Consider the following 72,089-nt stretch of genomic DNA (forward strand, 5'->3'; position numbering starts at 1 on the left):
AGGTGGAATAACATACCTAACACACTAGTAATAGGTGACTCTATAGTCAGGCACACTGATGCCCCACTAGCTAGGCTGGACAAACAGAAGGTTACTGTTAGCTGCCTGTCGGGATCCAGAATCCGCCACATAACACAAGCACTCAGGTCACTCCAGAACAAGTACAAATATGACTCTGTCATTGTTCATGTTGGTGTGAATGACCTGAGACGTACCTCGCTGGACTACATGAAAAGAGACATGGAAGAGCTCTCTGATCATGTAGCCCAGGCTGGTATGACCCTGACCCTGAGTAGCATCCTGCCCTCACCAAGAATGATACTGCAGTATAAAGAAAAAATGATCAATTTCAACAATTGGCTATGCTTCTGGTGTCATTCAAAGGCAATCCCGTGTCTGTCAGCCTGGGACGACATGTTCGACAAGCCACGTTGCTTTGCAAGAGACGGCTTGCACCTGTCACCCCCTAGTCTTTTGAATACTGGCCAAGGCTCTTGCTGCCCCCATAGTGCCTTTTTTAGGCAAGGCTCAAAAGTCAAACCCACCTCCGTAAACAGCACAGTTAACAAAAAACTGAGGAATATGCTACTCAACGCCAGGAGTTTAAATCTCAAAATGCACGCGCTCAAAGCACTCCTTAGTACGGAGAACCTTGATATCTGTGCAGTAACTGAAACCTGGTTCAAGGCTCCAGAGAGCACCCCAGCACTACCGGGCTACAACTCATACCACACGTTTCGGCCACAGAACATGGACCAAAACACAAAAGGAGGGGGTGCATCCATATTCATCAAGGATACCTACACCTACAGGTTAGTGGTGCAGCATGATACCTCTGAGATCATCCATGTGCAACTAACATCGGGCAAATCTGCAACGCAAATTGTGGCCTGCTGCAGATCACCATCCATGACCCAGGACCACCACTCCACCTTTCTGGAGATACTGGAAAACATGAAGGTCCTTCCAAACACCCTGATATTGGGCGATTTCAATTACCCTACTATTCACTGGGAAAACTACTCAAGTACAAATTCCCAGGCCCAGTGCTTCCGGGAATTCATCAACTCAAACACCCTGGATCAGCTGGTAAACTCCCCTACCAGAGGTGAAAACATATTGGACCTGGTCATCACCAACATGGGCGACAGGTGTTCCACACCAGAGGTCAACCCGCCACTGGTTAGATCAGACCATACTAATCACTCTGGATGTCCACACCCCACCACCACCCCTAACTAAGGAAACCACAGTAGAAAACTTTTTTAAAGCAAACTTCACCTTACTTAAGACAGAGGTGGTAAGTTTCTCAGTCCCCACGCTAAATGATAATGCTGCCCAAGATGCAGAAACCTTTACAAATGCACTCTATGAGCACCTACAAGGATGCATGGTTCTTGCCATCCCTAGCAAAACCAAGACTCACTCCTCTAAGAGAAGGAAACCAGTTTGGTGGACCCCTGCAATAAACAGGCTATACAATAGAAGGAGGAAACTAGTTCAGAAAAAAAAAGCAAATCCCAAGAAGGAAAGACATCCCTGATCAGTTTCAGTAAGTAAACTGAGGTCCTTCATGAAATCATCCAAGGCTAACTTCAAAAGAAAAATAGCCAAGGATTCAAAACATAACCACAAAGCCTTCTTTAGCTATGTAGGGACCCCTACTGTTCGTCATATACTTCTCAGAAGTACAGGCAAACACAGGAGGACTATGGCTAAGCATGTTCACCGATGACTACAAACTGGGAGCCATAATTGACTCTCCGGCTGACACGGACATCCTCCAAAAGGGCCTTACTGAGACGGACACCTGGTGTTAAAGTCATGGCTTCAAGCTAAATGCCAAAAAATGCTTAGTCATCCCATTTTGGAAAAACAAAACACCCACGAATTACCACATAGGTGGCAGCCCCCTTAATACAGAAGAGGTAATAAGAGATCTGGGGACCCAGGTAGATAGTAATCTCTCCTTTGACAATCATATTGCCAAAGTAGTTAGAAAATCCTTCTATGTGGCCAATCTAATTACTAAAGGGTTTGCATCTAGAAATAAAGAGGTTATAGTGCCCCTCTACTCATCACTCATTAGACCCATTATAGAGTACAATGCCCCATTTGGGATGTACCTCACAAGACACTTCCAACAGCTGGAAAGACCACAAAAGTACCTCAGCAATTGGATTACTGGCCTCAAACATATGTCCTATGCAGCTCGACTGAAAAAACTCCAGCTGTACTCAGTGGCATATCGCTTACTCAGAGGTGCTCTCCGCCTGACTTAAAAAGCCATGTCCAACTCAGAATTAATGGACATGCTCCACCTAAAGAAATCCAAGTCACTGCGAGCCACATGCTCTAGTGAGCTAAACCTCAACACAACAATAAATAGAACATGCTTGGTTGATAGATTCCTGTCACAGAGACTCCCCATGCTTTGGAACAAAATTCCAAATTACATCAGGCAGAGCCCCTCACTAACACTCTTCAAGAGAAACCTTGACGAGTGGATGGGTAACAGAAAATACACCCCTGGGATCACTTCATTGGCTCTGCTTGATGGAGGATGAGTTAATTAATCAATGGGGAGGCAAAAGCCGACACACTCTGGCTAGGCTTATAAATGCCCTCGGGCAGATAGCCTAGTATCTACCTATGAACCTAAGTATCTGCAACAAAATTCATGATTTACAAGCATGTTTAGGTTTTTACTCCCTAGACATTCTAATCTCCACCACAACATGGCTAAAACAAGAAATAACTGACAATGAAATTATTGCCCCAGGTTTTTACATACTCAGAATGAACATAAAACTTACAACAGCAGGTGTCATTGCTGTTATTCATAAATATAACTTAGAAAAAATTCCAACACATCTAAATATCCTCAAATTTAATAATGCTGAACGTCTGACTGCATACCTCAAAATCAACCAAAGGAAATCTATCCCCAGTATTCAATAAACTTCGTGCAGGAATAGCTGTATTCCTGCGAGTGAACTGTGTCCATTTCTGCATAGCCTTAACAACTGTGCACTTTGCATATTGATAAAGGCACGCTACTGGTAAGGCTAAGCGAATACGAACACTGCTGAGTGCAGGGGGTGTGTTTAAGTAGTGCACACAGATCTAACATGCCCCCTGCACTCTCAAAGTGCTGTATGGCACTTTTTAAATACTTTTCAGTATATGCAGACACTGAAAGCAAATATAAATAGTAAAACAGTGTCTGTGAACACTGAAATAGTTAGAAGATCAATAAATAAATGAAGGGGGTGTGTGACAGGTACTGTCACACACCACCTGCATTGTCAAAGTGCCATACGGCAATTTCCAAGTGCTTTCAGTCTCAGTGGACACTGAAAGCAGCTATATAGATAGGAAGCAATGCAGGGGGTGTGTGACACACACTTTGCATTGAGAAAGTGCCATACGGCCATACCCCTCAACTGTACAGGTTTTCATAGAATGTCCAGATGTCTGCCTTACATACCTCTCAACCTCTTAGAGCAAGAAATCTGGACAAAGACATAAATAATGGGGGGGGGGGGGTCAAAGGGCCAAAAATAGGGACACCTTTTAAATATCGGAAATTTTATAGAATAACAGGTTTTCCAATAGCAGAGATTTCCTCAAGGGTATGAAGGTTGAAACACAAATGTCTGTCATTATTTTCTGACTTAAACCCTGAATGATTTGTCAGTGAATTGCTAGAAAATGTGAGAAATTAACCAAAATTATGAGGCAAAAATCTGGACATTCTGCAAAAATCTGTACAGTTGAGAGGTATGCACCATATTTCTGTTGTGTTCCTCCAAATATCTGTCCCTACCTGGCAAATATTAGAGGATTGGAGTCATTAAATAATGACAAACATTTGAGTTTAAGACTTCATATCTGTCAGAAAAGTCAAGCTAATGCAAAACCTATTATTTTATCAACTTTCTAAGTTTGTAAGAGCAATATTTAAAATCTGTCCCTATGTGTCCCCTTACAATTGCCCTTACTGTGACTGACAAGGAGTACTGATACATGTAAATAAAGTGGGTTTATTAATTTCCCTTTTTTCCATTCTAAGGTATGTTTAAGTGTAGCTGAGAGGGTTTGCATGTTAGGACCCTCTGCTCAGCATTGCTTAACTCATTCCCTCCAATAGAGCTCAGCAAGTTTGCATTGTAACTTCCAATGGACAGAGCTTAAGCCTTTTGACAGAATTAAATTTTGTCCTCACATTTCAATCAAATGTTTGTATCTCTTGGATTATAAGGTTCATAGGTTCATAGGTAGGTACTTGGCTATCAGCCCAAGGGCCTACGTAAGCCTAGCCAACAAGTTCCCCTGGCTTACGCCACCCAAGAAAGTTATTTTCCTGTGCTACTGTTGAGCAGAGACACAGAAGTGATCCCCAAGGTGTATTTCCTATTTCCCATCCACTCATCAAGATTTTTCTTGAAGAGTGCTAATGAAGAACTTTGCTTGACATAGATGGGTAGCCTGTTCCAGAGTATGGGAAGTCTCTGGGACAGGAATCTATCCCTCCAGCATGTCCTGTTTATTGTGGTGACAAGGTTTAGGTCCCTAGAGCATGTAGCTTGGAGGGATTGGGATTTCTTTAGGTGTAGCATGTCCAACAGCTCTGGGTTTGACATAGCTTTATATGTTAAGCAGAGATTACATCAGAGTAGGCAATATGCTACGGAGTAAAGCTGGAGTTTTTTAGGAGTTACTAAAGAAGTGTAAATGTCAAACTCTTCAGCACAAACTATTTTTACAGTGGTAGTATTCTTTAGGTTCTAGGACTTAAACTGAATTTTATACATCACAGTAAACATAGTAACTATTACATTTGTTATATTTTGTAAACAACTTACAATATTTCAGCAACTGCTCACTTACACACATGCTGTCAGCAGCATTTTATTCATCTATCTGAGAGCTTTCATATGAGGCTACAGAGTTCTGTCTATGTTACCTGATTGTTGAGATATTTAGAAAAATGTGAACATTATAGCAATATATATTAATATCACAAAACAACAGTTAATATCTATTTGTTTGCACTAGACAGAGGTCTAATATTAATGCAGTTGATTTTACTATTGCGTAAGCTTTAACATGAAATCTTTAAAAACCTTGTACATAGCATGGTTTTAAAATTATTGATGCAAATATGAAGAAGCAATATTTGATGCCTTGAGGCATCAGTAGGTGTTAACTGCAGATGCACCTGAAGGTGTCACTCTTATGTAATGAGTTAAACATCTCATAGCAGCTAAATAAAAATGTATAGATAAAATCTGAATTATGAGATAGCATAGTGGTTAGAGTCCCGGCTTTACATGCAGGCGTTCATGGCTTGAGTACTAAGACAGGCACTTTATTTTAGGTTCATAGGTAGGTGCTAGGCTATCTGCCTAAAGGCATTTATAAGCCTAGCCGGAATGTGTTGGCTTTTGCCGCCCCCTTTTACATGGGAAAGCATTGTTAAAAGTAATTGTTTATGCTAAATTATGTAGTAAGTGATATTTGTCACCCAGGGTAGTGTAGCTGGTCCAAAATGAAAGTGTGAGTGCATATAACATGTGAAATCCCCCATGTGTACACAAGTGCCCCATACAGTATAGTCACACCCCAAAGTAATGTAATGAAAGCACATAGGGGGATGTAATTTAAAGTAAATCATATACACTTCTGTTCAGTAATGATGAACTAATCTACAATCGTGATTTTGTTAAATGAAAACTGAGCAATGCTAAGTAGTGCTCAGCCAGTTTAAGCATTGCTTAGATGCAAATTCTAAGCAACAGTTAGTTCAGTGGATTTGTGCACCGTTAGACAGCTTGAACCCAGGACCAGGACTCTGTACTGAGCAATGTACCACTACACCATTTGAGCTGTAAGAATTTCTGATGCTTTTTCAAACATATGCAGTAGAGTCATTTAACAGTAGGGATAAAACTCTGTGGAAGCATTCATGTTTTGTATATATAAATATACACAGATATATATGCATGGATATACATATATATGAAAAATATCAGGAATGAAGGCACTAAATAATGATATACCATACTTATCAACCTCTTAGTGCATGGCATCTGGAAAAAGACTGACATAATTGGGGGACAGAGGCCAAAAAGGGGCATATTTAAATACTGCTGTTATAAACTGAAAAAGTTGCTGATGTTACAGTGTTTGCTGTAACATATCTTTTCTGAGGGATATGAAGTCAGAAACACAAATGGATGTTAGCATTTACTGACTGCAATCCCCAGAGTATCCTACTGATTTGTCAAGGACATAAACTATCTGAGGAATAGCTGAAACATAACAGGCAAACCTCTGGCCATTCTACAGATAGCCCTACAGTTGAGAGTTATGTCATCTACATAACACTGTCAGACTTGAAATCACACAGAAAATGCATGTCCAGACAAACCCTATTAAACTAGCATTATTCTATCTGTATAATAGCAATACTTACATTCTTGTCCCTAAGTCTGGAACCTCCTCCCCCATTTTGTTGGGCTGTGTCCACATGTCTTGTTGTAAGGGGTATTTCCACCTACCCTCTGTGATGCTGAAGCTCTCACACCTCCATGATGTCCTCCTAACAGGCAAGTAAAAGGGGCAACTCCCACATGAAGTACTCAGTTATAGGAGTGTGTTGACATGCCATTGACTGTTGGAATAACAACACAGCTGTTCTGCATGCAATTAGCAAGTGGACAACATCAATTGGTGCACAGGCCATCTGCTGCTCATGAGCATTAGCTACAAAAGGCAAGCTGCTGCCTATGCAAAACAGGTCTATTCCTATACATGGTTAGACAGAGAAAGAGAGAGAGAGAGAGATAAAAAAAACCTTCAAGAATACTTGGAGAAAAACAGGTATGTCAAACAAGTAAGCATGTAATGGAATGCAAAAGGGGGTATGAAATAATGGGAAATAAAACTTAAACATATATGTCCCAACAAGACTTGCTGTACTGATATATTGCTGATTAGCACTTATGGCCATCACATCTGACTCTGTCTGCAGTGACATAGATCACAGCTCTGGCCCCTGAGTCACCCCAGGAAAGGTCAGCTCACATATGACTCCTACAGGAGTGTCTGTTGAACAATGCTGACTGTGACACTGCCAGGCCAGCTACTGGGATGATGTAAATATCCATATGTCACTTGTGAATACCACTATGACACACATGTTTGTCTTACAAATCTAAGAGACCTGTATAGGGTATGTGCATAATAAACTACTGTTGCAGAAGTGTGTGTTGAACTGCACGTGATATACTGAGCTCATACCATTCAACCGTCCAGTGTTCTGCACACTGACCAAATGTGCGCCTCATATTTGTAGTCATTTACTCATAGAGTTGTGTTATGTTTGACAAATCATTAACAAATCTGTGAAGATTGACATCAGAACATAATAGCATGCATATGAATGTTGGACATCCTCCCGGGTATTTCTATGAATGCAAAGCCTGCTGTGCTATCAACTGACTTAAGTGTGTTACAGCAATATTAATAAAGTGTTACTAAGTTTGGGCCATTGCCCCCATTTATGTGTGCCATCATCCAGATGTCCTGCTCTAACAGGTTAAGAGGTATGACTGAGCAGCAAGAGTGTAAATATATTGTTCCATAATGACATAGAACAGAAATGTATATCAGGTATTACCTGTGCACATGTATGTATGAGTAGGTGTAGCTGGAAGCCTCAAAACAGCAGACATGAGTTGCAAAACATCAGGTAAATAAGCTGTGCATGTTGTACACATGGGTAATCTTAGTTTCAGTGCATCCAACAGACATAAATGTCTACAACTACTGTTTTTTGCATTGTCCTGACACAGAAATGGGTACTAGAATACACATGATTATCAGGTTGAAATTGGAGAAGTGTCCAACTGTGTTATGACCTTGTGACCATGCCTACTACAACATCTGTATGAGCACCTACATAACTGTATGGACTCAGCAATACCTGACTCGTAGAACCAGCCTCCACCAAGGTAGAGTAATCCCCTTTGCTGGACAGAAGCAATACACAAACCACATAATAGGTTGCTATACTGGCTGTACAGGGCCAGGTAGGAGCAGGCACCAACTTGGAAGCAAGTCCACCTTTGTCTGAACAAGCATATAAGGTCACAGGTGAATCACTGTAAGTCTAACTATAAGTACAAATTGGACTCATCCACCAAGGCCATTCACAAAGCCATCTTCACATATGTCTGCAGTCTCAGAGGCCAAACCACCCTGTACAGGTGGTCAGTCACACCACATACACACATGCCATAGCTATAGCCAACACACTGCAGACAGGTTAAGTGAAAACATCACCCCCCTGTCCCCTCATCCATATAGGTAGATATGCACATCATTTGCACCCCTCCCCTTATCATCAGGGAGCAGGTCCATAATGCCTACTCAAAGGCAACAAAATTAAGTCTCCATAGGACCTGATAACATCCCTGTTTGCATCCTAGAAGAACTCAGGCATGTGCTCTCAGCTCCATTACACACTGTAGTCAAACAAAGCCTGAACACCAGTGACATCCCAGCTGTATGGAGGATGGCCACTGTCATCCTCTACACCAAAGTAAATGATGAATGGAGGATTATGCAATTTACTAGCAATCATCGGGGGGGAACATGACACATCAGGACCAGGAGTGTAATGCAAGCTCATACTGTGCTGATATATGACAGGGGTATGTGGCCATAAATGGTGGCTAGTGCTAGTCAATGTTGATGTGCATGTTCTGTACATATAACATCGACCAATGTATGAGGTCCTGTGATGTGTTTCCCTGTTTATGTCTTCCAGGTGGAATGCAGTGTGCTAGACAACCACCCTATACTGAAGCTGAGACAACAGAAATTATTGACACAATCATACAGCACCATGGTGTCATGTTTGGCCATAGACAACAACATTTGCAGGAGCGGACTGCCCTGTGGGATAACCTTATTAACAGGGTAAACAATGTGAGCCAGCATGCACGTACATATGAGTAGGTCAGGCATCATGTGACTGACCTCATCCATCATGCCTGGGGAAGGGCTGCTGCCATGGCCTGGGACCGTACAGCCACAGGTGGGGGACCTGCTATACAGGTCGCACATACACCTACTGAGGTGCTCCTAGGCAACCTTGGGGTATCCACCACACACCAACAGCCAAGTCAACACACCCACATTGCGGAGGTGGGTGGCACCCAGACAACAGGCGAGGATCGTCCAGGTAAGGCCTCAGTGGACATCAATTGACTACTGTAGCAGACATACTGGCATCCATAGAGTATCTAGATGCATAAGTTAGGTCAAAACACAGTTGTGGATGGGGTTTTATAATGCACAAAATTGCACATCTATAGTGAAGGACAGCAAATTGTGTAGTATCGGAGCTTGTACTGCACATGTGCAGAAAAATCAGCATTCATCTTGTACCAATGCCACATGTGAGTCTGCTGACAATGCCGCTCTCCCACAACTACAAAGGGCCCTCTGGTCTGGATGTGAAAGAGCCAGCCTAAAGCCGATTAGTATGGAAATGTCCTGTTGTGGCTGACCAATACCCCAGGCATGTTAAGGGCATGCATTTTACCATGTACACATCTGTTACTCTTAGCCATATTGTTATATGTGCATGTTCACTTGTGGTGGGATTAACTGTATTGCATCACAGTGGTCATCACAGGGGCCAATTTACAGGAAATGTAATATTTTTGTAGCATACCTCACAATCTAGCAGTGCAAGAAATCTGGACAAATACTGACAAAATGGGGGACAAAGGCCCAAATATAGGGACATATTTTAAATATAACTCTTATACAGTGGATATAAAAAATGTACACACCCCTGTTAAAATGCAAGTTTTTGTGATTTAAGAAAATGAGATCACAATAAATCATTTTGAAACTTTCCTCACTTTTAATGTAACCTATAACCTGTACAATTCAATTGAAAAACAAACAAATTTGTTAGGGGAAAAATATGAAAAATAAAAAACGTACAATAAGCTGCTGGTATAAGTGTACACATCCTTAAACTAATACTTTGCTGAAGCACCTTTTAATTTAATTACAGCATTCAGTCTTCTTGGGTACACACCTGCCATCAATTGAAGGGACTCTGATTAACCCTCAGCTGTCCTAGTTGGATTTTCCTGACATTTACTCAAGTTTCCTGCTACAGCAAAAGCCATGGTTCACAGACAGCTTACAAAGCATCAAAGGGATCTCATTGTTGAAAGGTATCAGTCAGGAGAAGGGTACAAAAACATGCCCACAGCATTGGATATACCAAGGAACACAGTGAAGACAGTCATCAAAAAGTGGAGAAAATATGGGACAACAGTGACGTTGCAAAAAACTGGATGTCCCTCTAAAATTGATGAAAAGACAAGACAAAAACTGGCCAGGGAGGCTGCCAGGAGACCTACAGTAACACTGAGGAAGTTGCAGGAATGTCTGGCAAGTACTGGCTGTGAACTAAATGTGACAACAATCTCCCTTATTCTCCATATGTCTAGGTTGTGGGGTAGCGTTGGAAGATTGAAGCCTTTTCTCACACAGAAGAACATCCAGGCTGGCTAAAATCTGAAAAACAATACATTGTGTCCCAAAAGCATGTGGGAAAATGTGTTATGGTCTAATGAAACCAAGGTTGAACTTTTTGGCCACAATTCCAAAAGATACGTTTGGCTCAAAAAACAATACTTGCATCACCAAAAGATCACCATCCCCATGGTGACGCATGGTGGTGACAGTGACATGCTTTGGCTTTTCTTAAGTTGGGCTTTAGTTATGGTGGAGGGAATTATTAACAATTCCAAATACCAGTCACTTTTGGCCCAAAACATTCAGGCGTCTGCTAGAAAGCTGAAGATGAAGAGGAATTTCACCTTTCAAGATGACAATGATCCAAAGCATATATCCAAATCAAGAAAAGAATGGTTTCACCAGAAGACGGAATGGCCGAGTCAGAGCCCAGACTTAAATCCAAGAGAAAATCTCTGGGGTGATCTGAACAGGGCTGTGCACAAGAGATGCCCTCGCAATCTGACAAATTTGGAGGGCTTTTGCTTGAAGAGTGGGCAAATATTGCCAAGTCAAGATGTGCCATGCTGATAGACTCCTACCCAAGAAGACTGAATGCTGTAATTAAATCAAAAGGTGCTTCAACAAAGTAGTAGTTTAAGGGTGTGGGCACTTATGCAACCAGCTTATTGTATGTATTTTATTTGTTATATTTTACCCCTAACAGATTTGTTTGTTTTTCAATTAAATTGTACAGGTTATAGTTCACATTAAAGGTGGGAAAAGTTTTGAAATGATTTACTGTGGTCTCATTTTACATATCACAAAAACCTGGTATTTTAACAGGGGTGTATACACCTTTTATAGCCACTGTAAGCTTAGAAAGTTGAGTATCAGAATTTGTTTTAACATACATTTACTGCAAGTTCTGAAGTCTGAAACACAAATGTATGTCATTAATTAGTGACGTCAATCCTCAGATCATCCCAGTAATGTTTTAGACAAACACAGGCATTCTGAGGAACAGACCAAAAAAAAATATGATCCAGACATCTAGACATTCTGTGAAAATCTGTACAGTTGAGAGGTATGTTTGTAGACATTGCCATTGTGCTATACAGGTGAACAGCAATAATGTGTTTATGGGTGCAGTGTGTGCTAGGTGAAGGCCCGTCACCTACTAACATTACTCATGTATCCTAGAACTGTATATTAGTAGTAACGTTAAGTGGAAATGGCTGCACTGCATGATGTCAAGGGCCTGTTCAGAGTGTGTATTTTGTGGTCTGACTGTGTGCTGTGCATGTCACAATTCAGATATTGTGAGGTCTGTAATACCTTTGTGCCACCTCACTTTTATGTGTCTGTGTGTGTCCACATGGGCATGTGTGTGTGTGTGTGTGTGTGTGTGTGTGTGTGTGTGTGTGTGTGTGTGTGTGTGTGTGTGTGTGTGTGTGTATGTGTGTGTGTGTGTGTGCATGTGTATATGCCAGCAAACCTTATAGTGCAGGTATTAATTGGCATATGTTATCTTCCCCTCACAGGTGGACATGGAGGTCATCGTCCCTCCTACTTACAACCTGATGTCAGTGTCTCTCTGGACTCTGATGATGATGGTGGTCATAGTGAGGCACAGGTGGGGTTGTCAGGGGCTGAATCTATGCCATTGGCTGGCATCCCACTGTCAACCACAATGACCCCACACACAGTCACAATGCCCACACATACCCCATCCCCAGTAGCCACAGGTAATGGACAGTTGGTAAGTGGTGGCATGGAACAGGCTATTGTGCTAACTATGGCAAGTGTGAGTATAGACACTAGACATAGCCAAAAAGCAGGTGAGGTCCCACACAGGTGGGTGGACAGGGGTGCTCGAAGGAGGACCGCTGCCCCTCAAGCCCCTGTCACAAGTGCCACTGCAGGTGTCACCAAATGCATGTTTTGGACCATCATGGAGGCACAGGAATGTACTGAATGCAGCACCAGACAGATACTCAGGGTCTTGGATGCTTTCTTCATCGCATCTGTGACAACCTACTTGTCCTTGCTGAGGCCATATATCACAATAGTGAGGTCACTGATAGGCGGTGGAGTGAGACCTTGGCAATCCTCGACCCTGGAATGTCTGTGCTGGACCATGTGGAAGATAGGCATCAGCCACGTGGACGTAGGTCAGCACCAAGATCAGCTGAGGGTCTACGGGGCAGTGCACATTCACACTCCTGTATTGGCAGTACAACCAGCACTACAGAATGGGGGTGCTGTCCATACCACAGTGGAGAAGGCCATGGGCACATGGTCCTGGCCTGTCCCATCATGGACACAGATCCATCAGACACCAGTCACTATCGGGGAGTAGTACTGCATCTGGCTTTGGGCCTGGTGGTGCCAGTGAGACCCCTGGCAGGACCAGTTTCCATGTCCGTGGCCGGAGATGGTGAACTGTATACCCTGCCAAGTAGGACCCACAGCTGTCCAACACACCCCTGTGTAGGGCAGCCACATAGTGTAACTGTGCATACAAACACACACCTCTATCACAGGTAGGTCACCCCCAGACACACACAAAGCACCTCTGCACAGCTTATTTATAGAACACCCCTCCAAACACACACATGATGTCAACTGTATGGCCCAGCCTAGACCTCTGGTAAACCCACACCACACCCTGTGCATATGATGATACCTGTGCCACATCACTCTCATCCATACCATTGATGGGGGGACATGCTAATATGGGTCTGATGCACAGGATGAATATAGTAAAGTGTAGCTATGTAATGCTGTGAAAAGTGCTGTCTGCTTGCATTTGTTATGGGTACACCTCAAAGTGTATGTACCTTATTAGCCATGATGGCATTATTGGCAGTATTACCTCTGAGTGAATGTAGTCTGACATGCTGTATTCTATTTGTGTTCCAGGTGTCTGTGTGTCTGCAGGCTGAGGCCCTGCACATATTACCAATGGGGAGTATGGCAGAGTGGAAACACATCAACCATGTCATAGCCAAGGTACCGCTGTATATGTACACGTTTAACAAGTTTGTATGCATGCAACCGTGTGTGAGGGACACTGTTGGCAGACAGTGTGACCTTGCATACATACCTCTTGTCACAGACAGCTAGCCTTCATACATGTCACCTCAGTGTTATGTAGTACCACAGGCTCATACATACAGAGGAGGTTACTGGAGTACTGGCACTGGGTCCCTCACAAGCCTAACCATGACCTTAACCACAACAGCTTCCCCTATCTTGTGGGCACACAGTAGTCACAGGGCCTTCTCATGTCTACATTTTGCACACACATGGGTGACACGCAATGTGTGTGTGACATCAATTGTGGAGTGTGGGACACAAGTTGTAGTAATGTGACAGTTGTCAGCACATAGCATACCCATGACAAGTGCAACACACAGGATGTCCTCTGTTATGCTAGTATGACACCTTCTTTGTGTGACATTACCTTCGCTAACAGTAGTTCTCATGATATTGAGGTCCTTCTGATGTGCAATCACTTCTCTATGCAAGCAGTACAGAACTGTATGGCATGTTTCTTGCCCCACAATTCTGGGACCTCTTTTAACTGTTTCAGTTGTCATCACAGCTTACACCTTGCAAAATATGGACTGCAACCTGCAGGGTGTTTCAGACATAACTCGTAAATGTACAGTTTACAAAGACTGTCCTGATGCATGCCACATATCAATAGTCCATTTTCTCATACACCTGTGTCTGTCTTGTAAATTGTTGCCAAACCATTGCAGACTGCAGTCATAACATACTGGCAGACATTATGAGTTGCACACTTCATACCATTCAGACCATCTATGCTAATGCTAACCCTGTTATGCTATCACCGTTATATGTTTGCAGGAGCAATATTTGACAGGTGTTCCTATTATGTGTTCTTTGTCACCCCATTATATATGGCTCTGTAAACATTCCTTCTTCCAACAGCTTGGGAGGTATGGGTACAGATGGTGACCATACCTCTGACCTCTGCAATATGTTTGCAGATTTTCCTTATCTATAACACATGATTTCTTCACATCAGTCATGAACATGTGGTTTTCTGGTCAACATCTGGTAATATCATGACAGACTGACATTGCAGGGTCAAACACACAAACCACCAAGAATAAATCCAAAAAACACAAATTTAACACCAGCACCTTACTTTCTTTATTCAGCAACAATGATCTGGCACCTCGGCAAGTCGCTTCAAGGATCAAAGTGTAACAAATTCAGCTGTTTTTTTATATTGTAACGGGCAGCCTCTTAACATGATCCAATAATGCAATTAGACAATTAAATAACAATATCAGTTATCCGCTGTTCCCTACTGATAAGGCTTGGGTGTTCAGGTACTGGGGATATCCTGCTTCCATGATGGGGGGCAGTGGTAAGACATTTCCACTGAATTTGACAGCCAGTGGATTGGCTATAACTATGGCATTTGTGTATGAGGTGTGCTTGTCCACCAGTTCTGCACAGATCTGGGAGCTTCCTTGGGAATGCAGACATATGTGAGGAAGGCCTTATGATTGTTTGTCTTAGATGTGGGCAATTTGGACTTGGATTTGCCTTTAGTGGATTTCACTGGTGCTCTTCTTTGTTTGTTCAGGCTACATGTTGATTACTTACAATTGTGCACTTGCTCCTTCTTGGTCCTGTTTAGCAATGTTATCCTTGTGTTATATAGTTCCTTTATTGCAGATGTTTGTAGACAGGTTTACTCTCCCTTGTGGAAGGTGATGTCCTTTCAAGCATTCCTCGTTTAGTGCATCTCTATATATATGCTGGCATAGTCATTTTGTGTACATTTGTAAGTTGGTGCCTGTTCCTCTAGTGAGGTAGGGCAGCTGTTTATACCATCCCACCGGTGGTTGTGATCAGTTTGTGGGACATCTTTTACCATGGCTATAGGGGGGGTCAAGGGTGATGGTGATATGAGACGTGATCACTTTTCTGTCGGATCTTGCCAGGGAGGATGATACAAATGGGGTGCTGCAGTGGTTGATCATGTTGGGTACTACCATGTATGACATAGGTATCACATCTTGTGGGGGTATCAAGTGGCTGTCCTAAGGATGTAACATTGTTAAGATGGGGGAATCTCTGTGCATTTCTGTTCTGGCATGGTTGTATTTCCAATCCATGGTTGGGCAATATAAGTCATCCAGGATCAGGGTGATGGGTGGAATCCTGTTAGATTTGTAGATGGTGAGATATGAGGGGGTGGGTGTCCTGAGTCAGATATGTTGGCCTATAACTACCTATAATTTGCATAGGGGTCTTGTCAATGGTTGACTACACTTGGAGTGTCTCGCGTGTGTCAGATTGTTTGACCACCCTAAAGGAGTGTGCATGCCTAACATATATTTATACTCCACCTCCTTTGGCTTTGGTGCCCACATTTTGGGGTTTGGCTGTGTGATAGGATGAGTGATCAGGTAACTAAGTGTTTCTCTCCATGGCTGTGGGCCAAGTTTCTGTGAGGGGAGACATATCACCATATTCCATGCTTGTGACTGCCTGCAATTAGTGCATTTCCCTGTTTAGACTCCTAGCCATACCTTTGAACTGTTCAGATTTTCACAGAATGTCCAGATTCATGCCTCATATATCTGGTTGGTTTCCCATAAAATTGTGTTTTTCAAGCAAGTTCATTGCAAATCACTCAGGGTTGAAATCAGGAAATAATGACAGAGAAATTTGAGTTTCAGACTTCATACCCTTCAGTAAATCCATGCTAATACAAACCCTGATTTGCCAATGAATTGCCAGACAAACACTAATTCATGATATACAGACCACTAATATGATGCAAACCTCTGGACATTCTGCAAGATATCTGTGAAGTTGAGAGGCATGGTAGGTACTGTGTAGGTTAATCCAAGCTGTGTATTTTCCATACATGTGGCCCCCAGTCCATGACCTATGCAGCTTTCCTGCAGTAACAGATATTGATGTCTGGACAGTGTGTAGAACTCCTTCTGTAGGTGTAGCTGACATGCAGAATAGTTGGCACTGCAGTTCTTGGAACATGGCCCTGTCAACCACAGGACTGTACCTAGGCCACTAAGACACAACAGCTGTGAGTAAGTGCTGACCACATCCTGACAGTATTAACCACACATATACATAGCTCATTGACCCCTGCATATTGTGGACATGCAACAAGTTATCATGTTGATTGGGACAGCCCTGGGAATGTGTGCTCTGCTGCTATTTGCCTACAAACATACATATCACTGCATTTATATGGGAATATGGTTGTACACATTTGCACAGACTGTGCTGATATTTGCTTTACACTTTGGTTCCATTTAGCATAGCATTGTGCCCTGTCTTGGAGAAGAGAGGCATATCACTAAGGACCACAGGTCAGAATGTAATGACATATATTTGAGTTTCAGACTTCTTACCCTTCAGAGCCATACTGTAACTGCGAGACCTGCTGTAATATCACTGTGTAAGTCTGTAGGGGGGAATTTCATCATTGTCACCATTTTTGAGCCTTTGCCAGACATTTCTTTATGGTTTTCTATGGTGGACTTGCTGGGTGAGGCTGAGGGGTGAGTATGGGACCACCACATTGACATCCATGCATGTGACCTATGATCCCCCAGTTAGTTGGTCCCCTATATATACTGCAGTGGGATTTGTCATGTTGGGTACTACTGCATAGTGTGGGGAAGCCAGTATTGGGCAAATATTTCCTGGTGTCCCACATAACTGTCAGTTATCTGCTGCTATCCCAGTAGGCCACCCCATTACCTTACATGCATGTAGCAATACCTTAGATATGCTACCAGAACATACTACTCCATTTACTTATTGTTAAGAAGACTGACTTACCTTGTGCCTGTGGCAGTTGTGAGGATGGTGCTTGAGGGCTGCCTATGCCAGATGAATGCAGTATACTGTCTATACATGGTAGGGTACAGGTAGTGTGATGTGTGGCATCCATTTTACTATGTATGTGGGTTGGAGAGAGGTGTCAGTCCTTAAGTCCCTACACTGTCAGTGTGTGTGCTATGCATTGCCTCTTTGCCAAAGCCAGGGCATACTGGACACGCCTCCATCTACCTAAAGAAGCAGGCTCAGGGGGTTCCTCCTCCAAGTCCCTCTGTGCTTGTGGGGACATTGGCAATGGTGGGGGGCTGTTTGGCCCTTCCCCATGCTATTCCTACTGCAGCTGTTTCTGCAGGATCATATTGTATAGCATTGCACATACTATGAACATGTGCGCACATGTGGCTGCTGAGTACTGCAGGGCTTCACTAGATATGTCAAGGCAGCGGAACCATGACATGGGCATCTCAAACACATGCTCTATAATGATCCTGGTTTGTGCTTGTGCCTCATTATGGCATTCTTGAGTACATGTGTGTGCATTCCTAATGGGTGTCATTATCCATTGATCCAGTGCATAGCCAGCATCCCCCACCAGATGACCATATAGGATGTTACCCCAGGCAAATTCCTGGTACAGCTGTGAGGAATGCCAGATGTGGGAGTTGTGATATCTTCCAGGGCTGCCAGCACACACATTAATGGTAATGCCCTGTGCATTGCACATGACTTGGCAATTGATGGAGTGAAAGCCCTTGAGGTTTACGTCGACCCTACCCTGTTCACCAGGTGGTGCTTTGATGTGGATGTGTGTGCAGTCTATGGCATCCAGTACCTCCAGGTAGTCTGCTACATGGTGGAAAAGGTGCATATTTGTGGTCCTCTCCTCAGGGGTGCTGGGGAAGTAAATGTGCTCACCAGCATGTGGTAGCATGGCATCCAGGAACTGGTGGAGTACCCTGGATGCAGATGCCTGTGAGACCCCCATGATGTCCCCAGTAGGTCTTTGGAAAGTACCTGTAGCTAGTATTCTTAAGGTTACACATACCACTGGGATGGGTTCCCCTCTGTTGGCTCTGGGCCTGAGGTGAGGCTAGCACAGCTCGATGAGTTGCTGAAATAAGTCTCTGTCCACCCTGTAGTGCTCTAGTATCTCCAGATCATGTAGCCCCTGGTAGGTTTCCCTGGGACTGAACACTCTTCGCCTCCTCCTCTGTCTGGGCAATTGTCAGCATTATCATCCTCACCACCCTCAGCCTCTAGCACATACTGATGTATCAAAGCAACAGCAGCCCCTAACAGTTGGTCAGTTAAAATTCTCCTGAGTGTGTGCACCAATGGTGCAAGTTTGTGGGAAAAAACAGACTGGAAGTTGTTTGCATTGTTTATACTGTTGTGCTACAGATGCTGCTTGTGTGATTGGCTGACTATGATACATTCCACCTGCCAGCTATATTATTTGTACTTAAGTGAGTTTATTCTGCTATTTCCCCTTTTTTCTCTTCCCATTTTTGCACTTCTAAGCTCCGTGGTGTGCTGTGCACACCCACTGCTAAAATGTGAACACTTCTGCTGATTCCTGCTGTTTTTTTTCTTGTTTCTCAAGCTCAGTGGCATGCCACACAACCCCCTGCAGCTATAGTAAACAGTTTTGAGCAGAAAGGACTCTCCCAGGGACATGAGCACACTCAGCATTTTATGAACTAGCTCAGACACACCCTCTTGCTTAGGTTCATAGGTTAGTACTAAGCTAACTACCCTTGCAAGCCTAGCCAATTACCCCTTGTGAGACTCAAACCCTGCACCTTGTGTTTATAAGGTAAACACCTTAACCCTTAGGCCACCTTTCCAACTCTAAGATGTGCTTAGCTAAGCGCAAATAGAGGTAGTGGAGCACCAGTGTGCTTACACCAAGCATGACACACACGCTTTTCATGTTAGCTACTTTTCTTCCTTGCACTGCAACATTATAGCTCCTACATGGTTAGGTGCAGGCAGACACAGTCTCCCATTTTTCTATTCAATAAATTTAGCTCATTTGCATACCCCACTGCCTTAGTCCCATGTTACACCACTGCACTAGAGCCTTTCTCCTTAGCAACCAGTGTTATCTGTTATTATTTTGGTTCTGCATGCTACCACTATAATGGCAAAATCCAGATTTCACTTAAAATTGCCTTTTCGTATTTTTTAAATTTTCTGCACAATCTCATTTGCGAGATGCTGTGCTATGTTTAAACAGCTGAAATTGGCACAAAAGAAAAACTTTTATTTTTATAATTTTGCAACTGTTGTCCATGCCAATGTCTATATTTTTATCCATTGGCATCTCTAATAGTCACAATACGTGCTTTACTTAGAGCTGTCATGCCCCCATTTTGATTTTTGCAGAAATGAACACGGGTAGTAACCGAATACATTTCTGCAATGGACAATGCTCTGACATGGATGCCTGCCTGCTTATTGAAACACTAATTCACCTCATTTGCATGTTTTTCACCAGCAAATGAGGTAATTAGCATTATTCAGTGGTGCCCATGTCAGAATAGTGCTGGCAGGCTCATGCACACCCCTAGGCTTGTTTATTGAATTGCCCAGCCATATCCCGTGCAGAAGCTGTAACACTGTTCTCACATGGTAAAATTGCTTTATTGAATCCCAGAGTATATGTATCTCAGTAGTATACATCCCATCAGGCAACAACCTTACCATAGCCAAAAATATCCTACATTAGATATCTGACAAAACTCCCAAGGAACCTTCATCTTAGGTGACCTAAATATAGACTGGCAATCCATAAACAGCATCATCCCCAAGGGCTTTATTCACCTATTTGACTTCACTGATCAAATAAGCTCCACCACCAGAATCAACAATAGTACTAGCAGGCAGTCTGAATATTGGCAAACAAACCCAATAATATAAAATCCTTTGGTTGCTTAGCAAATGCTGTCAGTGACCACCTCCCAACCTATGCAATCAGACAACAACAACGTGGTTCAGCCAAACAAATAATCTATAAAGAAGTATGCAATTTTACCAAATTTGACAAAGACATATTTATTACAGCCTTGTCCCATTACAACTGAATGCATTAAGAGCAATGCCCTTAGATGAAGCAGTTACTCACTTCAATTACACCTTCCTAAAATAGTAGTACTAAATATCTCAGAAACTGTATCAAGATTCTTGCTGAATCTGACATGAAATCATACTACAGTAATCTCCAACAAAAGCAATAAAACAACCTAAGCTTTTTGGTCCTCCCTAAATAAACTATTACACCCTGGCCATACTACTACATTCTGTTCTTCCTCTTCAAACAACAGGGTCCACTGTCACTAAGTTCAATACTTATTTTATCCCATCAGTTCTTTCATTAATCCAACTTATATATATCGATTCTTGAAAGTAACACATTATCTTCCAGTTTTCAACCTGTCCCAACAGTAACCACAAAAAAAGTTACTATCAAATTAAAAGCAGCAACCTGAGCTGTCAATAACCTTCCTCAAAACAGGTGCAGAAGCACCAGCCTTTCCTTTCTCCATTCTGATCTACCGGACATTAACTGAAAAGTATGTTCCATCCATCTAGAAAAAATCCATTATTATACCACTTCACAAAGCATTTACTTCAACAGAGATAACAAACTATAGACCTATTGCTATGTATTCACTCTAAATTTATGAAACATATAACCAAAGACAACCGTCCTCTCCAACACCCAGCATGGTATCGGTACTAACTACAGTACTACTGCTGCCCTCCTCAGCTTCGCCAACATAATAAACCAATACAGAAATGAGGAAAACCTTGCTTCTTCACTCTTCCTTAACCTTTCCAAATCATTGTGAAATCAAATGCATTTGCTCAGTATATAGTTATGTGTTATGCATTATTCAAAAATCAAAGAACACACTGCCTATGCATTAATCTCCCCCACATAGGTTCATAGGTTCATAGGTTCATACTAGGCTATCTGCCCGAGGGCATTTACAAGCCTAGCCCATAGTTTTGTGGCTTAAGCCACCCCTTTAGTATGGGGAACTATACCCATTATTTTGCTGTGCCTCTGTTGAGCAGTGACACTGAGGTAATCCCTGGGGTATATCTGCGATCTCCCATCCATTGGTCAAGATTTCTCTTGAACAAGGCCAGCGAGGTGCTCTGCCTCACATATACCGGGATTTTATTCCACAGCATAGGGAGTAATCACATTAGTAGTGAATACTCAGCAATATACCTACTGTTTTCATGAGGGCTGTAGTGCCAGACTCCAGTGAGACAAAAGCTTTTATAAGCTGTATACTGCCTGCATTGATGGCATAGAGGGATAAAGCCCTGACTTCAGACCAGCAACCTGAATTCAACTTGCTGCTTGGGCACCTGATGGCACAGATAGGGAGGACAGACATGCCCGTATCGGTTACAAGGACATCAGTTCTCATCTGACTTGAGCCTTGGGTGCATTGACAGGGCCCCGATGGAGAGCAGAAACTCATCATGCAGTGAAAGGCTGGGTTGTAGGCATGACCGCCCAAGCTATTGATGGTAATCCTGTTGGCAAATCTGTAGATAGACCAAGGTGGTGTAGTTGTAATTTGTGGTGCTTATGCCCCCACCAGGAAGGGAGTCGGGTTCATAAATGCAAAATGTTCTCATTATCTGCTGCCTGAATGATAGCCCATTGGAGAATTGATGATTGACAGGCATGGTGGAGCAAAAACAAAACAAAGACAATGACTACTCTTTGCCATTAAACTTATGACATATTATTTTACATCAAAATGTGCAAACAGTGCAGAAAATGAAGTCTGTATTGGTTCAGATTCAGTTAAATTTGGTGGTTCAGAAATTTTGGTTAAATAATTTACCTCATCATATCTGTCCTGTCTTATGAAATGCCTGAGAACAGTAGTAACTCCCTAGAGGAGCAGGTGAGCAAGAACAACTAACTGATGATAAACACTGACATTTGGATTTCATTTATTGCTAACATTTATAGAAGATATTTCTGATTATAGCGAGAAGACATTTTTAAAAACAGAGTTAAATTTGCATGTCACCTACATATACGACCCTGTATATGAACCCCCTTACTTTATTTGTTTATTTATTTATTGACATTTGGTGACCAGGAAAGTTTGACTGAGTCAGAAACCCATTTTTAGTAGACGCCCGGGGAGAAAAGCTTCACAAGTGCAAAATTTGAGCAGTAGAACTATTAATATCAAGAATAAGCATACATTTATAAATGTAAATTAAAGTACAATATTGGCAAAAATAAAAATATACAATCAATTTCTTATTAAGGAATCTCACCATTTATGGATATATCCAAAGAATTAAAAAAAAAACGGGAAATGTAGGAATAACCTTCATCTTTTCAGATTAATAAAACGTAGACCTACAATGGTGAGTCTGTGCCAACTGGACAAAATAACATTAACATAGAAGTTTCTTATGGAAAATATGGACTTTAGTAATATTTAATGCTCTGGTCATAAACTAAAAAAGGAGTTCCTCAGAGTGTTTGACAATTTCATAATATAGTATTAAAAGCTAATATTAAGTGGTCACATTCAAAATGACCAAACAATGTAAGCAAACAATATCCGGCCATATCTCTCAATTCAAAATATAGTGAGAAATGTAAAATAACATAACCTTAAGCTAGTGTCAAGTATAGAATATGTCACCTGAGTGGCCTCAGTTTTAAATTACTTCTTATCCCTAACAATCATTCATGTCAGAACTAAGGCCACTGTTAGTGCAAATTATAAATGCTTAATTGAATGCACTGTTTCTTTGACGTTTTTCAGATTTTTGTATTGGATGTTTGTAAATCAGCCATACTGTATGGAGATGTAAGTTCATTGCTGGAAATAAAAGACTTATAGTAACAGCAATAGTGAATGTGGCATCCCTGTGTTATATATGGCAGCATGTTAAAGACTTTGATGCTCTGTGTGATATAAATATTGAAAAAAAATTGCTACTCCTTACCCTGGAAAGCATTGACATATACATCTTCATAGAGAACCACTTCAAAATGAGTTAAAAGACTCCATCAGTGCAGGATTTCAGTGCCCATCCCACATTTAGACCCACCACATTGTACAAAGGCACTAAAAGTTGTGATGTCTCCATATTGTTAGCAAATCAATTAATCTCTAAATTTGTTAGTCAAGATAATGACCTGGAACTCCTCCATGTCTAAATTATAATTAGAAAAACTCCTTATAATATCATAGCAAACTATACAACTCCCACTATGATCTCATTGGTCCTCACCCCCTATATAACTAGTATGGAGTTCCCATGTATTAAGTCAAACACCATTCTCCTTAGAGACTTCAAGTGCCCCTCCATAAGCTGAGAGACTTATACAAACTCAAGCAGGTATGCCTAGATACTTTTGGATTTCACCAATACAAACTTCCAGCAGCAGTTATTCATCACCCCAGACTGGGGTGGTACAATCCTGGAATTGTTCTTTACCAATATATATAACAGATTTACCCCCTACCAATTGCATCTTCATCCTTGGTCAAATCAGCCAATAGTTAATCACATTCATTCTCAAGATTTATTTATTGTATTTTACATTTGTTAATTGGGAAAATATGATGTGGAATGAGCCAATTATCTGTGGAAGCCCTGGAAGAAACACTCCAGATGCATGTCTTTGTAATATGGGAGGAAACCGGAGCATCTAGAAGAATCCCACACAAATGCAGGGAGGACTTGCAAACTCCACACAGAAGACACCCCAGCTGAGAATCGAACTGGAGAACCTCTTGCTGTGAGGTGACAATGCTACTACTGCACCACTGTGCTTTTGCACAACTAAATATTGAACTTCAGACCCTGATTAAATCAATCTAAACCAAATATGATAAAATAAAAGTCACTCATGTATAGGCTAAACTGCAAATTATTATTTAATTATTTTACAAATCTCAAAAAAATGACCCACCCTGTGCAGAGCTGATAGTAAATAATACATACTTAAACCCAGAGGATGTAGCTAATATTTTAGCAGACAACATTAACTCAAACTTCACCCTCACTCCCCTCCAGTAATTTCATATCACATACCCACATCTAAACCTCCCCTTAAAATATCACAAGAACAGTTCTGCAAGGTGCTACCTCAGAACAAAATATTATGTCTATGGGACCAGATAACATACCAGGCTGCCTACTGGCCAACATAATATATAACTTGCATGATCCCTTACAAAATCTATTCAATATCAACCTCAATACAGACTTCTTGCCAGATGAAAGGAGAACAGCAACAGTCATTTCCTTGCACAAAGGTGGAGCTTCAATGGACTCGGGTATTTAAAGAGTAATACACCTGACCAGTCTCATCTGCAAAGCTATGGAAAGGATCATTATGGTATCAATACATATGGATATAAGTTACATACAGATTCTTGATCAAAACCCATTTAGATTCATAAAGGACAGGCCCTGTTTGGCTATATAAGTGCATCTCTCACAGGTTGTAGTGTTGGGTGGTAGGAGGAGAGGGTTGTCAGTGTACCTGAGGCAATTGCTACATTGCCCCAAGATGCCCAGATTCATCAGGTGGATAGGAAAAAACACAGGGATCTGACCCATGGATGTGCCTGGATAGGCACTTATTTATTTAAGTACTAAGAACTGTTTTCCTCTTAACAAGTGAGGAAAGTCGCGTGCTGTAGTAATTCATAATTTATTTAGTGCTTATAATGAGTTCTTACCAAGTGCTGAGCACAAGGAAACAGTTTTGAGTGCTGAAACTAAAAAACTGGCTAGTTCTAGCTAAAACTAGCTAATGTTAGCACCAATCCCAAGAAGAGAAACAAACCATGGCCTGTTTGGTGATCCACAGTCTTCTCCCAGATGATGTAAAGGTCTGCAGGCTTGTACCCTTTTTCTGGTAGATGCCACAAATAGTATCCAGACCAATCAGGTATGTTAAGATCAAACACTCACTCTCCAACAGAAAGAGTCAGGAATCAATGCACTCTGCTCCTACTCTCACCAGGATCAGAATATAAACACTTATTTTAAGCTGTCACCTATAAAGCAGTTATTAAGCTTTCTGGTGATCAGCAGTCACCAGGAAATAATGTAACTGCACTACTTCTCTCACCAGGAGAAAACAGAAACACTAATCCCAAGATGACAACTGAGAGGCAGAATGTGGGCTTTACAATAACTGGTGGCCTTGCAATAGATGCTTAAATGTAAGATGAAAACCATGGTTTATCCTAAACACTGCAGTGTGCACTAGAGGAGTTAGATGTGAAAGTAAGTAACTTAATTTTTAACTGTCTAAAAGTTAAGTTTTAGTGGAGAGACACTATTTTTTAAAACAGCAAGATAGATTGAAAGGGAGTAGTCACTTTTGTATTCTGGTACCATGGAATAGAGTAGGATGGCCAATAAATTTAAATAGTTGAAGGGGAGTGATTTCACAAAATGATAATTTTGTGCTTACTAACACCAGCCAGTAAAAGCAGAGAGGAAATAATATATAGTAAAATTAACATAAGGGGCAGGCAACTAGAAAGACAGTGGTGTTTAAGAACACAGCACTAACAGGGAGAGAGGGTAGGAAACATTTCTGTCTGACTCACAAAAGACAGAGCTGTGGTCTCTTTTTAAGATTTAGTATACAGTTGAAAGCAGAATACAAGTAAAACAGAGTGTAAACGAAACAAATCACAGTATACAAAATAGAAAAAGGCAATAAAGTAATACAAAACACAACAAATAAACAGCAAACTAACCTTTCTCTCACAGCAAAATTAGCAGAATCTGGGTGAGCCTTTCCAGTAAAGCTCTGGAATATTTTATTTTACCCCTACTTACTTCCTAGCTCCACCTCCTCAGTTCACAGATGATTAACCTTAGCTGACCTGATGTAACTTATGTGCAACTCCTTAATTCTCTCTTCTCTTCTAATTTCTGTCTGACACACAAGAGACAGAGCTGTAGTCTCTTTTCAAGTTTTAGTATGAAGTTAAAAGCAGAATACAAGTAAAACACAGTGTAAAGAAAACAAATCACAGTATACAAAATAGAAAAAGGCAATAAAGTAATACAAAACACAACAAATAAAAAGCAAACTAACCTTTCCCTCACACCACACTGTAGCAGAATCTGTGTGAGTCTTTCCAGTAAAGCTCTGAAATGTTTTATTTTACCCCTTAAATAGAAGGTTTAGTTCTTAGCTCCCCCCTCAGTTCACAGATGATTAACCTTAGCTGACCTGTTGTAACTTATGCGTGACTTCTTAACTGACCTCTTCTAATTTCTGTCTGACTCACAAGAGACAGAGCTGTGGTCTCTTTTCAAGTTTTAGTATGCAGTTAAAATAAGAATACAAGTAAAACTCAGTGTAAAGAAAACAAATCACAGTAAACAAAATAGAAAAAGGCAATAAAGTAATACAAAACACAACAAATTAAAAGCAAACTAACTGTTCCCTCACAGCAAATTGTAGCAGAATCTGGGTGAGCCTTTTCAGTGTTACAAAGAAGTGAATTGAGCTGTATAGACGAACTGAAGAGAATTAACTACTGCCATAAAGTGTGCATTTTAAAGAAACAAAGCTAGAAGGATTTGCAAATGCAAAGTCTAACTAGAACTGTAAACTTTTTTGTCAAAATGAAATACGTAGTCCTAAAAGTTGAGAATTTTAAGCAGCAAGTAAATATTGAGAAGGAAAATTTAGTTGATAAGATAGTTTACTAGTTTGGTTTATAAATACAATCTGGTTCAGCATTTGAAATGCATTTCTGTTAGGAAACTCAAGCAAGTAGACTCTCTATGCAACATATATGTGTGAGTGAATAAAGCAAGTAAAACTAAAGATAATTTTTGCTTATGCATACTATTCGTAGAAGAAAATATAGATATGGGAGAACCTGTACAAGCATATGTAGAAAGTAAGCTAAACTCTCTAAAACAAATGAGGGAAAGATACTAATTTTGGCAGACAGAGGTGTGCATCACAAAAAGCTTAATAGCAAGGTGAAACCTTCCTGAAAGCAGTGATGATTACAGAAGACATAGTGGAAGATTAATTAGAGAAAGTTTAACTTAATTCTTAGCCTTATTGTGCACTACAGAAAAAAAATGGAAGGAAAATAAGTATAACACAATAGGGATTAAGGATTCTAACAATGAAGTTACTGCTGTCTTTAACATATGAGTGAAGAATTATTACCTGGACAGAGTAACCAGGTACTTGACTCTCATCAGCAGGAACAATCAAAGCAAGGAAAGACAGATGCTACTAAACTCCTTGTATAGTATTGTGAAAGGACATAAAAATGACAATCACATAAGATGCTGTAAAAGCAGGGATAGGCTTATAGGACAGAGTAGTAAAGTAGATGGAGGTGGTGTCTGGCAAATTAAGAACAATTTAAGTTAGCACAGAAAAAAATGCTTGTGTTACTCTCATACCATCAATCCACTGACAGAAACTAAGATGGCAGTTGCAGTAGCTAGCTCACGTACTGTAATCAGTAAGCTGTGATTAGTTTTTAGGGCAAGGCATCAAAGAACTGCATAGGTTACTTACAAACCTATGAATTTTTTTTTTTTTTTTTTTTTTTTTTGTGGCTTTATGATGTAAACCCCTCCTCAGTATGTTGTTGTTTGCTGAGCTGTCATCAATATGGCTCCATTCTTCTTCTTATAGTTTCATGAGCTGCACAGACCCTACAACCCCTCCAACTAAGTTCAAAAATCCAGGGTGCTCAGCTGAGATAGGTATCAGGTAGAACTGTTGATGGCTGAACAAGATACATACTAAAAATACTGTGAAAATACTACATTTTAAGTGTTTGATCTTTAAAGCATTGCAAATGCCATTGTGTGATATAAATATTATGTAAGTGATACTGTTTCTTTAAAAGTTTTCAGGCAGTAAGAGGTAACAACTAAACGATAAACTCCTGCATGTTGGATTAATGAGTTATTATGAGACCAATTACATAATCTGTTCTCGTGTAAAAGAATGGCCATTTTAGCTACAACAGATGTGATATAACTTCAATGGGAGAGGCCTTGTATGCAAAATCTAGGGTCAGGTTTACTTCCTAGACTGCAGTTCGAGTGGAGAGCATGCTAGTGCCTCAAGTAAAGATGAGTCTTCACCCCATGATTAGAGAAGGATTCCTAGGAAGGAACAGTATGTCTAAATGGCTAGAGTGTCAAGCTTTAGAGACATAACTGTGGGCCTGAATTACTCTGTGTGAAAACATTTCATTAGGAGAATGCAAGAAGTTCATCTTAGCTGGAAAAGAAGTTGCTTAACATTGGGACTTTTTATGTGAACGTTGAATACATCTACAGATGGACATTCTTTGTGATAAGGTAATGATACTATATTTTCAACTTGGGCTTTGCATCTGTTGCACTAATGTAACTTGGGTTTGTTACAGTCTGGTATTAGTAAGCAAAGGGTGGGTGTGTTAAACACCTGTTTTGTGGACAGTGGGTCCAGCACTAGGAAGCATGAATTTTTAGGAATACTGCTAATCACTAGTAAAGTTTCTGTATTGATATCCTACCTGAAGCTACTACACTCTTCAGTGCCCTATAGTTTGGAGGAATTTGTTGTTTTCTCTTGTTTATTTCATTCATTGATAATGGATTACCTGCTGGAGATAAAGATGGGTTGCCTGGTCGGATTACATATCCTAACTGTCATATTTGGCTTGATACCAGCCAGACTGCAGTGGTTTCAAGATGCTGTGGAACATATACTCACAGGATGATCCTGAGCTTCATCAGCTGCCTTGCTGGGGGAGTCTTCCTTGCTGCCTGCCTGCTGGACATTGTACTCAACTACATGTCTGACATTAATGATGAGCTGAAGCGGTAGAATGTAAATATGGATTTTCCACTCCCAGAATTCATCATGGCAGCAGGATTTTTTCCTGGTATTGATTATTGAGGGTTTTGTGTTGGACTGAAATGGGCATTCATCAGCCGAGAAGTGGCCACTTCTGTCTCCTACAAGTTCATCTGATCCACAGAACTATTCCAGCAGTAGCCACCATCAGCACAACCACAGTGGACACCATTAGTACAACCACAGTGGCCCTCATCACCATTCCCCCAGTTACAACACTGAAGATGTAGAAACTGGGAGCAACACATCTATGTGGACTTTTATGCTCACTCCACTTTGCATTCATTTATACTCTTCCTGTCTCTGTCATTTCATTCAGTCTTTGAAGGAATGGCCATTAGCTTGCAAGACTCTCAGTCCAGGGTTGTACAAATCTACATTGCCTTTCTGATCCATAAGAGCATTATAGTTTTCAGCCTTGCTTTAAAGTTGAGCCAAAGCAAGGTTTACCCAAAATTTATGGTGGCCTACATTGTTCTGTTTGCACTGATGTAACTGCAAGTGATTACAGTTGGCATTGTATTAATGCAGGCTTAAAGAAGTGTTGATGGCCTGGCTCAGTGTATTTTGGAGGGAATTGCTGAAGGAACATTTGATTGCATCACCTTTTTAGAAATGTTGCCACATGAGTTGAATTCCTCTGAGCAGGGGTTACTGAGTGTTTTATTTGTTCTTATTGGCTTTTCAGTTATTGTTGGCCTGTCCTTTATTGCCTGATCTCAATGAGATCCAAAGATATGTTTGGCCTCATGAAGTAGTTTCAAAACTTTTACCATTTATTTGTATTATTACTATGATTTTTTAAACAAGTGCCTTTTGTAACCATTATTTTTATCTGCATATATATCATTAATTTTACGTTTTACTTCAAAGCATTAAAGTAACAGTTTTACACATATTACAAAATTATCAGAATTGCAGTCATTGCACTTTGGTATAGATTGCTCTGTTTGACTGATTCCTCAACTGAAAAATTGGATAGAATGCTAAACAGAACTAACATTTCTAAATAACTGCTTCTCTATCATTTCTCTTAGTCCTTTATTATGGATATCAGCTGTTATTCTAACAGTAGTCAGGAGTATCCTCTATTGTACTTTGTACGTACAAGATTTTATTGGGACTATCAGAGAGGTGAAAAGGCAATATTTTCTTTCTTCATCCTTGAAGATTAAATTACTGTTTATGTGTTTGACTGTATTTCATAGAACATGAAAAAATGCTTGAATTATTTCCCTCAGTTGATTGTTCAGAAAGCACAATCTTGTTTGAGATGTTTACACTGACTACATCAAGAAAATGAAGTCTGGTTTATTGAGAAGGATACAGAACTGTGATTTGAGAGATTATGAGGGCAAATCTTCACTACTTGGCTTTTGTTACCATATATGACCTCTCTGTTTCACTCATTCCTACTTTTTAAAATGTGTTGGTACCTAAAGACTTCTGTTTTCATAGTATGTGCTGCATCTTATTTGGCAGTGTACACAGTAAATGCTTTAAGAAACTGTAAACATACAATGCATTGTGGTTAAAAACACACCTCTGTTGTTTTCAAAGGCTTTTTTATTTGCATGCATTTATCTGAAATTATAAACAAAACTGTTTCATCCTTACTGAAAAAAAAAAATGAGGGTGGCACCAGTGTCTGTCATGGACAGGGGCAGATAGTGGTGATTATAGACTTGCTCTGTGAATAATGATCATCAAACCATTGTCAATTAAGGAACATGGGTATAACATGACTAGGCTTGTAAAGGCCCTAGGGCCATTTGGCCTAATAGCCTCCTATGAACCTAGGAAACCTAGATAAAGAAAAATGAGAGCTGAATAAAAATTGCATTTTCAGTTAGTTCTGTTTCCAATGTCATAAAACATATTTTATATATATATATATATATAGACATGGATTCACTTTAGAACATTGAAAGCCCATAACATTGAAATTCAAAACATTGAGACCAAAATCTTAAAAATTCAAAATACTGAAAACTCAAAACATTGAATCCCATAACATTGAAAAAACATAGGAAAGCAACATGTACTATATTCTAGCACAGCTACATACAGAAACAAATAAAAAACAAACCATATTACACTTCTTCAAATATAACTGGGGGCCAAGCCCCCCTTCAACCCCATGCCCCCTGCTACTTAAATATGTCAACTTCGAGATCACACTACACTAAAAGGTGTTATGTTGTAGTATATCAAGTAAGAAGGGAACATGATTGAGGTTACCTATGAAACTCCAGTACATATTACAGAGATTTATAGTAATGTGTAATGTTTTAACAGTGAAGTAGTGTTTCTAAGAGAAGGTTGAGGATAGTTTTTTGCAATTTAAACCAGCAGTCAAGAAGTGCAGATTGGTATTTTTGACATTTTGTTCTGTGTAGTGCGATCTCAGAGTTGATATATTTAAGTAGCAGGGGTGTGGAATGCATGGAGGCTTGTCCCCCTGCTTATATTTGAAGAAGTGTAATATGGTTTGTTTTTTATTTGTTTCTGTATGTAGCTGTGCTGGCATATATTAAATGTTGGTTTCCTATGTCTTTTCAATGTTATGGGATTCAATGTTTTGAATTTTCAGTATTAGGGGCTTTGAATGTTCTAATGTGAATCCATGGCTATCGATATAGATACAGATATAGATAACTGCATATTTACTGGAACATTTCCTGATATCCTGTTTACAGACTTGGTGAGTATATTGCTTTTTGTTCTTATAATTACAGAAAATGTTTTTCTACAGCAGTAATGCACCAAAACTACTGTCATTCATTTGCTTCATTGTGCTACACTGTAACTTTTAAAATCTGCTTATGTTGTACATGCAGGGTGTAATTGTTTTGGTACAATTTATTTTTCATAAGTAAGAGAGAAATTTCAAGACACTGCACATTATTAGAATGTAATACTATCACTGCCTTGTTTTTCAGACAGCATTTGATATGTATAATTTTGATTACTGGGGACATTCTATTACATGACTAGCTGGATAACAGGCTATAAGTAGCATTAATAAATCATAATCAGTTGTGCAAAGAGAGCACTGCTAGGATTTCATAAAGCTGAACTGCATGCAGTGCTTTGTGGGCCTTTTTGTGAATAAATGCAGCAATTAATATTTTAATACAGATGCTGTATTTATTTTGTATGATTCCTTTAACTCTAGAATGCATATTACACAGTACGTTCAGAAGCGACATACTGAAGTAGTCTTTCGTACAAAAATGGTTACACTGCTGAACAATGCTGCTAACTGTCCCTTTTTATTCTTCATTATTTGTTGAAACAATGTAACTCAAAGTAAATTATGCCTTATACCACTAAGTAGCTAATCAAGCAAACCTGTTATTTCCATAAAATAGAAATGCTGTTTATTCTTGCAATAAAGCTGCTGCTAGCATTGTATGAGGGATGACAGTTCTGACAGGATATGTAGATACAATAAATACATGCTATGTTCCATGGTAAAGAATATAAACTTATAAAACAATGATAACTATCTGAACAATACAGATGCTGAGGTGATTGCATACTGCATTGTCAGTGCTGTGATCTTACAGAATGTTGAGAGGCAATCTATGCCGGGCATATACGGCATCTTTAGATCCCAATCTGATTAGGTTTATAGGTTCATAGGTAGGTACTAGGCTATCTGCCCGAAGGCATTTATAAGCCTAACCAGAATGTGTTGGCTTTCGCCAACCCCCCCCCCCACCAGATTAGTTCCCTGTGTCTATGACCAGCAGAGCCACTGAAGTGATCCCCGGGGTAAACTTTCTGTTTTCCATCCACTTGTCAAGGTTTCTTTTGAAGAGTGTTAGCAAGGAGCTCTGCCTAATGTAGATTTGAATCTTGATCCAAAGCATGGGAAGTCTCTGGGACAGGAATCTATCCCTCCAGTACATCCTATTTATTGTTGTGGTGAGGTTTAGATCCCTAGACCGTGTGGCTCGAGGGGATAAGATTTTCTTTAGGTGGAGCATGTCCATCAATTTTGGGTTGGACATGGCCTTGTATGTCAGGCAAAGATCACCTCTGTGTAGGCAGTATGCAACCAAATACAGCTGGAGTTTCTTCAGTTGAGGTGCATAGGGCATCTGTTTGAGGTTGGTGATCCTCTTGGTGAGGTACTTCTGTGGACTTTCCAGCTGTTGCAGGTGTCTTGTAAGGTACATCCCAAATGGGGCGTTGTACTCTATGATGGGTCTGATGAGTGATGAGTAGAGGGGCACAATGACCTCTTTTGATCTGGATGTGAACCCTTTTGTCATTAGGTGGGCCACATACAAGGATTTTCTAGCCACTTTGGCAATGTGATTATCAAAGGAAAGATTACTATCTACTTGGGTCCCCAGATCCCTTATTATGTTTTCCATATTTAGGGGACTACCACCTATGTTGTAGTTTGTGGGTACTTTGTTTTTTCCAAAGGGGATGACTATGCACTTTTTGGCATTTAGCTTGAGGCCATGATTTTGACACCAGGTATCCGTCTCAGTGAGACCCTTTTGGAGGATGTCTGTGTCAGCCAGAGAGTCAATTATAGCCCCTAGTTTGCAGGTGTCTGTGAACTTGGTAAGCCATAGTCCCCCTGTGCTTGCCTGTACCTCTAAGAAGTATATGCTGAACAGGAGGGGTCCTAGGACTGAGCCCTGGGGAATTTCACTTGTAACCAGTTTAGAGTCTGACCTAGCTCCTGCAACTCTCACCATGTGGGTTCTGTCAGTGAGCCAGTTGGCAACCCATCTTGTGACGTAGGGGTTTATGTTCAGACTGGTGAGCTTGTCTATAATACCAGAATGGGGAATGGTGTTGAAGGCCTTTGTGAGGTCTAGGTAGGCTGTGTGTACTACCTTCCCCTCATCTACGGCCTTGGTGACTGTCTCGAAGAAGTTAACCAGGTTTAGTAGGCATGATCTGCCCTTAATAAAGCATAACTGGGTCGGGTCAAGTGTTTGGAGTTTCCCAATGTCTCTGTTAATGAGTTCCATGATGATGCACTCCATAGCCTTACAGACCAAGCTAGTCAGGCTTATAGGGCAATAGTTCCCGGGGTCTGTTGTGGCTCCACCTTTGTGGAGTGAAATAACCATTGCTGTGCTCCACTCTATGGGTACATAGCCTGTGGAGAGGCTGAATTTGAACAGTGTGTTTAGGTGAGGGGTTAGTTCGTCTTTGAGCTCATGTAGGACATAGCCTAGGACACCGCCTGGTCCCACTGTTGCTGTGTTTTTGGGTTTGGAGAGAGCTGTTTTTAACCTGAGTGTCTGTGATTTCAGGGGCTATACATTCTTCTGATATGGTTATGAGCCCTTTTGGGGGTGAGAGGGGGGTGAAGTTTGCACTGAACCTGTCTGCCAGGATATTGATGATATCAGTTGGTTCAGTGTGTTTTGTGCCATTCTGCACTAACTCTGAGCAGATCTGAGCAATGCCACTTAGATTCTTGACATAGCTAAAGAATGCCTTGTGCTTATCTTTGGAGTCCTTGGCAATTTTTCTGTCGAAGCTCGCCTTGGATGATTTTATGAGGGATCGTAGTTTCTTGCTGATACTGATCAAGGATGTCTTCCCATCTTGGGATTTTACTCTTTTCTGTACTAGTTTCCTCCTTCTATTATATAGCTTGTTTATGGCAGGGGTCCACCAGAATGGTTTCCATTTCTTGGAGGAGTGAGTCTTGGTTTTGCTTGGTATTGCACGATCCATGCATTCTTGTAGGTGCCCATAGAATGAATTAGTAAAGTATTTTGCAGCTTGGACAGCATAATCCTGTAGAATGGGGGCTTTGAAACTTTCCACCTTGGTCTTACGTAATGTGAAGTTTGCTTTTGAAAAGTTTTTCACGGTGGTTTTCTTGTCCGGGGGTGGGGAGAGAATGTGGATGTCCAAAGTGATTTATTTATGGTCTGATCTAACCAGCGAGGGGTTGACCTCTGGTGTGGAACACCAGTTGCCCATGTTGGTGGTGACCAGGTCCAATATGTTGTCACCTCTGGTGAGAGTGTTGACCAGTTGATCCAGGGCATTTTATGCTTTCTACTTTGGAATAAAAAACGTTTGGTGAACATAAGAACTAAATATCACTGGTTTCTTTTGCTACTGTGGTTATAAGGATATTCTGGTTTTGTTTTTTTTTTATATAATGACAGAGTCATATTTGTACTTGTTCTGGAGTGACCTGAGTGCTTTGCTTGTGTTATGTGGTGGATCCTGGCACCTGACAGGCAGCTAACATTAACCTTCTACTTATTCAGCCTAGTGAGTGGGACGTCAGTGTTTAGTACTTAATAAATAAGCACCTATCCAGGCATGTCTAAAGGTCAGCTCCCAGTGTTTTCTCCTGTCAACCCGATGAATCTGGGCATCTTGGGGAAATGCAGCAATTGCTTCATGTACACAGACAACCCTCTCCTCCTACCACCAAACACTATGACCTGTGAGAGATGCACTTATATAGCCAAACTGGAAGCAAAGCTCTCTTCATGTAAGACTGGACTAGACAGTCAAGAGGAGAAGGTAAACACTTGCACCACACTAAACTCATCACATAGTCCCTCAAAACCTACACCACCAAAACATACACAGAAGCACAAAACACATGCCTAAATTTGCGGAGGCTGTCAGTAAAAATCTGCCCAAACAACCAAGACCTCCAAAGCAGAAATGCAAACAACCTCCACCACCCAACACAACCCAAATGACACATAGACCACATACTCAGTGTGTCACTCAACTACAGCCCATAAGGCATAACGTACCCAACACTCTAGTCATAGGTGACTCTATAGTCAGGCACACTGATGTTCCACTCACCAGGCTAAACAAGGAGAAAGTTACTGTCAGCTGCCTGTCAGGTGCCAGGATTGACCACATAATGCACACACTCAGGTCACTCCACAACAAGTACAAATATGACTCTGTCATTGTCCATGCTGGTGTGAATGACCTGAAATGTACCTCACTGGACTACATGAAAAGAGACATGGAGGATCTCTCTGATCTTGTAGCCCAGGCCGGTATGACCCTAGCCTTGAGTAGCATCCTACCATCACTCAGAATGATACCACAGTACAAGGACAAAATGATTGACTTCAACAATTGGCTAAGCTTCTGGTGTCATTCTAAGGGAATCCAGTATCTGTCTGCCTGGGATGACATGATTGACAGACCACGATGCTTTGCCAGAGATGGTCTGCACCTGTTGCCCTTGGGATTCCGGATACTAGCAAAGTCTCTTGCCAACCCTATAGTGCCTTTTTTAGGAAAGGTTCAAATGACAAATTCACCACCATAACAGGTACAAGCAAGCAAAACCTGATGTTAATGCTACTCAATGCTAGAAGTCTAAACTTCAAAATGCACTCACTCGAGGCACTCCTTCAAATGGAGAACATTGACATCTGTGCAGTGACAGAGACCTGGTTCAAAGCTCAAGGAGCACCACTGCATTATCAGGCTATAATTTATACCACACCTTTCAGCCACCTAACCCAGACCAAAACCCTAAAGGTGGAGGTGTGTCCATATTCATTAAGGATATCCACACCTCCAAGCTGGTTGCTCAGTATAATGCATCAGAGATTATTCAAGTTCTTCTAATGCTGGCAAGACAGCAATCCAGATTGTAGCTTGCTACAGACCCCCCATCATGCACCAGGATTCCCACTCCTCTTTTCTTGATACACTGGAAAATATTAGGGTACAAACCAACACCCTAATAATGGGTGATTTCAACTACCCCACCATTAACTGGGAAAACTACTCATGTACCAAATCTTTTGCTCAACGTTTTCTGGAATGCATCAATTCCATCGCCTTGGATAAACTTATCCACACCCCCACCAGGGGCAGCAATATGCTAGATTGGGTCATCACCAACATGGGTGAACGGTGTTCCAGACCAGAGGTCAATTCCTCATTCATCAGATCTGACCACAAGCTAATCATCCTAGACATCCAAATCCCTCTCCCACCCCCTATTAGGAAAACAACCGTAAAAAATTTCTCCAAAGCCAACTTCACACTTCTTAAGATAGAAGTGGCAAACTTCACAACACCCATGCAGATGGACAATAGAGGTACGACTGCTGAATCCTTCACAAATACACTTTATAAGCACTTACACAAGTGCATGGATCGTGCTATCCCTAACAGAACCAAGATGCTATCATCCAAAAGAAGGAAGCAAATCTGGTGGTCTTCTGCCATAAATAAACTCTACAACAGAAGAAAGAAATTGTTGCAAAAAAGAGTAAAATCCCATGATTGGAGGAACTCCCTGGTCAACTTCAGTAAGAATCTGAGATCCCTCATAAAATCCTCCAAAGCTAGTTATGAAAACAAAATTGCCACTGATTCTAAAGACAACTACAACGTATTCTACAGCTATGTCAAGAATCTCAATGACAACACTCAGATCTGCTCTGAGTTACAGCACAATGGCACTAAATATACAGAACCAACTGATATTCCCAACATCCTGGCAGATAGGTTCAGTGCTAGCTTTACCCCCCTCTCACCCCCCTAAAGGGCCCATCTCTATACCGGAAGAATGCAAAGTTCCTGTAATCACTGCTGCACAGGTAAAAACCTCACTCTCCAAAGCCAAGAATGCAGCATCCATGGGACCTGACAACATCCCAGGCTGCCTTCTACATGAACTACAGAATGAACTGGCACCCCACCTAAGTACCATGTTCAGTCATAGCTTCACCTCAGGCTTTGTGCCCATTGAGTGGTGCACCACGACGGTTATCCCACTCCACAAAGGGGGAGCCTTGACAGACCCTGGGAACTACTGCCCCATTAGCCTGACGGGCCTGGTCTGCAAGGCCATGGAATGTATCATCATGGAACTCATAAACAAAGACATTGGAGATATCCAAACTCTGGACCCCACACAGTTTGGGTTTGTAAAAAGCAGATCATGTCTCTTAAACCTGATAGACTTCTTTGAAGCAGTCAACAAAGCCATAGATGAGGGTAAGGTGGTTCACACAGCCTATCTAGATCTCACCAAGGCATTCAACACCACCCCCCATTCTGGAATTATAGATAAACTCACTAAACAAGGTATAGATTCCTATGTCACAAGATGGGTTGCCAACTGACTTACTGACAGAACCCACATTGTGAAAGTAGCAGACTCCAAATCAGACTTCAGACCAGTGACAAGTGGAGTACCACAGGGTTCAGTCCTGGGTCCTCTCCTGTTTGGTATCTACGTCTCTGAAGTACAGGCTAATACAGAAGGTCTTTGGCTAAAAAAGTTCACAGATGACTGCAAGCTAGGAGCCATAATCGAAATTCCTAACGATGTGGACATCCTACAAAAGGGCCTCAGTGAGACACGGCCTGGTGTCAAAGCCATGGCCTCAAGCTCAATGCCAAAAAGTGCATTGTAATCCTCTTTGGTAAAAACTCGGTACCCATGAACTACCACATAGGTGATAGTCTATTTAACACCTAAAGTGTGATAAGAGACCTTGGGACACAGGTGGACAGTAGTCTCGCCTTTGATAATCACATCACTACAGTGGTCAGGAAATCCTTCTACTAAACACACCTCATCACAAAAGGTTTCTCATCCAGAAAAAAAGAGGTAATTGTTCCCCTCTACTCATCACTCATTAGACCCATTATAGAGTACAACGCCCCTTTTAGTATGTATCTCACAAGACATCTACAACACTTGGAAAGGCCACCGAAATACCTCACAAAGAGGACTACTGGCCTCATACAGATGCCCTATGCAGACTGTCTCAAAAAAACACCAGGTTTACTTCATCGCATATCACCTACTCAGAAGCAATCTCCACCTAACATACAAAGCTATGTCAAACCCAGAACTGTTGGACATGCTCCACTTAAAGAAATCCCAATCCCTCCAAGCTACGTGCTCTAGGGACCTAAACCTTGTCACCACAATAAACAGAACATGCTGTAGGGATAGATTCCTGATCCAGAGACTTCCCATACTCTGAAACAGACTACCTATCTATGTCAAATAGAGCTCCTCATTAGCACTCTTCAAGAAAAATCTTGATGATTGGAAGGGTAATAGGAAATTCACCCCGGCGATCACTTCTATGGCTCTGCTTGACAGGGGCACAGGAAAATAATTTTCTTGGGTGGCGAAAGCTAGGGTACCTTTTTGGCTAGGCTTGTATAGGCCCTAAGGCCAATAGCCTAGTACCTACCTATGAACCTATGCAGCTATAAGATGGCCTGGACCAATGCTCAGGTTATACAAACAAAGTTAGATTCAGCAGGCCTGAATCTGGTCTATGCTACAGCAACAAGTCACACCAATTTCAGAAAGAAACAGTTCAAATAAGCAGGCACAAAAAGCCTGTGACTAGAAATTCAGAGCTCAGAAGGGCAGAATCCAGCCTCACCTCCCACAAGAGTGCAGACCACAAATGTTTTTAATGTAGAATAACTGACCTGAAGCCCAAGTGCTTAAATCAAAACTAATACACTTTTAGAATGGCAGACAGTGAACCTTCAATCAGCAATTCCCAGCTTAGAAGGATGTAAGCTACATGTCCTGCCACAACAGTGCAGACCACAAACCTTCTTAATGTAAAACAACCGGTATGAAGCTTAAATGAAAAGACTTAGAATCACAGTTACAATTTAATCAGGCTACTATCAAGCAGTAATAAATGCAGCAGAATAAATAAAACTGAGTACTTTTAAGAGGCAAAAGCAAAATAAAGTAGGAGGAAACACAAATACAGTAAAAGCAGATGAATAAAGTGGATTTTGTTTTTATTAGTAAAGTGCAAGGAGAGAGGAAGGAAGAACCTAAGTGGGTTGGTCTTCTCAAATCTTCTCTCTGTATTAAGTAGAGTGAACACTAGACTCAGAATATGATCTCACTGTACTCAGTTAAGTGAGCAAATGAGATGGACTCAGGAGGATTGTTCAAACACAGACTTACAGGAGGGGCGTGCAATTACAGAGCCACCAACACTAACACCAAAACAAAAACAGGGAGACTGAGTGAGACTAACTGCAGAGAGACACACAGCACACTATTCAGTGAAACACACAATTAGGTAACAGAAAAAATGAAATACAGTACTTTTAAAACTGCCAGTTTGTACTTACCTTCAGCTTCTAATGCAGGTGATTGTAGCCAACCAAGTCCCTCAGAAGTTGAGCATAAAATGAATTCTCAAACTTTGTGGCTAGCACTTAAAGTACAGAGGAAGCCCTCTAAGCTAACAGTTAAATATCAGATAACAAAGAACTGAGAAGACAAACACCCCATCTTATAGCAGAGAGACACACAGCACATTATTCAGTGAAACACACAATTAGGTAACAATAACATGAATAACATCATAATTACTTGCTCTAGGGATTTAAACTTTGCTTGTGATATAAATCAAACATGTTGGATGAACAGGTATGTGTCTCAGGAAATTCCTGTCTTCCGGGATGGACTTCCCATCCATGTGAAGCAGAGCTCTTCCCTAACCCTATTCTACAGAAACCTGGAACAATTGATGTAAAATCATAAATACACCCCATATCTTAAAACTTGTGTTTCTAATGGATAGAAGCAGACTATAAATCTTGTCCTAGCTTATACATACTCCTTAAAATAACCTCTAAGGCACTTAAACTTGTGGTATACAATCGGGATGCTTTGCTAGGCTTATAAAGGCTCCAGTGCTCATTAGTCTAGTATACACCTATGAACTTATGAACATATGTTCAACATTTAAAAGTTGTAAGGATCAGGGGGTTAGACATCTGCAGAGGGTGGACTGGATTTCAAAGCTCATCACTGTTAACCAAGTGCGACATATACCCAATATCCTTTTACTAACATTTAGTGCAAGTAATGCAATTAGATATCTGGATAAAATTTTACCTGACATGAGGTACTCCCCACATTCCTATTTTATCTTCTAGTCTCTTTGAATTAGTAAAAAGAAAGCAAAATCTTAAAGAAAATGCATATGATTTCAGAATATGTATCATAATTTCTTCATCCGTTCAGTGAACTGAAGGACTCATTCAATGATCTGATGGCTTTATGTATGATTTAACATATGTACATTACAAATATTCTTCACGTCCTAAAATATATACACTGAACCACCCCCTCTGATTTGCCAGTATTTGTGACCACCTTAAAGCTGGAAAAATCCTCATAATTGTTGAGGTTGTTCCTACCTTCTTCCATCCAAAAAGTATATCTATTCAAATCAAACTCCATATCCTCACCCACAATTTCATGTGAACCAAACTCCAGAAATTCACCCCTACCTATGTCCATTGATTGAACCTCATTATTAAAAGGTGCAGTGAATGAATTAGACCTTTATCCTCCCTTAGAAAGGGGATAGGCAATGTTATTTTTATACTGTGCACCATCTGTACTTAAAGTCTTCTTTTTTTCACAGTTCCCTCACATTTCTTATCTAGCTGTCAAATACATTAAAATCACCTTAATTCAAGAAAAAGCAAATCTGTCTGATTTAAAGAATTCAAATAATGCCCTAATTCAACCAACAGACTAGTCACATGTTTTGTGTTCCATTTAATCATAAGTTCAGTTAATTCAAATTCATGTCTATCAAGCACATTAATACAATAATTTACCAGAACATCATTGGCAACCAGTCCATTTGGAAGTTTGTAGGTTCTAAATCAGTGAGGGGCCATCTTCTGCACCAAATATTGCCTCAAATATGCTATGTACATTTGCAAACTTAATTTTAAAAAGTCTTGCCACAAAGGCATAAATGAGCTCTTTTGAACTACCATAATTAACACTTTCACCTAATGGTTCTGTTATACTATATTCCTCCCTACTGGAGATCAAAAAGGTTTTGCTCACCCAAGAGATGAAATCAAAATAATTTTGAAAATTGTCAGTGTTATCACAGGAGCTTAAATCAACAGTACCTTGTAAGTTGAGTAACGCATGAGAAAATGTTCCATGTTATTCTATACTCATAGAAAGTGGATTGCTAACCAAAGGCTGTAGTAGAGCTCCAGCACTCAAAAGATCATAAGTCTTATCCTTTGTACATACAATACCAGAACTTGAACCATCATACTGTTCTCCACAAAATGTGAGTCGCAACTCTCAATTCAAGTAGTAGTTTTAATGGGATTCTCTCCCATAACCCATTGCATTTGGGTTAACATTTCTATTAATCTAGTAAGCTCTACTTTCAAGTTGCTAACTTCCAAGGTAACTGCAGAAACCTCAGAATTGTTAATAGAATTAGAAAAAGGATCCTATGATGGCATGCAATCTCGAACACTGTTTTGTTGCTCCATCTCTTCCTCTTCATCTTCAACAGACTGAAATCACAGACAATAGAAAACACCAGTGACCAAAAAATGAAGTGCAAGGTGTGGATAAGATGGTATGCACATGGGTTCTAAGAACTTCTACCTGTTTCCAAAGTTTATTTAAAATCAGAATCCATTCAGTGTAAAAAATAACAGTTGATATTAAGCACTTACATCCCTCAAATGGAGACTGCATCAGAATATCAGCTTATAACACATCATTCCCTTACATACAATTACCAATCATTTTTCTAAAGAAAAGGCTACCTTAACAAAAGTAGTAATTTCTGTCCTAACCAATATTCTCATCAAAATGAATTGACATATTAAAAGTTGTTAATTGATCAATACATTATAACAATAAAATTATTTTGTAATATTGGTAATACAGTTAACTATCAAAATGTGGAGCAGCACTCAAGTGAAACTGGGATGGTCAAATGAATCTTTTCCAGTTTCTGTAATGCCATTCTGAAAAATGTTCAAATACACATTAGCAAATGGTAGTATACATTTACTAATGTGCATTTGATATTCTGATAACAGATCGCAATACAGTGGGGATTGGGAAATTTACCCTTTTCCTCCTTGTAGTGCAATTTTGGAATTGAAATATATAATATTCAGGGGGATGTGTGCAGGGTGGCTTGGTCCTCTACAAAAACATTATCAGTAACATGGACTTTCAACAGTGGAACTTCCGGTGTTTGAATGTCGATTCCATGCTTATCATTTCAGATATTTTTTTATAATTCTGTATTACCAAATATGGAAAACTAGAAAACTAATTTGATCAAAAAATGGAAAATTGGTTTGATTTTCCACATATTTTCATAATAAATAATAAATAATTTGAAATTTTTAAGTAGCTTTCCTGAGATATGGAATACAGTGGGAGATTAACCTATATTTATAAATAAGAAAGGTAAAAATTTTAAAAGTATTTTCCAGGATAAAGTAAAATATATTAATCAAAGGAAAGAAAAAAATTGGAAATATTTAAACTGTGAATTTTGTAAGTTAGTTTATAATGGTCCAACAGAAATGTGTATTAATAATGTTAAAACACAAGTGTACAATGTGAATATTTGTAAAAGTAAATTTGCAGTTTATTTGCCTATTTGTTCAGAATGTGCCTTTTATTATATTGGTAGAACTAGTAGAGAACTGTATAAAAGAATGAAAGACCATATATATGCAGTTCAAAAAGGAGCTGTTAGCAATGCATGGGGAAAACATTATTGTTATACCAAATGTAAAGGGACACCAAAATTTATGTTGTTGAACAGGGTTTTGAATTTTCATAATAAGTTAGAGGCAGAGGAGGAATTAGACTGGAAAGAATACACTTGGATACTTAAGTTAAATGCTAGTCATCTCCCAGGCCTTAATGACATAGAAAATTTTAAGGTTTATCTAAAAAGAGGGAAATTAAAGTATTAATATATAAACATAGCCTATTGTTGTTTTATATATATATATATATATATATATATATATATATATATATATATATATATATTTACAAACATTATATAAGATTGTTCTTATACTGAAATCATTTAATGATTTATTTTATTGTTATTCAGTGAAGTTAGGGCATTGTTACTTATGAAGGATGTGTCAGTAATTGTGATTATTGACTTACTGATTTTATAATTATTCAATTTATGAGGCAATTAATGAGATGAATGTTTGTAAATGTAAAGGGACACCAAAATTTAAGTTCTTAGACATGGTTTTGAATTTTGATAATAAGTTAGAGGTAGAGGAGGAATTAGACTGGAAAGAATAGACTCGGATACTTAGGTTAAATGCTAGTGATCCCCCAGGCCTTAATGACAAAGGAAATGTTAATGTTTAACTAAAAAGAAGGACATTAAAGCATTAATTTATAAACATGGCATGCTGTTTATATATATATATATATATATATATATATATATATATATATATATATATATATATATATATGTATATATATATATATATATTACAAGTAGTATATAAGATAGTTCTTATATTGCAATCATTTAATAATGTTTTATACTCTTTTTCAGTGAAGTTAGGGCATTGTTATTTATGAAGGATGTGTCAGTAATTGTGATTATTGACTTACTGATTTTATAATTATTCAATTTATGAGGCAATTATTTAGATGAATGTTTGTATACATGGCTGATGTCCTTCACCTTATTTAGTCTGAAGAAATCTAACACTATACGAAAGTGCTTACTGAATAAGTTGATGTTGTGCTGGTTTAGTAAAGCTGTGTCGTGACAATTTAATTTGGAATTTATTGTTGTGTTGCTGTGTTGCTGAGTTTACGTTACAAATATTTTCATAATATATCAAACTTTAAAATGCACTATAACTTAACAACTCTTAACTTAACAATGGTTGTACATTACAAATACAGTGTTTTCATAAAATTTCAACAGTTAAATTACACTATAACTTCACTATCCTTAGCCTTAGCAAGGGATGAATCGAGACACTTTCGTTCAACCCAGGGGGGGGGGAAAGGAAAATACATACAAATTAACCTTGGAGAAGATAGAAAATTATAGTATGCAGACAGGAAATTAAAGAAAATATATTGAAGAAAACTGACAGAAGAGTGTAGACAAGAAAGTAATAAGGAAATAAACTCAGGAGTAGAGAGTAATGTGAGTGTGTGTGTGTGTGTGTGTGTGTGTGTGTGTGTGTGTGTGTGTGTGTGTGTGTGTGTGTGTGTGTGTGTGTGTGTGTGTGTGTGTGTGTGTGTGTGTGTGTGTATGCATGTGTGTGTATGTGTGTGTGTGTGTGTGTGTGTGTGTGTGTGTGTGTGTGTGTGTGTGTGTGTGTGTGTGTGTGTGTGTGTGTGTGTGTGTGTGTGTGTGTGTGTGTTATGAGCAAATGGTCCTCCCACTAGACAAAAGCAATATAAAACGGGGGTATATATTTACAATATATACAAAAAGAATACAAGAATACCTCTACATCATGTTACATGGAAGGCAAACGTTTTTGTTTATGATGTCAGCTGGTGGAAAAGATTATAGAAAGTGTGATTCAGCCAGGTATGGAGCAACAGCAAAGCCAGGGTGCAGCTAGAAAATCTTTTGTTGTAGATTTAAATGTGTGGAGGTTGGATGTAGACCTCTGGGCAAGTGGGACTGAGTTCCATAATTTGGCAAGACAACTAAAGAACAGAGTATTTCCTGCAGATCTCTCATGGTCGTAGGTGGAAAGAAGTTTTTTGTCATGAGTGTAGTGGTCTTTTGGGTAGTAACTGTGGAGAATGTTGCTTAATGCTGGGTATTTTGAAGGTTTATATATTATGTCATGAGTCACAAGTAGCTAAACATATGTGAGATGGTAAGGTAATTTAATTGAATTTAATTGTTTTAGGGCAGAACAGTGGTGGGTTCTATTGGATATGTTAGCAGTACATTTTGCAGTCTTATTGTAGCATTGTTCTAGTTTTATTCTTAGTATAGCTAAGAAAGTTTTTTTTATTTGGCATTCCTAATTTCTGTTGAGTTTTTTAATTGTTTGTTGAATGTGCACTAAATGTTAAGCACTATGTAAAATGCTAGACATCTGTATCTGTGAGTTGTATGTGCTGGCCTGTTGTTTCTGTTTTAATGAATGGAATAGACCTGCAGTTCACCATTTAATTTATTTACTTCTATTTATTAATATCTCAAATGGTATAGTGTATGCATCCACTTCTATTTCTGTATTATTAAAGGAGGTAATTTTAAAGTTGGTTTTGTCTTATTTGTGGGATTTAGGGAAGAAAAGGAGTAACTTCATTTTCAATGGTATTAAAGTATTTGTGCATTGTGGGAAAAATGGGCTATAAGTTTTTGTGTGATTTGCTGAAGTTGGCTTACAGCGTCTATTGAACCGATAAGGGCTGAATCATCTATATATTGAATTAAGGATCCTTGCTGTGAGGAGATAGAGAAATCGTTAATGAAAAATCAAAGAGGATATGGCAAGGAAGAGAGTCTTACAATCCTCAACAGTAACTGGCAAGAAAGGAAAACTATTTCAATATATAGACTGATGTCTGTTGGATAATTAGAAATTGAACTACTGGGGAGAATTCTGGGATACACCTAGGAAGACATTTGTTGCAGGAAATTGCTATGTGAGACAGTGTCTAAGGCTTTCAATAAGACAAGGTATAAAGAGGAAACAAATTTGACAAAGGTTGTTAGTTAGTAGAGCACACTGGTTGTACTGGGGGAGGGGGTTCAGGATAAAAATCATTTGTGTGGGAATGTCGAATTGTTCATGAAGAAAAAAATTATGGAGTAGGTGGTTATAAAGACATTATATTTTTGATAATGTGGGCAATGTAGCTATAGGTATAAAGTCTAATAATTCAATCGAGCTGCTGCTTTTATGACATAGAATAATGTGTGACTTTTTTGAAGATGATAAAAAGTGTGATGCTCATTTGGACTTGTTTATGAGAATAGAGATGGGTAGATTATAGCATCAGCTGCAATTTTAAGGTATTCTGCTTAGATGCTATTAGCTGATGGTGAGCTGGATTTTAGTTTCTGCAGTAATATGTTTATAGAGAAAGTTGAGATAGGCTGTAAGGTGAAAGAAGATCAGTTAGTAGGATGGGAATAATATGTACTGGGGTTATTAATAGGTTTACTGTGCTGTCAATGAAGTTTGATATGAATTCTGATGTTTCTATTGAAGAAGAGTTTGGAGAAGGGTTCAGCTCACTTTAAGTTACAGAGTGTAATATTTCTTGGACATACAACCATATTTTTTTATTTATTTATTTTTTTAAATGGGTATAGTTTTATTTTTTATCACTGTTAACCTGTTTTTTTGGTAAGATTACATAGTTCCTTGACGTTTTGCAGGTTTTGGCATCTGCTTTCTTTTAGCCATGTGTTCTAGCTTTGTCTCAGTTTTGCATAAGTCGTTTAGTATGCTTGTTTAGCCAAGAAACATGGTTAGCTTTTACTTTTTTCCTTCTTAATGGTGCATGGCAATTGTGATTATTTAGTAATGTTGTATTAAATTCATGAACAATTTCACCTAAAGGTAGGGCTCTTAGAATAGCGCAGTTATTGGATTTTAGGGTGGATGATGTAAATGTGTCAATGTTAAATTGCGATAATCCACAAATTACTTTGTAAGAATGGTGTTTACATTGTTGGGCAGTAATTCTATTGGTATACACTAGGAGGTGGTAATTGAAAGTATCAGACAGAGTACCAGAAAAAAATATATAGTTGATCAGCTCTGATACCAGATCTAGTATTGTGTTCTTATCATTAGTTCTGTTATATTGAGAGGAAGTAGTTATGAGTTGTATGAAACCATAAAGAGTCATGCTTGTGGAGTTAAAGTATGAGCTAAACGTTTGCCAATATTTATTGGTGTTTCATAGTATTATTTCTTATTAGATAGTCTGAAGAGGACATCTTACAGTAAGGACAGATTGTTTCTTTGGGCGATATATAAAACTATTGTGTACAAGCTTTTTTTAGCTGATCAGTTTAAGGCAAGACACAAGAAGTCCAGCATTTAGGATATTTTGTATGGTGTGTGGGTAAGGTAAACATATGTACAGATTTAGATAAAAAATGGCTGCAATTCATTTGTACATTGTTGATCTGCCTTGATAATATTTTATCCTATTGGTAGTACTGCCAAGTATCAGTGATGGCCAGGATGTCTGGGGTATTATGAGAGATCCAGGTAAGGGGCTCAGGTATTTGATTGGAAATACTATAAATATTAATAATGATTATGTTGAGGGGTTTTATGTCAAATGTGATTGCCAAGGTCTTGTTGTGTTTGTGGTAGGATAGGGCACACTTTTCTGGAAGGTTGGTCAAAAGGTCCAGTGTTGGGGTATATATCCCTGCATAAAAGTATTTTTGAGAATAATGTTATGATATTAGTAATAGTGTAATATGTATCCTCATTTTTAGTCTTGTTTTCTGAGGGATGGGTAGAGAAGTAAGAATCGTATGCATGTACGGGTAGAGAAGTAAGAATCTTATGTATGTATTAATGAATGAGGCAAAAGAGTGTAAGAAACTTCTCTGTGTGGAAGATTTTCACTCCATATATATATAGTTAATCAATGCATATTAATCAGATCAGACAATAGTAGTAGAAGTAGTGAACTTAAACTCGTCTTAAGTAAAAAATAAATAAATAAATAAATAAATAATATATAATTGTACAGAATTAGTAAGTATTCAAAAGTAATCCAAGCAAGGCAGGCAGTCTGTTTCCAGTCGAGCATCCTTTATTAAGTACACAGACAAGCAATCCAAGTAAAACAAAAATAGAGTAATAGTTTCATCACAAGCTTTCTAGACATATATATTTTTATCAAGCAAGGGAGTGGTTTATTGTGCTGTTAAACAAAGTGTTATTGGTACACATGCTAAAGTCACATCCCTTCACCCATCAGTGTGACATTCAAGCTGGTCCTGCCCTACTTAGTAGCTGTCATAATAATATAACCCTTATGTACTTTAAATAAAATTTATAATGATGTGGTACCTCTTATTTCACCAGAGAAGGTTGGATGATGTGGGGATAGTGAATCAGGAAGTGAAACAGATTAGCAAGGAGGGTGTAAGGACAGCTTTGAAGAGGATGAAGAATGGAAAGGCTGTTGGCCCAGATGACATACTAGTGGAAGCATGGAGGTGCTTAGGAGAAATGGCAGTGGAATTTTTAACCAGATTGTATTAATGAAATTTTGGAAAGTCAGAGGATGCTTGAGGAGTGAAGAAAAAGTGTTTTGGTACCTATCTTTAAGAATAAGGGTGATGTGCAGAGCTGCAGTAACTACAGAGGGATAAAATTGATCAGTCACAGTTTGAACTTACGGGAAAGAGTAGTGGAAGCTAGGTTAAGAAGGGAGGTGATGATTAGTGATCAGCAGTATGGTTTCATGCCAGGAAAGAGCACTACAGATGTAATGTTTGCTCTGAGAGTGTTGTTGGAGAAATACAGAGAAGGTCAGAAGGAATTGCATTGTATCTTTGTGGACTTAGAGAAAGCATATGACATGGTGCAGAGAGAGGAGTTGTGGTATTGTATGGAGAAGTCAGGAGTGACAGAGAAGTATGTAAGAGTGGTACAGGATATGTACGAGGGTAGTGTGACATTGGTGAGGACTGCGGTGGGAGTGACAGATACATTTAAGGTGCAGGTGTGATTACATCAAGGATCAGCTCTGAGCCCTTTCTTATTTGCAGTGGTGATGGACAGGTTGACAGATGAGATCAGACAGGAGGCACCGTGGACTATTATGTTTGCAGATGACATTGTGATATGTAGTGAGAGGAGGGACCAGGTTGAGGAGACCCTGAAGAGGTGGAGATATGCTTTAGAGAGGAGAGGAATGAAGGTCAGCAGGGCTAAAACAGAATATATGTGTGTAAATGAGAGGGAGGGTAGAGGAATGGTGAGGATGCAGGGAGTAGAGTCGGTAAAGGTGGACGAGTTTAAGTACTTGGGATCAACAGTTCAGAGTAATGGTGAGTGTGGAAGAGAGGTGAAGAAAAGAGTACAGGCAGGGTGGAGTGGGTGGAGAAGAGTGTCAGGAGTGATTTGTGACAGACGGGTACCAGTAAGAGTGAAAGGGAAGGTCTACAAGAGGGTAGTGAGACCAGCTATGTTATATGGGTTGGAGACGGTGGCATTGACAAAAAGGCAGGAGACAGAGCTGGATGTGACAGAGTTAAAGATGTTAAAATTTGCACTGGGTATGACTAGGATGGACAGGATTAGGAGTCAGTATATTAGAGGGTCAGCTCAGGTTAGACAGTTTGGAGACAAAGCAAGAGAGGCGAGATTGCATTGGTTTGGACATGTGCTGAGGAGGGATGCTAGGTATATTGGGAAAAGGATGCTAAGGATGGAGCTGCCAGGTAAGGGAAAAAGAGGAAGGCCTAAGATAATGTTTATGGATGTGGTAAGAGAGGACATGCAGGCGGTTGGTGTGAAAGAGCATGATGCAGAAGACAGGAAGAAATGGAAACAGATGATCCGCTGTGACGACACCTAACGGGAACAGCTGAAAGAAGATGATGACGATGATGATTAACTAGCTTATTAAGTCTGTGATTTTATCCAAGATAATATACTACATGGCTGGAAATATATCAATCTTAGTCCATTTGGCAATCAAAATATATATATATAAATATATACATATATACTTTGCATTTAAAAAATCAATTGTAAAAGTCATATTCTATTTTCATAACCTATTGTTAACAAAGATTGTTTTTGTCCTTCTAGACTTCTTCAGATCTGTGTGCAAGAACCCTAAAATCTATCTAAAAAAATATTATTATATAATTAGTTAGTATTGTTATTACACATCATTTTGAATAAAGTGGAAAATAGAGAACCAGAAAAAGAAAAAATAAGAAGAGAAAAATGTATGATGATGGAAACAAAATATACATTTAAATTACAACTGGTTTAAAATGGTATTTAAAACCAACTGGTAAAAATAAAATAAAAAAATTAGTCATGTAAACAATGTGGCAATATTCTAAGTTCCAGTACACTTTTAATTGAACAGTAGTAGTTTAGTCCAGGCTTCCTAAAAGAGTTTAGGTTTAATTGCCACATGAGTTCATGTTTCTCCAGAATATTCAGGATGTCTCCTTCAAGGTCACCCATGTCTATGCAATCCAGGATCTGGAACTTAAAACCTGTGTGTCTTTTATGAAGAGAAAGGTGTTTGGCTAGTGCATTATTTTTACATCCAGAGCGGATTTCTGACAGATGACATGAAATCCTATACTTGAGTTTATTTACAGTCTTGTCCACATAGAGTGCATCAAATTCATTGTACTGTACCCTGTAAATTACTTTTGTAGTGTTACAGTCACCCCCTGCACTGGTCTTAATGATTTTCTTTAAATAAGGACAATAAAAACTGTCACATTGCTGTATAAATATACAAAATGTAGAATTAGTTTCACATTTTTTAGTGTTTTTCTCATATGGTCTAGGTTTAAATTCAATAAAATTTTGAATGTTCCTACCCTTCCTTTAAACAAAAGATGGGGCTTCACCTAAGATGTTAATTAGAAAAGGGTTTCCATTGACAATGTCCCAGTTTTGTTCAATAACATTTTTAATACTGTGATAATCCAAAGTGTATGTCAGGATGCAGCTATTTTTGCATTTGCTATTTTCTGTGAAAATTCATAACATTCTCCTTCTGGGGAGGTTGAGTGAAGGTTCTTCAGTCCTTTTCAGTTCTATAATGGGTTCCAGGATGTTTTTTAACATCTGACTTTCATAGCCTCTCACTAGAAAATCATTCTCTAAGTTGTTCAGGTTTCTTAAAAGTGGTTCCATCTCTGTGGTAATTCTAGCTAATCTCTAGCCCTGGGACTTCACTACATTATACTTGTATTTTGTAGGATGTAGACTTTTACTGAGGAGTAATAAGTTAACCTTCATTGGTTTTCTGAATAGATCAGTGGTGATTATGTTATTGTTGGTGTCCCTGGAAATCTGCATATCTAAGAAAGTGGTTGAAGTACAGCTATGGGAAGAGGTAAACTTCAGGAAGGGGTTTGTTTGATTAAGGTAAGTGATAAAATATCCAAGCTACAAGGTGTCACCTTCCCTCACAATAAAGATGCCATCATTAAAACGTAAATAGCTTGTGATATGCTGCATGTAGTCTGTGTTGTTTAACCCAAAGTCCTCCTCCCACTTGCCCAGGCTATGTTAGCTATACTGGGAGCCACGGCAGCCCCCATTGCTATACCAGTTTTTTGTTTGTAGTGTTTGCCATTGAAAGTAAAGAAATTGAAGTCCAGTACAAGATAAATGAGCTTGCTCAACGTTTGCAGTTGTGCCTGTGTACCTTGAATATGTTTCTTAAAAGACTCCATAGCTGCTGTTATGCAGTAATTGTGAGGGAGCACTGTGTACAAGGATTCCACATCAACAGTTAATAAAATACTGTCAGCTTCCACTGCAATGTTTTTTATTTTCCTCAAAAATCCATTGAATCTCTTATGTATGACTTATTCTTTTCTGCTAGAGGTTTCAGCAAGTAATCAAGGTAAATGGCTGTGGCTTCAGTAAGGGAGCCTCCACATGCTACTACTGGTCTATAAGGTGGGTTTTCTCTGTTCTTGTGTGGCTTTAGTATTCCAAAAAAGTAATGTAAACATGGGCATATGCTCCATAAATAATTATAAAGATTTTCAGTAATAAGTTTTTCTTCTCATAATGTGGTGAGATTAGTGTTCCATAAATCAAATGCTCTTTCTATGTCATCCATAGTAAATAGCTCATAAAATCTGTTATCCTCCAGCATGTTCTTTATCTTTTGGATGTAGCTAGTGGTATCAGTCACAAGTATACCTCCTCCCTTGTCTGCCTTCATTACACGCCTGGATTTATCATTGCCTAGCTCAAGCAATGCTTTTCTTTCTCCCTCTATTAAGTTATAAAGTTTTTTCTTCTGAGGTTTTTAAAGGAGTTTTCTGATATCCATCTCACATTTCACTTCTAAAGCAGCTAATGTTTGATGCACTGGTGGACAATAGCTGATAGGTCTTTTTATAGTTTCATCAATAGGCTTATTTTCAATGTCATTACTTTTGCCATGAAACTGTACCCTTAAGATGAGCTTCCTCACAAACATTTTAAGGTCTATCAGTACCTGAGCAACCTCACTCCTGCAGCTTGGTACAAAAGTAAGTCCTCTGGACAACACACTTTTTTCATCTTCAGTAACAAAGTGGTTCCAGATAAATGGAGCACCAGTTATTGTGGCGCCTGTTATTGTTGTTATTGTACCTGTTATTGTGGCTAGTTCCTCCATCTGAGCCTGGGACCTGGGTTATAGTCAGAGTTCCAGTCGAGATTGCCCAGGTAATGTATTTCCCTCACCCCTGTCCACTGTTTGGTTCTCCTGTCTCTTTTGAGGTTCATGGATAGAGTCTGAGACCTCTGGAATTCCTCCTCTGCTTTCTGGAATCTCGGTGGGTTGTAGTAGTATTCCACTCTGTGGCTGTGGTAGGGGGAACCTGGTAAGAGGGACAAGCTCTGGGGCTCTCGTGGAGGTCATCGTTCTTGTTTTGGTACTGGTGCTGGCTTTGGTATTGGTGTGGTGGTTGATGTCTGTGCTGTCAATACTGGTCTTCCTGAAGAAACTGGTCTCTTTGAAGGTGCTGCTGCTCCTGGTAGCTGGATTGTCTGTGGTACTGGTTGTCCTGGTAGTCCTGTAAGTTGTCATGTAGAACTCTCTGATAGTTCTGGTTGCCTCTGTGGCTTATGTTCCTGTCCTGATCCTTCTGTGATGTCAAAGGCTATTGCGGAGTGTTGATAGCCAGACTGGATTTGGATGGTGGGGAATGAGATGTTGGGGGGCAGCCTCCTGGTGGTCCTGTATTGTGCCCCTGTCTGGTTTTGTGTGAGTATCTTACCTGGAAAAATCCCATTGAGGTCTGTGGCAGAGTTACACTTTCCCTTATATCTCCTGTTGGATCCCCTACACTACACCGACACACCACAAACCTGACAGCCAAAACGTTGACACCAAAACACCGACACCACACAAAACTGACAGTCCACATTACTGAACACCATACCACTGACTCACAACACACACACAACACAAGCACACCAAAAACCTTAGAAACCTGCACTAAACCTTACATACACAACTATCTATGCACTAACCTTAACCCGCACCCTAACCCTAAGGTCCGTCACTATCGCACACTTACCTTACCCGCACCCTAACCCTAAGGTCCATCACTATCGCACACTTACCTTACCTGCACCCTAACGTCCATCACTATCACATACTTACACAGTCACGCTTGTTTCACATGGTGTTTTCAGCATCGGGATTTTGAATTGTTGGTTATTTCCATTGTCAGTCTTCTGGTCTTGGTGTTATGAACGTCTCCTCCTGTTATAACTAAAACCTTGTCTGTTGTTGGTTTTCCTGTTGTTGTTGTTATTATTATTATTCTACCTCCTAGTAACTCTCCCAGGATCATCTTTGTCCACTTGATCTCGTTTCATTTTATTAATCTTAATTTCTTTAATGGACTACTCATATCCTTTCACTTTTTCTTTAAGCAGCTCAAATTTAGCATCTAGGTCATTGTGGGTCTCATTTTCCGATGTTGTTTTAAAAGATGTGATATCAACCTTTGCAGCTTCCTCCACACTAAGTTGTTTCTTACTAGCAGATGAATAAGTTTGTAGCTGGCATCCTCTAAAATATCTTCCCATTCCTTAGAGAGTGAAAAATCCCTACTTTTCTACATTGGTCTCAATCTAAGTCCCCTGGGTAGTCTCTTCTTATCTATGCTTTGTTGTAAATAAATGTGTTCCCAGTAGAGACTCTGCATGCAGTTCAGTTGCTTTTCTAGTTTAGAAAAAGTCTCTGAATTCATATTTTCTGGGCCCATCCTTCCCTGTCCATTTTCTGTATTAATTTGTATCTGATCTGCTTTTTTATCACTCCGGATAGGTACAGTTAGTAAATCTTTAATCTGTCATTATCTATGTTTTAAAATGCTGGAATTCCACACCAATTCAGGGATCCTTTGATGGAAGAAAAACCTTGGTCTCAGAAACCAAAGTACCAAAAAAAAAAAAAAGTAATCTCCGTGATATCACCAAAGTCTCAAAACAACTCACTAAACAAGTATAGTGGGTCCAAAAACAAAACAGTGTAAGAAACTTCTCTGTGTGGAAGATTTTCAGTCCATATATCTCTAGTTAATCACTATATATTAATCAGATCAAACAATAGTAGTAGATGTAGCAAACTTAAACTCGTCTTAAGTCAAAACATAAATAAATAAATAAAAACCATATAATTGTACAGAAGTACTAAGTATTCAAAAGTAATCCAAGCAAGGCAGGCAGTTTGTTTCCAGTCGAAAATCCTTTATTAAGTACACAGGCAAGCGATCCAAGTAAAACAAAAATAGAGTAATAGTTTCCCCACAAGCTTTCTAAATATATATATATATATATATATATATATATATATATATATATATATATATATATATCTATATACTTTTCAACAGGAAGGGAGTGGTTTAATGTGCTGTAAAGCAAAGTGTTATTGGTACACATGTTAAAGTCATATCCCTTACCCCATCAGTGTAACATTCGAGCTAGTCCTGCCCTACTTAGTAGCTGTCATAATAATAGAACCCTTATGCACTTTAAATAAAATTTATAATGATGTGGTACCTCTTATTTAACCGGATTATTAAGTAGATTATTAAGTCTGTGATTTAATCCAAAGCAATATACTACATGGCTGGAAATATATCACCCTTGGTCCATTTGGCAATCAAAAAATATATATAAATATATGCATATACACTTTGCATGTACAAAATCAATTGTAAAAATTATATTCTATTTTCATAACCTATTGTTATTATTTATTATTTATTTATTTTATTTATTTTACATTTGTTGACCGGGCTAGTCTAACTGGATATATGTCCATTTTCAGTAGAGGCCCGGGGAGATAAGCTCCAAGACATGGTCCAATACAATAATACAAGTACAAACAAATAAAAAATAAGAAATAAAATCAAATATTCTAGTAAAAATAGCAATTTTCCTAGTACGTAAAAAAATACATCAACAATGATAACGTGTATTACAGCATAGAGGTTGTAACAGGATGTAGCACTGAGGTAAAAAGTCATAAACAGTGCAAATTGAAAGAACGGAGACAACAATGCAGGTTAAGTCAGAGGTAGATAAAAGGAAAAAAACATAGAAAAAAGAAAAAAATCATCAGCAATTGTAACATGTGAGTTACAGCATAAAGGTTAAGCAGGATCTAACACTGAGGTCCTGCACCAAAAAATAGTGCTATTTTTAAGTATGGAGACATAATACAGGTTAAGTCAGAAATAAAAAAAGGAAGTTAGATGTATAGAATTGTAGCAAAGGATTTGCTTAAGAAAAGGTATATAAAGAGGATAGAAATAATGAAAAAAGGTAGATCAGAAAAATATAATAAGACAGGAAATGAAGTAGAGGATAGTAAGCACTGGATAGGTAAGTCAGGTTAGTAGAGGTAGATGACTAGTCTGGTTTGGAGCAGGGGCATAGCCAGTATGTTTTCAGGAGAAGTTTCATTCTGTTTTTAAAGAGAGATAGAGAGGTGAGTGAGGAGAGGTCAATAGGGAGAAGATTCTGGGATTTACCTACAGTATTAGAGAATAGAGAATCCCCAGCTCTGTTATTAGGTTTTGAGGTGCGGATAAGAAATTTGTGAGATGATCCTAAGGACTTTCGATTTTTATAGGGGGTGATGAGGGTAGATAAACTTGGAGTATTAGAAGGTTTGTATAGGATGTTGTGGGCAATGGTCAGTTGGTAAAATATAATCTGGTGTTGAAGTTCTAACCATCCTAGCTGTTTTATATTTATACAATGATGGGTTCGGAATGGGTTGCCTGTAGCAAATCATGCAATGTTATTATAGGACATTTCCAATTTGCTGAGGTTATTCTTGGAGAGATTAGTAAAGATGGGTGAGGCATAAAAGAGTGTAGAGATCAAATGGGTGTGGGTGATAGTAGTTTTAGCAGTGGGGGAAAGGAAGGGTTTAATCCTATGGAAACTGCCAATTTTTTTATTCACAGTCTTTATAGTATTATTGATGTGGATGTCAAAGTTCAGATTATTGTCGATGGTGACACCTAGTAGTTTGGTGGTAGAGTCAGAAGATATTATAGTACCATTGATAGATGTCACTGAGAATTGAAGAGGAGAGGACTTCAGAGTAGGAGTGAAGAGGAGGAGTTTGGTTTTCTTTGGGTTCAAAAGAAGGCAATGCTGAGTGAACCATTGTTCAACTATGTTGAATACTTTTTGGGTGAGAGCGTGAAGGTCATGGGAGGATGTAGCTGAACATAATAGTGTGGAGTCATCAGCATATTGCATGCACGTGGCTTGTGGGATAGCTAGATGAAGGTCATTAATAAATATGGAGAAAAGAAGGGGTCCAAGTATGGAACCCTGGGTGCCACCTAACGTAATGGGTAAATGGGAGGATAAAGTATTATGCCAAAGTACTGCTTGTTGTCGTTTGTCAAGGTAGGATTGGAACCATTTTATGAAAAGTGGGTCTAATGACAGAGATTTTAGAATGTTTATGAGAATCTGGTGGTTTACCATGTCAAATGCTTTAGACAGGTCAATAAATAGAGCAGAAGAAAGATTATTCTGGTTTCGCTGTTTGTTAATGTAGTCAGTAAAGGACAGGAGGGCAGTGGTAGTGCTGTGTGAGGGTCTGAAACCATGTTGACAGTTGGAAAGTAAATTGTTTTCGATTAAATGGTGGAGTAGTTGTTTATGGATACCTTTCTCCATGATTTTAGCTAGGGGAGAAAGTAGGGCAATGGGGCGATAGTTTGATATTTCTGTTGACTGTCCACCTTTATGTAGGGGAATAATATGGGAGATTTTCCATAAGGTGGGGATGTAGCCTTCAGTAATAGTCCTGTTGACCAGTATGGATATAGGATAGGCTATGGCATTGGGATGATAGCTGTAGATATTCAGAAGGCAGTAGGTCTGCAGAAGGAGAGCATGGTTTCAGTTTCTTCAAAAGGGTTTGAATAAATGTGGTAGAGACAGGTTTGAGATGAAAGGTGGGGTTGAGGTGTGTGAAGGTAATGTGAAGGTATTCAATGATAATTGACTAGCTAGTGTTTGGATAGCATCTGTAAAGAAGGTATTGAAGGTATTAGCTGTATGGATGAGATTTGTCTGGTCTGTATTTTGAGGGTTTGGTGCAGTGGATTGACTTGGGTGGAGTAATTGCGTAATGCTGGCCCAGAATTTCTTTGGGTTGTGATTAGGTTGTTGATATTGTAAGAAGTATTTTTGTTTGTCAGAAAATATGGCCTTTTCAGTGTCATTTCTTAGCTGTCTAAAGGTTAGTTGGTCAGCAGTGTTTTATATCATTCTCCATTTGGCCCAATATTTATTTCTGATGTGAATTTTGTGTTTGGTTTCGTTAGAAAGCCATGGGGCAGACTTGGTCTTAATTCTGATAAATCTGGTAGAAGCATGATGGTTAAGAATGGCAAGAAAGGTAGAATTAAAGAAATTAACGGCTTCATCTAGAGGCAGTTGTTTTAAGGGAGCCCAATTACACGTTCTTAGTTCCATTTGGAATAGATTAGGGTTAAATTTATTTTTGGATCTAATATGTCTAATAGAGGTTGAGGAGGGGGGGTTAGCTTTATATCTGATGATGTAGGTAAGTGAGTGGTCACTGATATCATCAGGGAGAGTTCCAGAATCATAGTAGAGAGTATGATTGTTTGTGAGATTCCAGTCTAATATGCTTGCTTTCGTTAGCTTTATTTATTCTGGTGGGGGAGGTAATGGTTTGAGAGAAACCATATAGGTCTATGTGGGTGGTAAGAAGGCTACTACTATAGGAACTCCAGTCTAAATTTATGTCACCTAGGATTATGGTTTCTTGAGGCAGGTGTTGGGATAGCCAGCAGAGGATATTTTCCAAGGTGGCTATATTATTTCCAGGGGGCAGATACATGCAGATGATATAGATTGATTTAGCTTTGTTAAGTTCAAGTTTAGAGATGAAAATCTCAGCATTGGAGTACAGAGGTAGATTACAGTTGTAAGTGGTTAATTGAAAGCCAGATTTAAATAGAATAGCCACCCCACCACTTTTCTTAGCTACTCTGTCAAGTCTTAGGATATTATATCCAGGTGGAATAATTTCATTGTCTTTGATGACAGGTTTTAGCCATGTTTCAGTTAGGCAGATATTGTCAAAGGAGTACACTTCTAGGAGAGCATGGAGTTGAGTCACTTTGCTGTTAAAGCTACGTATGTTAAGATGTCCTAGTAGGAGAGAGTTAGAAGGTCTTGCAAGGGGAGAATTTATAGATTGCATATGGTTTTGAAGAGTGATAGGAGTTACAGTTGGGCCAGGGTTAGGATGAATATCACCGTCCTTTACTGTGAGGAGTTGTAGTAGATAGCTTGGATTAGGGAATTTGCTGTAGAGAAGTAACACTCTTTTGAAATATTGTGCATTATATTTCATGTGTAGTGTTCTATGATACTTTAAAAGTAGGTAGCTAGGTGACCATGTTATGTTTGCATGGTTATGCAGGTGTGGTAAGGGGTGAGAGTTGGTTTGTTGGTTATGGTAATTAGTTTCTGGATATATTGGGTGGTCATATGAGCATAGTAAATATACAGAGGTTAGTAGTGGTAGTGCTAAGAGAGTGAAGTAGAATCGGATTTGAAGAGGGATAGTTAAATAAGCCATTGTGAAGGAATAGTTTATTGTTGTATATATGTGGGGATGGAAGCATATAAAGTGGGAGTGTGTAAAGATAGGATGGAGTGGTGAGTAAGAAGGGGAGTGGTTAGAGATGGGAGATGTAAAAGAAGTTGGCCAATGGGAAATGTGAAGTGGGTAATGGAAGAGGAAGAGGTGTGGTTTGAATGTATAAGAGTAGGACCCCTGGATGTGGGTGGGAATTGGGGGTAGAGAGGGGAGCGGAGTGAGCCCATAGGGTGAACGGAGCGGGTAGACACAGAGAGTGGAACAGTTGTAGAGGAAACAATCAGCAGGACTGATTTGTGAAGGTAAGTTTTAAAAGTCAGGTGTGGTAAAGGCCAGTGAGAAGTGATCCTAGGAAAGGTAGTAATAGACTAAGTAGTAGTAAAAAAAGTAAGGTGAGAAAACAGGAATAGCAATGCAGGTACAATAGGAGAAATAGGGTTAGAGGCTATGTCATAAGAGGATGAAAAGGAGAAAAAGCTGTGTAAGGGTGCCACCTAGTGGACAGGCCTAAAAGTGCAGGCAGATGTAAGATGGAGTTAGAAGGAGTAAACCAGGGAAAGGTGGGAGATTTAGTCAGAGAGGGATTCAAAGAGGATGGGAGAGAGAGAGATATTTATGTATAGAATGGGGGGGGGGTACTCTGCTGGAAGCTGCTGGCTGCCCGAGCTCAAGATGTAACTCACCACCTGTAGCAGTGGTACACTAGTTGAAAGACAATTCAGGCAGGAAATGATTTAGTACACATACTTTTCCTGTATCCTTGACATAGGAATTATAAGGCAGTTGGTCTGTGAGGTGTAACGCAGGTAGTTGTAGGGTTTCCTTTAGTTTCTGACAGGTTAGTACTGGAAGCACAGGTAAAGCAGGGTAACTCAAGGAGGCAAGAGAGACAAGGTAGTTAAAGAAACAGGAGTTAGCACAAAGCAAGATTTAGAGTGGGTATAATAATTAAACAATTACCAATACCTATATGTAGACAGCAAATATACAGTACAATAATCCTTGTAGTGCAGGTACAACTAGTCATTCACAGAGCAGATATGTAATCGCAGAAGTTACACAAATCTTTACACTTAGTCATTCACAGAGCAACTAGTCATTCACAGAGGCAGATATGTAATCATAGCAGTTACACAAATCACAGAGCAGATATATAAAGAAATAGAATTAACACTGAAAGTCTACCCTGGTAGCAGTATATGTGAACACATAGTTAACCATTATTTAAATGCTGTAGGGTAGAAACACAGAAGAAACACTTTTTGCATGAGATTATATGCCCCTGGATATTAGCAGGAACCAGAGGATAATCGTAAAAGATGTTCCTACCTATTTAAAAGCAACAGCAGTCAGCCATCATTCAATAATCACTAAAAAGGACTATGCTGGGTAAAGATAGGCTTAGATCGACTGTAAAATAGCACAGAAACAGCTTAACAGAAAGACAGTGAAATAAATTAGGCTTCAGAGTAAGCATATTGTTAACAAAGATCAGTTTCGTCCTTCTAGACTTATTCAAATCTGTGTACAAGAACCCTAAAAACTATTTATAAAATATTGTATAATTAGTATTGTTATTACACATCATTTTGAATAAACTGGAAATAAAGAGAACCAGAAAAAGAAAAAAAAATAAGAAAAAATGTATGATGATGGAAACAAAATATACACTTAAATTACAACTGATTTTAAATGGTATTTAAAACCAACTGGTAGAATAAAATAAGATAAAATAAAATTGGTCATGTAAACAATGTGGCAGTTTTCTAAGTTCCAGTACACTTTTAATTGAACAATAGTAGTTTAGTCCAGGCTTGCTAAAAGAGGTCAGCTTTAATTGCCACATGAGTTCATGTTTCTCCACAGTATTCAAGATGTCTCCTTCAAGATCATCCATATCTATGTGATCCAGGATCTGGAACTTAAAACCTGTGTGTCTTTTATGAAGAGAAAGGTGTTTGACTAGTGCATTATTGTTACATCCAGAACAGATTTCTGACAGATGACATGAAATCCTATGCATGAGTTTATTTATAGTCTTGCCCACATATAATGCATCACATTCATTGCACTGTGCCTTGTAAATTACTTTTGTAGTATTACAGTCACCCCCCTGCACTAGTCTTAATAATTTTCTTTAAATAAGGGCAATAAAAACTATCACCTTGCTGTATAAAAATACAAAATGTACAATTAATTTCACATCTTTTAGTGTTTCATATGGGCTAGGTTTAAATTCAACAAAACTTCTAATATTCCTGGCCTTCCTGTAAACAAAGGATGGGGCATCACCTAAGATGTTAATCAGAAAAGGGGTTCCTGTGACAATGTCCCAGTTTTCTTCAATAACATTTTTGATACTGTGATAATCCAAAGTGTATGTCAGGATGCAGCTATTTTTCTCTGTGGAATTTCTTAACATTCTCCTACTGGGGAGGTTAAGTGAAGGTGCTTCAGTCCTTTTCAATTCTATAATGGGTTCTAGGATGTTTTTTAACATCTGACTTTCATAGCCTCTCACTAAAAAATCATTCTCTAAGTTGGTCAGGTTTCTCAGAAACCTTTAGCAGAAAAGAGTAAGTCATACATAAGAGATTCAATGGATTTTTTGAGGAAAATAAAACACATTCTACTACCCCCACCCCCGACAAACTCATGGACAATGACCCAACAGATATAGCCAACTCCTTTAATTCTTTTTTCACTGAGACCATCCAGTCCCTTGCCAGCAAGCTTACCACCCCTCCCTCAGTGGCAACCCCAATTATTAACACAACTCAAACTGCCTTTAACCTACAACCCATCTCCACCTCCTTCATTCGTACCCTCTTGAAAAAATTGAAACCAACCACGCTCGCAGCTGATCAGCTCCCTGCCAAATACCTACAAATAGCATCTGATGCCATAGCCTACCCTGTATCAATCTTGATCAACCAGACCATTTCTGAAGCATCCATTCCCTCTATCTGGAAAATCTCTTACATCATCCCCCTCCACAAAGGAGGACCCTCCACAGAAACCTCCAACTATAGGCCCATAGCCATACTGTCTCCCTTAGCCAAAATTATGGAACGCTGTGTCCATAAGCAACTCATTTCCTACCTAATAAATCACAACCTCCTATCAAATACCCAACATGGCTTCCGCCCCCATCACAGCACAACCACAGCTCTTCTCTCCTTTGTAGACTCAGTCAACCAAAATTGCAATAATAAACTAATATCCTCTGCGCTCTTTCTAGACCTGTCGAAAGCCTTCGATATGGTCAACCACCAACTTCTGCTTCAGGCACTGGAAACAATACATCTTAGTAAACTAACCATAAGTTGGTTTAATGCCTATCTCTCTAGTAGAAAACAGGCAGTCCAGTGGCAAAACAGCCTATCAGACCTACTCCCTACTAATATTGGTGTTCCCCAAGGATCTATCCTTGGTCCCCTTCTTTTCTCCATTTTCATAAATGGCCTACACTCAATTATTCCCAAAGCCACCTGTATTCAATATGCAGATGACTCCACCCTGATCTGCTCTGATGAATCTCTCACCAAACTCCAAGCTACAACCCAAAACTGCTTCTCTGCTGTAGAAAAATGGTTCTCGGAACTTAAACTCTTACTTAACCCTGCCAAAACCAAATTACTTCTCTTTTTCCCCACCTCAGTTACCGCTCAAACTATAGAATCCTTCAACACCAGCAATTCTACTTTCCATGTGTCCTCCAACAATGGGACCATTATCTACCCCGTACTCAATACCAAACTACTAGGGGTGACTATTGATCATAAACTTAAATTTGATGTGCATATAAACTTAACTGTTAAATCAGTTAACAGAAAACTTGGTTCGATGTATAGAATAAAGGCCTTCCTAACTCCGTACACCAAACTGACTATTGCCCGAACCCACCTCCTCTCCACTCTCCTTTATGCCTCCCCGATATTCTCCTTCCTAAACAAGAAAGAACTTAATAAACTAACAACTACCTATAATCACATAGCCAGATTCATAACAGGAACGCCCTATCGCACTCATCACTGCCTAAATTTAAGGTCTCGAATGGCTGGAACTCCCCAATTTACTCAAATTCAACCAACTAACTGAGGCGTTTAAAATTATTAACTACCCAAGTAAAACTCCCTCACTGTACAAAATACTTACCCCGTACTCCAACCTCAACTCCCTTAGGTCTTCCAAAAGTCTACAAGTAAGGACCATTAAATCCAACAATGCTGGTGGTGATGCACTATATGCCAATTCCATTGGCAAATCCTGGAACGCCCTACCAAACAACCTAAGACTTATGCCATCTCAGCACCAATTTAAATTACACCTTAGAGCATACCTGAAATCCAAATGGTTATGCCCTTGCTCCAGTCCAGACTAATAAGCTATTGTCCCAGCCGCACCTAGGCTCCTACAGCCTCTGCCTAACCCAAAAACCAAAGATCACTCTATTTTAGCCCTCCTTGTCTGGCTGTTCAAATCTGTACCTCATGAAATCATTTAATAATTCTTGTTTTCTCTTATTTGATCTGTAAGCATCAGTGTATTTATTGTACTCACTTGTTGTTGGTTTATAATTGTATATGTAGTAACCAGTAGATTATCTTGTGTATCAACACCAATGTTTTTGTTTTGTAAATCTAACTATGACCTTGGAGCTTTTCTCCCCGGGCCTCCACTGAAAATGGACATGTATCCAGTTGGACTAGCCCAGTCAACAAATGTAAAATAAATAAATAAATAAATAAATAAACATTACAGTGGAAGCTGACAGTATTTTATTAACTATTGATGTGGAATCCTTGCACACAGTGCTCCCTCACAATTATTGTATAACAGCAGCTATGGAGTCTTATAAGAAACATAATCAAGGTACAAAGGCACAACTACAAAAGTTAAGCAAACTCATAAATCTTGTACTGGACTTAAATTTCTTCACTTTCAATGGCAAACACTACAAACAAAAACCTGGTGTAGCAATGGGGGCTGTCATGGCTCCCAGCATAGCTAACATAGCCCTGGGCAAGTGGGAGGAGGACTTTGTGTTAAACAACACAGACTGCATGCAGCATATCACATGCTGTTTACATTTTATTGATGACATCTTTATTGTGTGGGAAGGTGAGACCTTGCAGCTTGGAGATTTTATCACTTACCTCAATCAAACAACCCCCTTCCTGAAGTTTAACTCTTTCCATAGCTATACTTCAACCATTTTCTTAGATATGCAGATTTCCAAAGACACCAACAGTAACAGAATCACAACTGATCTATTCAGAAAACCAGTGTGGGTTAACTTATTACTCCACAGTAAAAGTCTACATCCTACAAAAACCAAGTATAATGTAGTGAAGTCTCAGGGCTATAGATTAGCTAGACTTACCACAGAGATGAAACCATTTGTAAGAAACCTGAACAACTTAGAGAATGATTCCCTTTTTCCCCAATTCATATTTATATATATATATATATATATATATATATATATATATATATATATATATATATATATATATATACACACACACACATATATATATACAGGAGAAATGACTGTTTTCCCAAGTACATTGTGACCGATATACACAATGTTGACTAAAAGGTGGGGGAGGGGGTAGCCCATATATAAAAAGAACCTCTCCTGATGGAAGCACAGATGGTCAAGTCACCAGGTCCCTCTTAGATTCAACAACTGGCCACAGCAATACCAAAGTAGTTTGGGGATCTGTGGCTAGAAGCAGGGCTGGCAGATCCTGCACTGGGTGCTGGGTTGGGTCAGTGGGCATACAGGAGGACTTAGCATCCTGTTGAAAATATTACCTCTATAAATTTTTTCTCTTATGATGTCAGAATTTTAAATGGTTGTTTTCAATCATTCCTATTTCAAATAGCAGTTGCTGAAAAAAAATGTCCTAAATCTCTCTAAGTATGATTCTTAAAGAAATTATATTGTACATTCATGTGTTTATTCACTCTCTGATTATCCACCTAATTTATTTTAGGGTTGTGACAGAGTAAGACCATATTATAGTACTCAGTGGGCCAAAGCAGAGACATCTGACAGGATCAGGAATACAGGCCATTTCTGGATGCAGATGGGCACTCTCCATGGTATTCCTGACTACACTTTGTGAAATTAATACTAACTGAAATAAAAACTGTACATTTTTCTCAGTAGCCTCAACCTTTAAGTATTTATTATTTACCATAAAAGTCTTAAATTTAAAGTTGAATTACATTGAAAAAAAATATTGATTGATGCATCACTGATTTACAACTAGATTTTAACTTAAGATCATTTGTCACATACTAGTAAAATAATGTATGAAGAATATAACAGACACGTATTATTTTCTCTTTTTTATTATGCTAAATAGGATATGCAATTCAACAGTGAAGAGGGGAACAGTGGACCCTGCTACACTAATAAACTGCTTGTAAAGCAAGCAAATATAAGGGCCTAATCATGTTACTAAGTGTTTTTACTGTGATGCAAGGCACATGCACCTCAAACATCCCATATATAAATTTATGAATTCCATGATTACACAGTTGTGGGGAAAGGACATTAAGCACAGAATTAAACTGTTCCTTCTCACTATCTGCATCATTCTAATTCTCAAAACAAAGAGCTTGTCAATTGTACCTGCAATCAACTGTTCTTCTTTCAGATTTTCCCAGTTAGGGGTTGCCACAGCAGATCACCTGCCTGCTCATGACTGGCAGTGGTGTTTTTACATTGTCAAGTTGCTAGCCTGGTGCCCAACCTTCCACAGAAGGCACACACACCTAGGGCCAATTTAGAATGTCCAATCCACCTACAGCATGTCTTTGGGACAAAACCGGAGCACCCAGAGAAAACACCCATGCAACCATAGGGAGAACATGCAGACTCCACACAGAAGGCACCCCAGCCAAGGATCAAACCAGAGAACCTCTTGTTGTGAGGTAAGAATGCTAACCGCTGCACCACCGTGGCCGCCCTAACAAGGCAAGCAAATAAAAAAACATAAATAAATAAACAAACAAACAAACAAACAAACAAACAAACAAACAAACAAACAAACAAACATATATGCAAAGAAAATAAAAATTTCTGTTGGTTCACAGTCTTAGCTAAAAAAAAAAAAATAATAAAAAAAACAAGTTCCACAAACATTTGCATACTGAGCTACAGCAATCAATTACCAAGTAACAAATCTTGTGTTTCTGATCTAGCTGTCAAAGGACATGGTACATACTACATGTATCCTAATGATGGAACTCTGTACAGGCTGACCTGAGAGGAGAACTTAACTACAAAACACCTCTTCCAAACTAAAAGCTTTCTTAATAACCCAACCTCAAGAAACAGTTTTGCATTAAAATTCCTTCTTCACACATAGCATCCTTACTATCTTACTATTGAATGCATAATGACTGCCATTTACTTTCTGATTTCATTACTCACTCTTTCTATTCACAAATATTATATCCGACTATTCCTCTTCCCCCGACTTCCCCCACTTCTAGCATTCTACTTACTCTCTTCACATCCTTAAATAACAGTTGTTTGTTGAAAGTTTCTTCCTCTCCCATTAAGAGTACTCCTCTCATCCTTCCTTTACAGTAACGTAACTCTGATATTTACTAAATGTAAACATGTAATAGGTCAAGCAAACTTCTACTTAAATGTTTTGTGCAGGTGTGTAGTGGAGACTACATGATTTTTGTCTTCAATTGTATATGTACTGGTGTTTTATAGCTTTTTTCCTTGGTATTTTGCTGAGCACAAGTTTTTGCTTAGACAGACTCTCTTTTTCTTTTGGATTTTCCCAGAGAGGGGTCACCACAGCAGATCACCTGTCCACTCATGATTGGCAGTGGAGTTTTACAGTGTCAAGTTGCCTGCCCAGCACCCAACCTTCCACAGAAGGCACACACACCTAGGGCCAATTTAGAGTGTCCAATCCACCTACAACATGTCTTTGGGATCTGAGAGGAAACTGGAGCATCCAGAGAAAACCCATGCAACCACAGGGAGGACATGCAGACTCCATACAGAAGGCACCCCAGCCGAGGATCAAACCGGAAAATCTCTTGCTGTCAGGTGGCAACGCTAACTGCTGCACCACCATGGCCGCCTTGCTTAGACAGACTCTCCTTGTAAATAAATAGAAGTAAATAAATGAAATGCTGAACTGCAGGTATATTCCATTCATTAAAACAGTAACAGAGAGAATGGGCCAGCGTATAGAACTCACTGATACAGACTTCTACCATTTTACATAATATTTAACATTTAATGCACATCTGCCTTCATTCAAGATAAATAAAGCCTCGTCTCAGCACACTCTAAGTATTAACAGAAATAGCATGGATTTGTCATCAACACACTAGAGCAATTCAGGTAACAAAATATGACCATTGAAAATAGATTATGGTCAGAGCACTTGAGGTCATTGCACAGAGCTTGACATGGGACTCAACTTCCTGCAATGTGTTAAACTGCATGCAGCTGTGTGCAGGAAAACAAATGGTGTTAAGGGAAACATTGACTGTGATATGTCCTTTGATACTTAGAACATCCAGAAATAAGCATTTTCTGAAAACATAATAGGATAATTTATTTTCATTCATGCTGAAGATAAGACATTGCCAAGCTGAATGAATTTTACCAGTGTTCATTGTTAAGCCTTGCTATAATATTCACAAATTCCTACTTTACAGGAAAGCAATGGAATCTGGAAAGGCATAACTCTAAATTTTAATGACTAAATTTCATGAACATTTACTTAAAACAAGCTGTACCATCTTTTCAGAATACCTTACTATGCTGTGCAAACTAAACTTTCAAGCATATTTCCATATTTTATTCTGCTGGTAACACGAGACAGGTTCATTAATCTACATTGTCCTGTAAAGGAAGGTGTGTGTGTGTGTGTGTGTGTGTGTGTGTGTGTGTGTGTGTGTGTGTGTGTGTGTGTGTGTGTGTCTGTGTGTGTGTGTGTGTGTGCTTGTGTGAAGGTGTGTGAAGGTTAAGGGTGTATTGCCTTTCTCTAAATGTAAACACATGCATATGCATTTGTATATGCATATACATATACATATACATATACATACACACGCACAAACACATATATAATCAAATAACCAACAAGATCATGTAAATAAAGTGCATGGGCTTTTTTGGAGGTGTTTGAATAAAATGTATATATATTTTTTTGAGATGTGATCCCTATGTGTATTTTTTCCACTTGAAGCTATGTGAACCCTTACTTGTTTCTTGGTTACAAAATCTATGTATCTATCTACCCCCAATGCACATATATTTTATGTGCGTGTATGTGTGTGTGTGTATGTATGTATATATATATATATATATATATATATATACTTATATAAACTTTACAACTATCTATAGTGTATTGCCAACTCCAACCAATTTTCTTATTTATCTTTGCCTCAATACAATAATATTCCATAAAAAGCAATAGGGCTGCTACCTTTTCCATTGTTAATGTAGCAGAGGATGAAGAAAGTTGGCCATGTTTTCAACATTGTGGCAGCCAGAGTGTTTACCAACTGCAAAATCTATTTGGCATCCAAAAAGAGCTCAACAAAAGCCAAAATCCTACTATGTCACTTTAGTAGAGTACTTCCTACACTTAGCCAGAGGAATCTGCCGCATTCCAAAAGCCACAAGATAAACATTCAAAACAGCAAAAAGATGTGGTCATCAAACAGACTGAGATTCTACATATTTGAACATACAGATGGTCAGATATTAAGAAATAACAGATTACATTTGTAGAAGAAGGAGCTGTTGTCAATGCCAAGATGTAATTTGCTTATGAAATTAACTTAAAAGGAAGATCTGCAATGAGAAATGACACAGCTATGAAAGAGAGTCCTTCTGAGTTACAGAACTATTCTTAATGTGATGTTCATCCAATTAGCAACTCTCCTGTATGAGTATTATACTCAGTCATGAGTTTGATTTGCTTGGCACGTCGTCCCTACTTGCTATGACTTCATTCTAGAACAGTGACTACGAAGTATCCAGGGTCAGAAAATATATCAAGGCAGGAGAAAAAGTCTGAACTACCTGTTATAATTGTAAAGACTGATATCATAACAGTGAATTACTTAATGATTATTTGTATGGCTGAAAGAATGTTGAAATTTATTTTGCATGGCAATCTTAGTATAGTATTGAAATGGACAGTGATTGCTATCTATTATAGTGTATGAAACATCTACCTTAATGGGAGAAATATAATGTACACAGCTGAGTACCACTTGAGTCCCATGGCTCTTCAATATAAGCTGTTCTGAGTAGTGAGTTATCCAATTATTAGCTCCTCTGTGTCTGTATTTTGCTATCAAGTCTGAGGTTTTTTGGTTGACTGAAGATCCCAGATATCACAAGCTGATCCTCTCTGCCTGAGGTGGTATCAGCTCAAACGTTTTAAGAGATCCCATTGCATTAAGTTAGTTAATTCATATCACAAACTCACCTACAGATCTCTCCGGTGCCGTAACCATTTTTTTCAACTGTATCAGTATCGCATGAGAAATCCTCACTGGCTCAGTGAGATCTACCCAGTCAATGAAATTAAATAAATAAATAAGGCATTAGAGAGTATTTTCTTTTACCTAGAGCTAATCTGTATGGAACTACTCTCAGATGATTGTATTTTGAGAACATTGTACAGGAAAGGGTATGATATGGTTTAAGGACAAGTACATGGTCTCAGTGGAAGGTTCAGACTTATCTTCTTTTTCTAAGTTGGCTGGAAAATTGAGTTCAAATGAAAATGTCTTTTGAAAATATTTCCACCTAGGCTATGGTCTAACATGACGCAGTGGTAGCATTGTCACCTCACAGCAAGAGGTTCTCCAGTTTGATTCTCGGCTGGGGTGCCTTCTATGAGGAGTCTGCATGTCCTCCCTGCATTTGTGTGGGTTTCCTCTGGGTGCTCTGGTTTCCTGGCACATCGCAAAGACATACATCTGGAGTGTTTCTCCCTGGGCCTCTGCTGAAAATTGGCTTCATTCCAAGTCAGACTTTCCCAGTAAACAAATATTAAATAAATAAAATAAAACATAAAATGCACAACACATTTAAAAAGCCTGCTGCTGAAATACATATGGAGCCTGATACTACTGCCTTGAAGTCTTGCAAGAGATATTGAACAGTGTGCAAACAGGACTGTTCAGAAGAAGGATGCACAGCTTGCTTGATAAGCAAGCAAAGAGCAGAGACAGGTAAATAACAAATAGGATATATAATGGGGAAGATTTAAGCAAGTGAGATTTGAGGATAAAGTGAGAACTGAGGATATGATACCTTCACTGTCATGCCAAACCATATTGGATACAAATCCTATTTTTACATGATGGCAGCTGGCTGCAAGGCAAAGTCCAGAGTTTTAGCCCCTGAGAGTCAGTTAAAAGCCTTCAGCACCAAGAAGAGGTATGCCGTTTTACACATATGTGGTGGCTGTCTCATAATAGCTACAACATAAAGTTAAGATGATACGCCATGAGCCTCTCATTTAAGCATAAAATTCCCTTTTAACATCTGAGCAGTTGCTGTTGAAGGCCTAAAGCCAGATCCTCAGTACTCAATCCCAAATCAAATAGTGTCTGTTGCTGATGTCAGAGGACTTGAAAGCTCTACTAACCATCCTCCACAAATATCCACAAACTTACTGTATACAAATTTATCTTGCATCTTTTGAAACTGATCATAGATGAAGCTGTCAGATGGATACTAGCATTTTGTTTTCTAAATATTTGTGTTAGATTGTCAGTAAGCAGCAATGGACAGTCACATGCCTGGATTAACATTAATCCACATCATATAATTACTAAAGATGAAAATTCGTGACAATTGGTAAAATTGTCCATATTTATACAATTCTCTTTTCTACCACCACTCCATCTCTCCATATGCTTTGTAGATGTGGTCACGTAGTTGCCACCTCCACTATTGCCCCCCTTTCTGTATCTGCCTACCCTATTCAGTAACAGCTTGTTATT

The 72,089-nt window shown here is 39.2% G+C and overlaps 1 pseudogene; it reads left to right on the top strand.

Moving 5' to 3' along the window:
- Window positions 1-29,084: 29,084 nt before the first annotated feature.
- LOC122795924 lies at window positions 29,085-30,067 on the top strand (annotated as a pseudogene).
- Window positions 30,068-72,089: the final 42,022 nt, after the last annotated feature.

This window comes from Protopterus annectens, chromosome 2.part2, assembly GCF_019279795.1.
Source record: "Protopterus annectens isolate FY-2018-M chromosome 2.part2, PAN1.0, whole genome shotgun sequence".
Taxonomy (NCBI): domain Eukaryota; kingdom Metazoa; phylum Chordata; order Ceratodontiformes; family Protopteridae; genus Protopterus; species Protopterus annectens.